General features: G+C 43.3%; 1 non-coding gene across 1 annotated transcript; it reads right to left on the bottom strand.

Moving 5' to 3' along the window:
- Positions 1-29,088: 29,088 nt before the first annotated feature.
- On the bottom strand, positions 29,089-29,160 carry TRNAD-GUC (transfer RNA aspartic acid (anticodon GUC)). The gene has a single exon. It is a non-coding gene; the product is annotated as a tRNA-Asp (tRNA).
- Between the last annotated feature and the right edge of the window lie 29,063 nt (positions 29,161-58,223).

Raw genomic sequence — 58,223 nt, 5'->3', positions numbered from 1 at the left:
TAGATGATATGGGATGTCACTTATCTCTACTGCTGTGCCATCGACATCTTAATAATATAGAGTAGTTTAGGAATATGAAGGACAAATGATATGTGTGATGATGCTTCATAAGCCTATGTATACACTTGATTGTCCATACTTTACACACACACAAACACACATACACACAGATATATATATATATATATATATATATATATATATATATATATATATATATCAATGATTATTTTATAATTTATATTATTATATAATGTGTATTTATTGTGTGAAATATCATCCACCGGTACTACCATAATAACTATAAAATGATACTAAACCTGCAATACTGTAATATTTCAGTAATAGTTCTACTACTGTACTACTATAATACACATAATACAGTAATGACATATGACATAATATGTAATAATGTTTCAGTATTTGATGTATTCTTCGTTTTACAGTGTTTACCTGCCTGTAATATTATCGAATATTTAATAACTTACAATAATTATAGCAATGCCGCTCTGATATCAATACAAGATCAAGCACATCATACACCTGTTGATACAATGACGCTGAAATGAATGAGAAGGTATAGTGAATGCTCGTTACACCCAACTTATAATAGCAATACGGTGCCATGTTATCACAATTGTAGCAGATTCATTGTATGTCAGGCAGTATAGTTTGCATCACGTAATTACAAAATTACATTTTAATGATATGGTCACGCCTACATTGTACAGAGAAACTTTTAACAACTAAGTTCTATTTTGATTAATGATTAGCACATGATTTTTGTACGAACATTGCCGTAACAATAATTCTGTAATTGATGTTCGTACAAAAGACTCATAATACATCGCTAAATTTAATGGCATTGCATTGGCTGATCATAAAGCAAATATTAATAACACATGACAATAGAAGTACCTTAATATCCAGTGTCAGTATATAAGATTCATTGATAGTATGGTTTTACTTCATAATTATGTGTGTGTGTGTGTGTGTGTGTGTGTGTGTATCAGTTTCTACAGCTGTATGCCTTTCACCCTCTTATACGGTGCTGAATCTGGACTACTTACCAGCTCACATCCAAACAACTTGAGTCATTTCATCCGATGCATACAGCGCATCCAGAGAGACTCATGGGAGAGATAAATCCCTCACTCACAAATTCTCCACCAGGCAAAGTCAGAGCATCATAGAAACCATGCAGGTTGAGATGCGGTCGGACACATGATCCGCATGCCTGAGCACGGACTTCTCCATAAGGTTCTGTATGGCCAGCTCCCTTCAGCACGTCGCAACCCAGGGAGATTAGAAAGAGATATAACGATCATATAAAGACAACCCTGAAGAAATGCAATATTATACCAAAAGATCTTAAAACCAATGCCTCCTGACAGAAAACTATTGCGAGCCCTCTACAGTGAAAGAACCATTCACCTAGAAGAGGCTCGTAACATGGCCAGAGAAGAGCATAGACAACGGAGACACAACCAAAACCGAGTTCTCCTACCAAACCTGGGCTTGACTCGCCAACTCTGTGGCAAACTTTTGCGGATCCAGAGTGGGTTTGCACAGTCACACACGTTGGCGCCAAAGACTGAGAAAAACATCATCTTAATGAGTATATAGTAGCTGTCGTCTTCTCTAGTAGGACATCTTTAAGCAAGTGTATGTGTGTGTGTGTGTGTGTGTGTGAGAGAGAGTGAGAGAGAGAGAGAGAGAGAGAGAGAGAGAGAGATCAGGGTTATGACAAGTGCGTATGAGAAGAGAGGGAAAAAGGTATGGCGAGAAGGAAGGAGAAGGGGGAGCGGAAAGGGGTGAGTGAGAGTTTAATAGTAAGTGGTGGGTGGAATGGTGAGATGAGAGAGAACGAGAATGAGTGGAGGGATAATGGGAGTGAGAGTATGGAGGGATAATGGGTGAGAGAATGGGGGAGGAAGATGCACAGAAGGGGTAAAGAGTGAGGTGTGAGGGGAGGAAAGTGAGAGGAAAGGGAAAACGCGAGTTGTGAGAGTCGCAGGGGGTAAAGAGTGAGAGGGAGGAGTGGTATTGAAGGGAGTGGGGATGAGGGTGAGGTTTACGGGAAGGAATATGAGGCCACTGACTGATTGGAGGTGGATAGGGTACGATCACGTGAGTAGAGGAAACTGAGGGATGAATAGAGGGTAGCAAGTGTGAGGATTAAGGGGAATGAGTGTGACGGGTGACGGTGGCGAGCAATCTAAAGGACGAGGAAGTGAAGTATGAGGATGGTAAGTGATGGGTAAGGTGTGAGGTGGAATGTGGGGCGTGAAAGATGGGGTGTAAGTGTGCGGTGAGCGGGTGAGCAGTGAGGAGAAGTGTGAAGGTGGGGTATGAAGGGCGGGTAACCAAGTGTGAAGTAAGACGTGTAGGATGAGGTGAGAGTGTGAGTCGTGCAGCGTGAGGGTAAATGTAAGGTGATTTGGGTTGAGGGGGGAAAGTGAGGTGTGAAGGTTAGAGGTGAGATGTGATGGTATAAAATATGGTGTGGGGTATGTGGGAAGGGCAGTGAGGAGCGAGGTATTAAGGTGTGAGGAATGAAGACGTGTGAACAGTGAGGTGTGAGAGATGAGTACTGGAGGGTGAATCAGAGGGTGAACATAAACAGTTGAAGGGTGAGGGTGCTGAGTGAGAGTTACGGGATGATAAGGGATGGGTAGGTGAATTGAGAGCTGGATAGGGAGACGCAAAAGGTGTGTAACGGAGGATGAGGGGATGAGCATGGAGGCGTGCAGGGTGAGAGGTGAAGGGTGAGAGTGTAAGGCTGAAGGGTGAGGGGATAAGGATAAGGGATTGAGTGTCAAAGGCTGAGAGTGGAACCGCAATGAGAGATGGGGTGGGATGAATAAAGGAGCCTTCCCCGCGCTTAGTTTGCACATTGAAGACACAGCCAATAAACATGAAATGTAGATATTAAAAAAAGAAAGAAAAGTAAAATGTATATACTGCATGTGCAACCTATAAATGAAGAATCCATGACAAGCCGAAAAAAAGATTCTCTGATACTGAAATATTTGAATTTAGAAAAAAAATGCATGTGGAAGAGGGTCAGGGCATCTATTCCTAACTCCCTAGTCTCCCTCTGTATGTGAATGTATATAAATGTATGCGAGTAGCTATCTGTTCTCCTAAGGAAAAAAAAAGAACTCCGTAACATTTGGCTTTGTAAAAGAAAATATACGGATATATAAATGATATGAATTATTGCGTGTCTGAATGTAAGAATAAACAGCATGGAATTATACGTGTGGCTATATGAGCCACATTCAGGGACAAGCAATGGCACCTTTGGGTCATTTTCCTGTTCATTTAAAGTAATGTATTAATCACTGTAGTAGGTAGGGGCACCCACGATCGACCGCAACGATGTACTGCAGTCTTCAGGTGAGTTTACATTGAGTGACAAGCTAAATGGTCTACTGTAACCCAGGAACCGTTTACTCTGCTGGGTAGTAACGTATAACCAGATGACGCCTGGTGGTCTAGTGGGTTAAATCGTTCCAGCCGGACGAGGCCCACAGGGGTTTACAACCGAGAAATGATGCTCACAAAATGCCACTCAAGGGCAGCTGATGGTGACAGCCCTCGCCTGGATTTTCTTCAATCTTGTACCAATGAATAAGGATTTTTGTGTGTGTGTGTGTGTGTGTGTGTGTGTGTGTGTGTGTGTGTGTGTGTGTGTGTGAGAGAGAGAGAGAGAGAGAGAGAGAGAGAGAGTGATTCATAACGTGCAAGTGTGTATAATAAAGTGCTAAGGAAATACTAAGGGACTTACCAGCTCCAGAGAACAAAGTCGTCCAGTGTGCTCCATGTATGTATGCCTCGGGAGGTGCATGTGTTGCCCGGGAAGCGAGGATGTCTTGCGCGAAATTTGGAAAACATGACAGAGTTTGACAGAGCTTCTTGTGAGAGGAACAAGCTCAAACGTTCCCTCTGGCCAAGTTTTACCCCATCACTGGTTGTTCCCGCTATTTTGCTCACGGACTTTCGGTGATGTCAGCAATGGATGAAAAATTAACACCCACACTTTTCAGTACATTTTCTCAATGGTTCGGGATTTCTGCCGGGTATGTCTGTGTACAATGCATGCTGATGATTTTTTCATTAAAAAAAAGAAACTAGACACTCATTGTTTTGACCATTACTGTGTCTGTTGCTGTTCAACAATCAGTTCCTCCAGCTTTCGTGCAGATCATATCAGGATACACAGCAAGTTCACTTGCGCAATTTTTTTCTCCATACTTTATGAATGTCTATAGTAAATTACTGTTTGACTCCTAAAAAAGGATGTTATATTGAAAGGTAATTGCACGATTGATGTCTGTCTGTTTGCCATGGAACTATTCCGACACTACTGGATGGATTTGCATGAAACGTGGCTTGCTCACTAAATTGATCAGAGTGAGCGTTAGACAGCAATCAGAATCGAAATATGTCACCTGTATGTTTGTCTGTTTTATAAAACTTTTACATCACTGAGAAAATATTAATGACAGATGGTATGGGAGTGATTTAACAAATGTGAGTGTTAGTCAAGATTATTATATGCTAGTTCAGGTATTGTTTGTATATTGGTTTGTTATCGAACATGTAAGTGAAGGGATGTATTTTAATGAAACATGTCATGCAAATGGAATCATGCCAGTTTAAGTGTCGGACAGGATTTCAGTGTTATTGCGCTTCCACCTCTGTACACGGCCTGTTGCCACCCTCCTCCCCTGCCGACCCCCACACTTCAATCTGCACCTGTGACATATCAAATAACGATGCATCCCTCGCCACCCCACCCACTTCTCTTGCACCACACAACCCAGAGACTGTAGTGCAGTGAGTGTCACTTCATCCTTACCCCACATCAGCCACCATCTCCTTCAATATAGTGAGCCATTATTTCACATTCTTTTGGCACATCAGCTGACCTGTATAGACAGCATGCAGTATGTATGCTCAGATAAATATAAGCTGAACTAAGACGTGTACATTACAGACTGAGCAGGCCTATTAACCCTGTTCGTCTTCAGTTGTAACTCAGAGCATTTACCATACCCCCTATCCAGCATACCTATCACCACGCAACCGTTCTTTGGCACTCCCGTCGTCTCCTTTAACATCCGTGGCACAGTTCATCAAGTGACATGCAATTAGTTTACCAATGAGACCACCTCATATCAAGCTCTGCCTATGGGAAACGTAATGTATTCTCAGCAGTTCTGGGAAATCCCACAGAAATTAAAGTCTTCCAAGGTGGTACAAATAATGACTACAAATACACTGATTGCATCCCCACAGCTTCATCATTGAAAGAAGCAAAGTTGTGCAGAAGCTTTGGTGCTTGTCGAAATAAACATTACACAACTTGGGGAATGAGACCCACAGAACATGTACAAGCAACATTACAGACAGCCACATAATGATAAGTCTGCATCGCCTTCATTGTATTATTTTAAAGAAGGTAAGTATCTGGAACTATGAGGTATTTTGGTGTGGGGACACCATCTTGAGAGTTATTTTCATATTCCGCCGGGATTGACAACCAAACTTTCCTCCAGAGACGAAGCAGAAACAAGTCCATTTGCCAGTATCATCCACTCTACACTGTGAGTAGAGGCAGTGTAGATAAACCCACCGTAGCACCTTACATATAATCCCCCAAAGTACCACACTATACCACAGGGCCACTTTACAAACGTTTCCCTCATTCATCTTACTGTATGGCCACAGTGCCACCCTATACACATTCCCCTTCGAGCTGTTTTATGCCCACAGTGTCACCTTTCACACATTCCCTCAGAGGCACGTTATTTGCAGTGCCACCCTACACACATTTCCCTACATCATTCCATGCCTACATAGCCAACTTACAGTCATTCTTCTCAGTGCCATCTTATGCATACACAGACATCTAGCACACATTCCCTTAATGCCACCTTACACATTCCCTCAGTGTCACATAATACACATATTCCTTTAGAGCCATTTTATGAACACAGAGCCACTTTACGTATAATCCCTTCAGTGCCCTCATGTGTTTTCAGAGCCAACTTGTACACAATACCTTCAATCTGATGACACTGTGATACAACGAACTACATAGATTCCTCACAGGGCCTCCTCATGCCCACTCGAACTTGATTCTCATCATCATATTCCTGGCGGACTCACCACATCATCGTCCTTGGTTTCCTTTCCATCCAAGATCTTACATTTGTTCACCAGACTCCATAGAATCTACCACTTTGCGGTGGGGGTCATATCATAGGCTTAGTACATATGTAGAGACTCGTTAACAAAAGGAAGTACAGAACCAACCTCCAGGAGTCGTCATTGGGAAGGTGCTATGCAAGTGCCGGAGGAGGATATCCTTGAGCTCTTAGTAGAGGAGCTATCATCCTTAGAAAAAAAACTTTTCCTTTTGCGGAGAAAAGATCATTGGCTAGAACTCTGCTAAGTAGTCATTTCCCAGAAAAAAAAAAAAAAAAAAAAATCCAAGATCTGTTCATTTCGAGATGCCTGGAGAACCTTACATTTAAATGACTGGAAATCAAAGGCAAGAAGGAAATACAAACTGAGGAAGAAAGCACCCAGGGTTGACCTGTTGCACTCATGAAAGACGGAGAGTATCCCACTTAACTATACGATTAGACAGCTGGACAGAACAGGGGTGAGAGTATGCTGCCGGATGGGTACTTAGAGCCCGCCGTAATGGAGGAGGGATACCAGGCAAACAAATTTAGAAGAGCAGTATGCATTGTAATGGTGATCGAAGAGAGTTAAAGATGCATCAGTGAGAGAGAGAGAGAGAGAGAGAGAGAGAGAAAAAAAAAAAAAAAGCTTTTGTGTAGGCATGGAGTTACAGACTGGTTCTAGATTTTTTATCTTTCTACAACCTGTTCTCGTACTTCATGTAAAAAACTATAATTTTTTCCCTAAGTTTATTTGAACCATTATATACACAATGAAGAATAAAGCATTTTTCTCTCTTGTCCTCCCTCCCCTCCCCTGCTTGCCCTTTGGAAACCACACACACACACACACACACACACACACACACACACACACACACACACACACACACACACACACACACACACACACACACACACACACACACACACACACACACACACACACACACAACTAATGAGAGAGAGAGAGAGAGAGAGAGAGAGAGAGAGAGAGAGAGACTTTTTACTCTAGTCTTTTTTTCCCATCAGCAGCGTAGGAGGCCGGGGCAAGGCTACTTAGTTCTGGCATTTAAGGTGAGAGTGACGGGCTTTGCTGACCCGTGAGGTACATAATGTGAGCAGTAATGCCCAGTCACTCCATGGATGTGCAACCATGATGCGCCTCATCCAGCTTTAGTGTCCAAACTCACCAGGTCACCAGGCGTCATTTATTTATATGGTTAACACCCAGCATAGTAAACTGTTTCCTGGATTGCTGAAAACCCTTTGGTTTGTCACTGTTTCACCTGAGGACAGCCTTACATCGAGTGAGTGGATGGTGGGTGCTGCCAGGTAGCACCGTGTACCTAAACTGTTTATTGTAATGTCGGAGTCACAGGTGAAGTTTAGACCTTGTAAAAAATATAGTGATATTTGGCTAGTTTGTCAGCTGAGCTAAATGGTCATGCTTAGGTTTATTTTACTCCATTTACTGTTATTAAATCTTCCCACGTCCCTGTAAGGTGTGTTATTATTGTTGTCAGTATTATTATTATTATTCCTGTTAGTTTTAAAATTGCAATATTTCAAAGGCTACTTAGCGTAGGTCCCTCAAGTTCGGTCAACTTAGTCGGACTGCTGTCTGCTTTTTTGGGCTAAATATGGTTGCGATCCGTCAACCGGAACTCCGAATATTATCCAGAACATAGGAAAGTGAGTCAGCCACGCTATCTCAAGTACTACGTAAGCTAGGAAGTTGAAATGTTACTACATTATAGCCTTGAGGTGGACCCAGTGCTGAAAGGAGAATGGTTCTAATTGGTTGATTTTTCTCAGAGATCGCCTGGGGTTAAAAATTGGGACTTTTCCGGATGTTCGAGAGCCACCTAATGTTCCGTGAAAGATTAAATCTAGAGCCACCAAGCTTGATGGACTTGTAGACTGTGCCGAACTAAGGTGGCGTGCATAATATCGGTGAGTTGGACCTCAAGATCCATTTTATCGTTCGGCTTCTAGTGAGACTGTACGACTAGGCAGTGGGTGTGGAAAGTTTTTCTTTATCAAAAATGTCCGTGGACATATTAACTGTTCTGGTTATTATTATTATTATTATTATTATTATTATTTATTATTATTATTATAAGGTAGGGTAGTGGATGTTGGAGTGGCCCTGGTGAGAGGGGATAGTGTTTGGAAACTCCCTGTACTGTTGTTTGCAGATGAAGTACTGTGTTGTTGAGTGAAGACGAAGGGGAGCTGCAAGGCTTGGTGGATGAGTTTGGGGAGGAGAGTGTGTAAGAAACGGAATCTAAAGGTGAATGTAGGGAGAAAGTAAAGTGATGGTCTTTGAGAGAGGTGAAGTCAGTGAATGTACAGCGAGGTTGGATGGTGAGGAATTGGAAAATGTGAGTACGTTTAAGTACTTGGGTAGTGTGATGAGTAAGGATGGATGTTTGGAGGGTGAAGTGCTTGAAAAGGGTACAGCAGGGAAGAAAGGTTGCTGGTTCTTTGAAAAACAGGGGAAGTGAGCATAGAAGTGAAAAAGTTACTACATGACAGTATTGTGATACCAACTCTAACGTATGGAATTGAAGCTTGGACGTTGCTGGAAGGACATAAGTCAAGAGTGAGAGCAGTGGAAATGAGTTATTTAAGAGGAGCATGTGGAGTCACATGGAGAGACAGGCTGACAAATGAGGAAGTGAAGGGGCGCTGCGGTGTGGGTGTGGATGTGATAGGAAGCGTTATGAGGAACACACTGAGGTGGTTTGGCCATGTGGAGAGGATGGAGGGTGAAAGACTGACGAAGAGAGTGTATGTGAGTGAGGTGGAGGGGGGAAGAGGGAGGGGGAGGCCGAGGATGAGATGGAGGGATGGGGTGGAGAGGTATATGAGAGGGGGGTGTGAGTTGGGAAGAGGGGAGTGAACTGGCGGGGCACAGGGCGACTTGGAGGCGATTTGTTTGTGGCCACCCCAAACGGGATTGAGGCGTCTGGCAATAGATAGATAGATAGATGATGATGATGATGATGATGATGATGATGATGATTATTATTATCAGCAGCAGCAGCAGCAGCTTCTTAACTTCTATGGCTTGTTTATTGTTATTATTTTGTTGTTGGTTTCAGACGATTTCATGTAGCTAAGGATGGATCTTTACGGTAGTGGGTAAGGGCTTTACTAAAGCTGTATCCATCTCCTGATAAAAAAAAAAATCTCCGATTTATTAAATCGTCTAGAAATGCATGAACATTACTAAAAATGTATGTCAGCGCTCTGTTGGGATTAATAATCACTGATATGGTTGTTTGTACACCGTTAACATATTTCCCTCCATTATCATTATTCATCCATCCTACGTTGCCCCATGAGGAGCGCAGGAGCCCGGGGCTGGGCAAGTTGGTCCTGACATTTAAGATTAGTGAATTATTATTATTATTGTTGTTGTTGTTTTTGATGTTTATTTACTTATTTATTTACTGCAGGCAAGTCGCTTTCTTCTCCTACTGTAGCTACAACAAAGCCTCTAAGTACAAGTGCATGCTGAAAGTTAATTCTTTTATATACTCATTTTCAAGATAATGTTTATGAAAATGTTCAGAGTCCAGTTATTACTTTGCTGTCAATGGCGAATATCTCTATTTACTTTTTTCACCATAAACTTAAAAAAAAAAAAAAACTATTTTTTCACATAAAGTAAAACATACGGTGAAATATAAAACCAATATTTATTAAGTTAACGAGATTCCTTTCTTGGCTAAACATAATATGCAGTATATTGAAAATGGATTTCATCTAGTAAAAGTTAGTTTATAATTGTATTTGTACTTGTGTATTGGCTGAAGTACCTGGAAAGAGAAATTTGTAAGAATATTAATAAGCTACAATTAAAACTATGGTAAAAAACAACACCCGCGTCCTAGAACTGGTCTAAGGCCGAACATTTGGCTTTTACTGCTGACCATGACCTGTGACTGGCTGTTCTAGTCTTCTTAAAATCGAACTACTTCATCCTTGTCTGACCCTCAGCCCTTCCACCCAAATCATAATGGATGAAAACAGTTTGAGTTCACCGTGCCCATGTCACTGACAATCGACCTACCGTTCTAAAGTTGAGTCTCTTCATCCGTGCCTGATCCTCAGCTCTTCCACCAATTATGGCCCAGATCAAATTAAAACTATATTACTGTATTGGGTCGAAATTTGCACCTGAACACGATAATGTTTGATCGCTCTCAGAATACAGCCATTTCATTCTTGCCTTACCTTCAACCCATCCACTAAGTCCGGTTTAAATTGGACCAGAATTGATTATCTTGGCCATGTACTGTGCCCATGACCTTGGAATCTGATTAAAATTGGATCAACACTGTTTGAGTTATGCCGTTTAACATGCGGTTTATGCGCGCCCGCGCCCGCGCGCGACACACGCACACACACACACACACACACACACACACACACACACACACACACACACACACACACACACACACACACACACACACACACACACACACACACGAAAATGAAGTACTCGTTCACACAAATAAATATTATAATAATAACAGCAAGAACAACAACAAAAAAGGACCCAGAGTGCAACACCTGCGGTCACCAGCCGGTCTAGGGGCTAAATTTTTTACTTTGCCTCATAACCTTGACCTTTGATAGTTTTACTCTCAAAGTCGAGTTATTTCATTGTTACCTAACCCTTAACCCTTTCACCATGTTTGATTCAAATTAGATCAGAACTGTTTGAGTTGAATTTCCCATTGACGTTGACCCCTGAGCCATTACCTGTGACCTTGACTTTTAACTGATTGTTTTTAGAACTATCTTTATTTTTTCTTTTCTTTCATTATAAATTTCTTTTTACTTTTCTTTCATTTTTCTAACTGAAACCTTCCACAAAGTGTAGCCTGCATCAGGTAAACAGTTCAAGTTGGCCTTACTATGTCACCTTCTCCCTCGACTATTTGCAAAAACAGTACTGTAGGTGAACCTCTTGGGTAATCCTTAACTCATCCCCCAAGTTTGATCTAAATCAGATCACAGCTACTTTTGTTATTTTGTTCAGTCATACACATGGGTCAGATTTTGACCTTGCCCTGTGACCTGACCTTTGAATAATTGTTTTCAATGCTGAATCGCGTCATTCTTGCTTGAGCTTTAATTCTTTCACTAGATTTGGTTCAAATTAGATCAAAGCATTTTAAGTTGACACATTGGCTTGACCTCCGACCCTTCCACTACGTTTGGTTATAAAAACTGAATTGTTTTGTCTGCACACACACACACACACACACACACACACACACACACACACACACACACACACACACACACACACACACACACACACACACACACACACACACACACACACACACACACACACACACACATACATACACACACACACACACACACACACACACACACTCAAAAACACAATACCCGCTCTTTCCTCGCAAGCGTGTGTATAATAGACGTCAAAACTGGAGTAATCCTGCGAGCTATACCTTGTGTTACTGAATGAGACACAAATATGCGTTGAGGACTAATCAGCGGCGTGCTGGAATCAACAACATGAGGGAGAATTTCTTATATAAGCCGTTATTATAAGTGTTCTTAAATAGTGTACAAAATATATATCTGTTAGTTAAATTTTATCACAGATCGTTTTAGTTTTTGTATTTTTTCAATGACTATTTACTCTGGTTTGATTGCAAGCTGTTTGGCAGCTACAAAAATATAAAGGAAAGTTTATAAAGCTGGCCCCTGATGGGTATTGGCTCACCCGGACGACAAAAACTAATCACCATGCCCGTCCTCCTCGCTGCCTGTGACCCACGGCTTAATGTGTACCAGAAAATTAAGGCCAAATGTGTGTGAATTTTTTTCTCGTTAAAAATTGCAATTACGCTTTTGCTCCAGGTGCTGCCTTTCTTTTCCCCTAAACACCATTTCAGTCCTTTCTACTCTCCTCATCTTTCTGCCATTCAGCTTCACTCCTTTGTTTCCCATCAATACCCCTTCCCTCTCCCCTCAGCACCATTACAGTTACATGGTCCCTATAACCCCCTCCCTCCCCTCAACGCCAGCAGTATTTCAGAAATGCTATATATCCCCTTGGTTCGTCAGGAACGTCAATGAAATGCGGAATGGATATTTACTGATAATAATTTTAATCATCCGAATATGTATGTGGCTTTCAGTGGATTATGTTTCCTCTGGAATTACGAAAGTCTTTCTTGTTGAAATGGATTAACTGTAATAACATCAAATAATTACTTATGTTCTCTTTATGTTCATACTTGCAAAGAGTGCAGGTCTTGCCATAACTGCTATATCACATAAAACCATGTCAGCATTTAAGTATAATTCTTCCAAAATAATGTGTGCATTAATGAGAAGAGTAGAACCACAACTTTTGCATAGTTAGTTATAGCTAAATTATATTCAGATATCCTGCGGCTTAACAGATAATAAATGAAATATTAAATACATTAATGAGTTTGTTGGCCGGGTACTTGCCTTGGCAGCACAACTGTCCGATGACCCAAATGCCAGCAAGTATAACCGCCAACTTGCATTACAGTCAAACGAACATCAGTCGTAATGATACATAGTTTGTGAAATACTAATCCAATGGTTAATTCACGCTGTTTCAATCACATTCTAGCCCTTCACATCCAGTCCAGTCCAGTGATAATGTCATAGTTTGCTCAGCTGAGAAACACTTAGTGAAAAAATACTGTGTGTGTGTGTGTGTGTGTGTGTGTGTGTGTGTGTGTGTGTGTGTGTTCGTGCATTCAGTTAAATTACTGAGCACGCGCATGCTCACATTACGTTGGAAAAGGTAAAGAAAATAACGCAATATTTTTCATCAGCAGCAAAGTTCTCCGGCTTTGCATGGCTAGACAGTATCATGTCGCTGAGGACTGGTGTTTATTTCTTGTGTAATGCTACTCAGGGGATACCATACACCAGATTAACGGCTCTATATTGCGTCACTCTTCTAAATCAATGGCCATGCCTACGAGTCCAAGATGACAAGCTACCAGTATCGTGCCCAGGGCCCGTATTAATAAACATTCCTAGGAGAGTCTTAAGAACTGTTATCAGCTGGAACTAAGTCTTGGAAATATATTAATAAACGCTGCCTAGGATCTGCGTGGGATTTCCTACGTAGGAATTTTTCTCAAGTCCAAGACTTAGGAAATATGTTAACTTTATTACTGGAAAATATATATAACACCGACTTAAATTAAATAATCACGGTTTTGAAAAGAAAGACGCGGCGTACACAACAATAATTCTCCTACGCTTTTTCTCTTGTAAATTATATCAATCAGAATTACTCATAAAGCGTGTGCTGACACTGACTTTGATTATTCTTGCTCGGAGTTACAGCTTTGCATTGAGAATTCGGAGACGATGACTGTCACCTCTAACTCGAAACCTCCAGGTATTGGTAATATAACGTTATGGCTCTGTTGCTGGTATGACAGCAGAAAACAAGAGATTGAATGGAATAACGTACATTTGTAAGCTGAGGATCACAACGCTAACCCAACAATCGTTGTTGATGGTTCGTCAGTGTTTGCCAAGCGTCTCCAAGAAATTCTGCCGCCCCCAGACGGTCTTTTGCACCTTAGGAAGAAACTCTTGTGGTGAAGGTGTTAAATTTGAGCCCATAATCCCGCATTTACTTAAGGATAAAATTCATCACACTTAGAAAGTCACACACAGTGGAGTGTTAAATTTTCCTGAAGTATATGAAGGATGGTGATGTGTCGTGGGAAGAGAAATTCTAAATGATTAAGGACGTACGTGCATTTTGGTACGTCTTGTGATCACCCATCACTGGAAGCCGCATCGAGCGTTACACTGACACATTCATGAGAAGAACAAAAGGAAAATAGGTCATTCAGTAGACACCATCGTCTTGAAATGTGGTTAATTTTATAATAAATTTTGATGAGTAAAAACAGAAAGTTTATCTTACAAAGCATCCAAATGTTTTGGTAAGGCAGAGAATTAGAAAGACAGCAGCATTCTAAGCAATGTCCAATGTTGTTATAGTGTAGGCAAAGGTCAGTGTTGTGGTGGTAGTGTAAACAAAGGCCAGTGTTGTGGTGGTAGTGTAAACAAAGGCCAATGTTGTGTAGTGTAAACAAAGGCCAGTGTTGTAATGGTAATGTAAACAAAGGCCAATGTTGTAATGGTAATGTAAACAAAGGCCAGTGTTGTGATGGTAATGTAAACAAAGGCCAATGTTGTGGTGTAGTGTAAACAAAGGTCAGTGTTGTGATGGTAATGTAAACAAAGGCCAGTGTTGTGATGGTAATGTAAACAAAGGCCAATGTTGTGATGATCGTGTAAACAAAAGGGCCAGTGCTGTGTTAGTGTAAACAAAGGTCAGTGTTGCGGTAGTGTAAATAAAGACCAGTGTTGCGGTAGTGTAAATAAAGACCAGTGTTGCGGTAGTGTAAATAAAGACCAGTGTTGCGGTAGTGTAAATAAAGACCAGTGTTGCGGTAGTGTAAATAAAGACCAGTGTTGCGGTAGTGTAAATAAAGACCAGTGTTGCGGTAGTGTAAATAAAGACCAGTGTTGCGGTAGTGTAAATAAAGACCAGTGTTGCGGTAGTGTAAATAAAAACCAGTGTTGCGGTAGTGTAAATAAAGACCAGTGTTGCGGTAGTGTAAATAAAGACCAGTGTTGAGGTAGTGTAAATAAAGACCAGTGTTGTGGTAGTGTAAATAAAGACCAGTGTTGTGGTAGTGTAAATAAAGACCAGTGTTGTGGTAGTGTAAATAAAGACCAGTGTTGCGGTAGTGTAAATAAAGACCAGTGTTGCGGTAGTGTAAATAAAGACCAGTGTTGAGGTAGTGTAAATAAAGACCAGTGTTGTGGTAGTGTAAATAAAGACCAGTGTTGTGGTAGTGTAAATAAAGACCAGTGTTGGTAGTGTAAATAAAGACCAGTGTTGTGGAAGTGTGAACAAAGGCCAGTGTTGCAGTAGTGTAAATAAAGGCCAGTGTTGTGGAAGTGTAAACAAAGGCCAGTGTTGTGGTAGTGTAAACAAAGGCCAGTGTTGTGGTAGTGTAAACAAAGGCCAGTGTTGTGGTAGTGTAAACAAAGGCGTGTTGTGGTAGTGTAAATAAAGGCCAGTATTGTGGTGGCGTAAACAAAATGGCTAGTGTTCTGGTACTGTAAACAAAAAGGCCAGCGTTGTAGGATTGAAAGCAAAAAGGTACCGGTAAGTGTTTTAATGGCAGTGTAAAAGGCCAGTGTTTTTTGTGGTAGTGTGAGCAAAAACGGCCAGTACTGCAGGTGTAAACAAAAATGACTATTGTTGTGGTAAGGGCAATGAAGGCCAGTCTTGTTGTGGTAGTGTAAAGAAAGGTCTCTGTTATCTATCTATCTATATACCTAGGCTGCTTCCCCCAAGAAAAGGGAGGTAGCCGAGACAGGACGACACACTCCCAATTTGCTCATCCATTCAAACAAATTCATTCACATCTTAGCCCCAAAAGGGAGAAGGGACAGATCCTCACCGCATCACACCACACAAGGGTCAACTGCGCAGTGCAATCAGTGATATCCGCAGCAGGGCCCGACAGCAGAACTCGTTTACCCCTGCCACATCATAATAGACCCATCCCCTTACCCGCACCTGACCTGACTATCTGATCAGACCAAATGCGGGAGAATATCCCCTCAGGGCTGCGTCATCATTTATTCATTCACAATTTCCCACCATTTATTTCTGTCACGCACAGCCACTCTTCCTTGCTCAACAGACATCCCTCTCGCATCCAGCACTCTCTTCACACTGCCCATCCATCCTATTCGTGGTCTCCCTCTCAGCCTTACACCTCTCACATCAGATCTGGTTATCTTTTTCACCAATCGCTCATTTTCCATTCTCTCCATATGCCCAAACCATCGCAACACCCTCTGCTCAACTCTACCACCCATCTCCCGAACAACTCCAGTTCTCCTTCGCACTTCATCATTTCGCACTCTATCCATACTCGTCACTCCACACATACTCCTCAGACACCTCATCTCCATTACATTCAAACTTTTCCTCTCTGCTACACCCATATTCCATGTTTCAGCCCCATATAATGCAGTCGGTACCACAACACCCTCATACAGCCTTCTCTTTACATCCATTCTAAGCGAACGACATCTAAACACTTTTTTCATTCCTCCCAGCACCTTACCTACTTCATTCATTCTAAACTTCACTTCTGCATCTATTCTTCCATCCACAGCAACATCTACATCTATCTATCTATCTATCTATTGCCAGACGCCTCAATCCCGTTTGGGTGGCCACAAACAAATCGCATCCAAGTCGCCCTGTTCCCCGCCATTTCACTGCCCTGCTCCCAACTCACACCCCCTCTCTCATATTCCTCTCCCCCCCTTCCCTCCTTTTCATCCTCGGCCTCCCCCTCCCTCTTCCCACCTCCACCTCTCACTCCACATACACTCTCTTCGTCAGTCTTTCACCCTCCATCCTCTCCACATGGCCAAACCACCTCAGTGTTCCTCATAACGCTTCCTATCACATCCACATCCACACCACAACGCTCCTTTTTATCCTCATTCGTCAGCCTGTCTCTCCATGTGACTCCACAGGCTCCTCTTAAATAACTCATTTCCACTGCTCTCACTCTTGACTTGTGTCCTTCCAACAACGTCCAAGCTTCACTTCCATACGTTAGAGTTGGTATCACAATACTGTCATGTAGTAACTTTTTCACTTCCATGCTCACTTCCTTGTTTCTTATCACTGCTTTCAATGAACCAGCAACCTTTCTTCCCTGCTGTACCCTTTCAAGCACTTCACCCTCCAAACCTCCATCCTTACTCATCACACTACCCAAGTACTTAAACGCACTCACATTTTCCAATTCCTCACCATCCAACCTCGCTGTACATTCACTGACTTCACCTCTCTCAAAGACCATCACTTTACTCTTCCCTACATTCACCTTTAGATTCCGTTTCTTACACACTCTCCCAAACTCATCCACCAAGCCTTGCAGCTCCCCTTCGTCTTCACTCAACAACACGGTATCATCTACAAACAACAGTACAGGGAGTTTCCAAACACTGTCCTCTCTCACCAGGGCCACTCCAACATCCACTACCCTACCTTGTACCTCTTTTATTACCCCATCCATGTACAGATTGAACACTGATATTACACTGAAATACATTAATCCAGCCCAAGCCAGGACTAGTCATTATCATTAAGGCTCGGCAGTTTAATCTAAACGAACTGTCTCTGGAACAAGTTCGCGTCCCTCTGTCTCTTAACTTATGCATTTTATTTTGTCCTAGTCGGTCGTATAAAATTACATTTAGCTCGTGGTAAATCCCTCGAACCCGAGGACCTTTGCTGTAATATAAGCTGCTGTTCCTGAGAGAGAGAGAGAGAGAGAGAGAGAGAGAGAGAGAGAGAGGAGATTGGTTATAGTAGTATATGGGATAGGTGGGGTGGGTGGGATAGCTGGGTGGGGTGGCTAGACACAGTGAGTTTGGATGGCAGGCGGACAGAGTTGATGAGTGTGCGGGGTGGATGGTTGGGTAGGCTGGGTTGTGGATGGGGTGAGTAGATGAGTAAGTGGTATGGTGGGTGGGTGAGTGGGTTGGCTTTGTGGGTGGGTAGGGTGAGCGGATGGGCAGGATAGATGGGTGGGTGAGTAGGTAGCCTTTATAGGTGGATGACCAGGCTGAATGGATGGGCAAGGTGGGTTGACGGATCGGTGGGATGGGTATATTAGTGGGGTGATTGGGCAAGGGAGATGGATAAATGGATGAAGTGTGTGTGTGTGTAGGTTGAGTGGATGGGGAAGGTGTTCAGGTTGGTGGGTGGGTGGACTGGGCAAAATACGTCCATGGGGAACGGCTTCGTAGGGTAAGTTGTTCCTTGTTATGGAATAGACCCATGTGGAAATATATGTTCATGGAGGAATTAGTCTTTGTGAAAACCAGGTGGAAACATAGGTCCAGCGGATCAAACTAATTCCTTGAGCTAAGAGTTTAATGTGGAAAGGAACTGGAAAGAAGAGAGATTCAAGGAAAAATAAAAAGTGGTACTATGAGGGCCTTGCCACGGAATAGAGTACTGAGCATAGTGGCTGCAAGAAAACTGCATAATGGTTTGTTACTGTCCATATTAACCTGCGACAAGAGTATATATATAAAAAAAAATGTAAAATAAGGGAAGAATGAGGATATTCTCTGGGAACCATAGTAGTAAAAAAGTGATTTGTTGAAGAATTGAATTAAGATATTATGATATTTTTGTTAATCAAAGAGTAGATGATTGTGTGTGCGGTCACAATGAGTGGACGTGCACTGGATGGTGAAATGCTGTATGTGTGACTGAGTTAAAGGGTAAAATGAGGCATTGATGACCCTACAGAAGTTGTTGTTGTTGCTGTCTTTGTTGTTGTTGTTTAACCTCGGTCTGTCTGGCCGAGTAGACTGATCTGCCACAAGTAATCAACTGCTGTGAGGTCGTCCCGCAAGTACAGTACAGTACATACTCCGTGCAGGGATCCTTCACTCCCTCGTGGTAGACAGCGCCTCACCAAAGTCGATCCAGGGTCCCTCCCCCGGCGAGATGCAGGGAAATAAAAGGTTTAGTTCCCTTGTTCTCGCCTGTAGCTACTCCATGCACACTGCCACCACATGTAATCTCCTGGTCAGTGTCTGTTAGATGAGAGATAGAAATACATGCAGGTGAAAAACGTATGGAAAATCATATGAAACTTTTATCCTTTTCTTAATTATGGCAGCTGACGGCTCTCTCTCTCTCTCTCTCTCTCTCTCTCTCTCTCTCTCTCTCTCTCTCTCTCTCTCTCTCTCTGTCTGTCTGTCTGTCTCTCTCTCTCTCTCTCTCTCTCTCTCTCTCTCTGTCTGTCTGTCTGTCTGTCTGTCTCTCTCTCTCTCTCTCTCTCTCTCTCTCTCATTGGCATTATGAAGCCTGTTTTCCAGTGTATCGTTCTTACCTGTGGGGTGGACCAGAGAATTTCGTGTGCTTGAATGAGGGGTAAATGGATGTCTGGCCCATTTTCCTGGCTACTCTGTTGGTGGTTCTCACTCCCTTTTGCTTTCATTTTCATATTCTGGATTCTTCTTGGTTTCTGTATCTTAAACTGGGTCCTTTTTTTTAGTGCTTGCTGCTACCAACGTTTTCTCACAATTTTAGTGTTAATATGGTGATGGTTGATGGAAGTGAAAGGAAAAGAAGAAAACAGAGTGACCGGATGAGGTGAGGCAAAAAGAAGAGAGTTGACATGACAGAGGGTGACTGCGGCGATGTGTGTGTGTGTGTGTGTGTGTGTGAGAGAGAGAGAGAGAGAGAGAGAGAGCATATTCGACCGCTGGGGGAAGGGGGGTGACTTAAACCGATTTGAAAATTTTTTAAATAAATATAAAAGAAATCTCTAATCTTCAGTTTCAATAATTATTTTTCTTTTTTATTTATTTCTCTTATTTTATATATCTTACACTTATTTCAAGCCGGTCGAAGTTTCCCCCAGGGGTCGGATTTGCCCCATCCTACGGTGTACGTGAACATGCAGGGTAAATTACTTGGAAAATGACAGACACAGACAGGAGCAGTATTCACTGACAGAGAGAGAGAGAGAGAGAGAGAGAGAGAGGGAGGGAGACAGACAGACAGACAGAGACAGAGACAGAACTAAGTACAGTATGTGGGTAAAGACTGCAACAGAAACTTCAGTGAGTGGACGAGATTTTGCCTTTCTTTACTCATTAACATCAGTGGTGGAACTCATAAGGCGGCCGCTGGATATAGGGAAGGGGGAAGGGTGTGTATATGGATGGGGAGGGGAAGATAGAGAGGGGAGGCAAGGGAGGGTACTTGGTGGGGGTGAAAGAGTGAATGGGGTAGCGGGTAGGTAAGGGCGAGTGGTAGAGTAAGAACTTGGATGGGAGAAGTTAGAGAATAGGAGGAAAGGAGGAGGAGGGGAAGGAGGGTAAGACGGTAAGGAGGGAAAGTGGAGAACGAGATGTATGGGCAGTGGAAAAAATGTGAGTGGGGATGAAGAAAGCGTGTGAGTATGGAGACAGGGTGGTTGTGTAGGGAGGGTTGGGAGGAGGAGGAAGGGTGGGCTGTTGGGTTGGTTGGGTGGGGTGGGAAGGAAGGGTGGGCTGTTGGGTAGGGAGGGTTGGGAGGGAAGGAAGGGTGGGCTGTTTGGTAGGGAGGGTTGGGAGGGAAGGAAGGGTAGGCTGTTGGGTAGGGGGGGCTGGGAGGGATGGAAGGGTGGGCTGTTGGGTAGGTAGGGCTGGGAGGGAAGGAAGGGTGGGCTGTTGGGTAGGGAGGGCTGGGAGGGAAGGAAGAGTGGGCTGTTGGGTAGGGAGGGTTGGGAGGGAAGGAAGGGTGGGCTGTTGGGTAGGGAGGGGTGGGAGGGAAGGAAGGGTGGGCTGTTGGGTAGGGAGGGCTGGGAGCGAAGGAAGGGTGGGCTGTTGGGTAGGCAGGGCTGGGAGCGAAGGAAGGATGGGCTGTTGGGGAGGGAGGGCTGGGAGGGAAGGAAGGGTGGGCTGTTGGGTGGGGAGGGCTGGAAGGGGAAGGAAGGGTGGGCTGTTGGGTAGGGAGGGATGGGAGGGAAGGAAGGGTGGGCTGTTGGGTAGTAAGGGCTGGGAGAGGGAGGAAGGGTGGGCTGTTGGGTAGAAAGGGCTGAGGGAGGAGGAGGGGTGGACTGTTGGGTAGGGAGGGCTGCGAGAGGAGGAAGGGTGGGCTGTTTGGTAGAAAGGGCTGAGAGAGGAGGGAGGTTGGATGATTGGAAGAGGAGTGGCTGGGAGATAAAAGATTAATCGGTTGGACGTGTGGGGAGGAGAAAGACAAAAAAATACCTAGAGAAAAGAGTAGGTGGAGAGGGGAGATGACGGCTAAGCGAGGTGAGGAGAGGGGGGGGGGATACAACAGAGTGGGAGTACAAAGTAAAAAAAAGTAACACAGCTGGCTTTTGACGATGTATTTTTTGCCATGAATTGTACATAAGAATAAAAAAGATAAATAGCTTCCCTCCGCAACCACCAATCTCTCCATTCAGAGTCAAAACTGTAAAAGAAAATTTTCACTGCAAACGATGGATGGAAAACTATATTCGGCACCGTCTTATTCTCTTAAGGAAAAGTAATTTTAATTGACTGATTGCATAACCGTGTTGCACTGTTGCTGTATCCCAGTGATGAAGATGACATAGTCCAGTGTTGGGGATTAGATGCTAGATATATATAAAAAAGTGTGTATCATACTTTGCCACACTGCTGGTTAGTTTCTTCTTTATATCTCCATGGCAGAAGAAACGTTTTGCCTAATCTGTCTGGAAACGTTGGCAAAAAAAAACAACTACTGCTGTTACTAAAAATGCAATTGGTCCATTGTGAAGTATTATCAATTTCCCTCTGCCCATGACCTTCAGTCTTTTTAAATGTAATGTATGCAGGAATCTTGAAATGAACGATTCTTAAATTTGGCTCTCTTTCGTGTATTTATTTTTCTTGAAGGAAACAACACTGTGAGCTGCTGGCATTGTTCCTTCTGCATATTATGAGGTTCCTTAAAAACTATTTGTCTGTCCATCTATCTGTCTGTCTGTCAGTCAGTCAATCTATCTATCAATAGATATGTGCTATATATACATACATCCATATTGAGATAGATATTCTTAATTTTTTCAATTACGTTTTTTAAGATATGGTGGCCAGAACTGAACACAGTACTTCAGATGTGAATGCACTATGGAACTGTAGAAGGTGAGAATATTCTCTGATTTAAATTCAAATGCTTTTCCAGTGAATCTGTACACTGTTGACTTGGTTAGTCCGATTTTTTTTTCTTGTTTACCTTCCGGAGTTGAATATTGTTCTTTGTATAAATAATATTTCATAATTTATTGGTGACATGTAAGATTTTGTATTTATCATTATTAACATTCAGTTGAAACATATAACCGTGATTAAACAGTTATTCTGAACATCTGCAAATTACTTGTCTCTTCTGCAAGTTTATCTCCTCTGATACTGATTTTTCATACCATCAACAAGTACTGATACTGTATAACATAAATTTTGTAAGCATGATTTTACAGTATAACCCAGAGACGGAAGAGAACCTACAAATAAACCTTGTGGCACTTCCCTTAAAGCATTCGTCTGTTATAATTCTTTCCTGTTAATTATGACTGCATTTATCGTCCATCAGTTGTCATGTCACCTGAGTGTTACAGCCATGGACTTTCATCTTCTCATGTCTTCTATGGCGAACACTATCAATGATTTTCTGGAAGTCGGTATGGCCTATATCAAGAAAATTTCTCGTCATACATATCGATAAAGCCAAAAATATAAGAGTCAGGTAGAATATGGTTGTGCCAGATTCCATCCGTGTGTCCTTTATATGACTGCTTTGTTCTGATTGTTTAATTAATTGGTGTCGAATGGTTACCTAAGACTTGCAAATTGCTGCTGTTAACTAATTAGAGGGAATATTTCAGGTGGTGAATGTTAAGGACAGTGTGGTAAAGAGGTTATATGTGGGTAAGTCTGAGGATGGGAGGAGGCATGGACGGCCCAGAAGAAGGTGAATGGATGTGGTAAATGAGTGTGTGAGAAAGCTTGGTATGGAAATCGATAAGGTTGGTGAAGTGACAGTAGATCGAGTTGATGAGTTAATTATTCACGGGGGAGCACATGGCAAGGATTTTACTCCCCTTTTTAACAAGACAGCCAGTGGAATAACTTTGTTTGTCAGGTGTAATATGAAGCACATCTGTAAAGAAAAACGGAAGAAAAAATACACAGATGGGTAGACTTGTGAGACTGGGTCGGGATTCCGCGGGCTTCAGTGATGTGTGAATGGCTTCCGTTACTCATATTGTCACGAATCAATTCGCGACATTTCCGTTTTGTGAGAAGCCACGAACTATTAGTGGAAAACTCACTGTGTATCGCTCAGCTAACCGTTTCTCCCTCCATTTCGGAGTATACTTTTCAAAACATTCGTCACTTTCAAAAGTGACCGATTTAATGCACGTCACTAAGTGCTCTACTGAGCGATACATTTGTTTCTTTATCGTTCGCCTCTGCTTGCCTAAACCGTTAGCCACGCCTTCTTCCGGTGGCTCGTGCGTCCTTCCTATACATTATTTGAATTCAGTCGAGTGTTTGTTGTGACGGAGAGAGGTCCTGTGCCAGCAGTGTGAGGTCAGCTAGTACCCAAACTCCACAGTTCTTCAGTACTTCCATCCTAGTTCAGCTTGGGTGATACGCAGCATTCATCGACTATAGTATTTCCTTCTTGTATTTCCCTAGTTATAAGAGTTTAATTAAGGTGTTTTTTCCTAGGCGTAAGTATTTAGCTATTGCGTGAGTGAGTGAGTGCGTCTCATTTAATTTGATTTGAATTGTAACGTTAAATTTATTTTTTTGTAATTAATAAATTTAACAGTTCTTTTCTTGAGCTCCATGTAAAGTAAAATCTTGTTTCATTTCTCCATAATTAAGCTTATTTTCCATACAGCTCCTAGCTTGCATAAACGTTTGCTTTCATAACTGGTACTTAGACCAGTCTTGTTGTATTAACTTAATATCCGTTGTGCCACCTGGGAGTTAAGCATCGGCAAGAACCTGATGTTAGTATTAGTTATTTATTGTCAGGGGTGAAGTAACTTTCTCCAGAGGCTAACAGTACTAATTCAGCATTTGTGAGTAACTAGTCTCTGCTGTGTACTGTTGAGAAAGTTTGTAAATTCTCGTTCTGAGAGAATCGTGCGAAGTAGGCCACCGTAAAGTAATCGTTGCTTGATGTAGCAAGACAATCATTGTCTCTGCTCATTAATATTATTGAATATTAATATCAATTTAAATAACATTTAACCATTTATATCCCAAAATTACCGTGATATTATAAAAACCCCGTGACAATATCACTAATAGTTCTCCCTCTTTCCTACTTTCTCATTTTTTGTTTCCTAATCCTTAGACAAGATAACAATGCCATGTTGATGATGAGGTTGATGGTAATGATTTAATGTTGTAGTTGCATTTGCCATTTTCCAGCCGTGAGGTACAGTGACATAAACTAATATATTACTATAGTACATTTATTCTAACCTGACGTAAAATTGCCATCTCTCCATCGTGAATGCTGAGTTGTAACAATTGATTAACACTAGAATAAGGTGCTAGTCACGAAGACTTGTTGTGGAAAGGATGTAGAGCCATAGTATTGTCTTTTTCCTCCATTGACTTGTATGAAAAAAAAGCTGCAAAAAGACAAGAATCTGGGCCAAGCTAAGGTAAAAGGAGTATAGTAGAGGTCAGGGTTTTGATATTTCATTCACGGTCTCTCTTATAACACTGGTAGAATTTTTATTTGTCCCAGGCGTTTAGTTGGTCACAAGTTGATTGTTTGCAGTTAGACATAGGGAGGGAGGAAAAACAGGAAATAGTTGGAGGGGAAAGAGAATCAAGGATATGAGAGAAATGGGATGCGAAGAGAGGGGAGATGATGATAAAAAAAAAAAAGTAGGTGAAATGAGAAGCATGAAGTGTGGAGAGGAAGATGAACTGTGTAGAGGTGGAGGAGGAGGAGAGGTTAAGAAAAATATAGAGAGGATTGGTGGAGAGAGAGAGAGAGAGAGAGAGAGAGTCACCAGCAGCTTAGTAATAAGGTAGGAAGAAAACTGAGGGAAGACATACCGAAAGAAAGAGGAGAGAAATAAATATGTGAGACAGAGAGAATACCCAAGAGGGAGAGGAAAAATGTCGTGGAAAAATGTCGTGCAGGAAAGGAAAAAACAAGAATCAAGGATAAAATGAAGCAGAAAAGACCTGGAGGTGGCTGAAAATTGGAAAAGATAATGGAATGTGTCGATGGGGAAGAAGATGGCCGGGAGGAGGTGACGATGGGTTTTGTGGACGATAATGGCAAAGGTGATGAGAAGGAGAGTGAGAGAGGAGGAACTGAATGACTGAGAGAGAGAAGGTGGTGTGAAGGGACAGGTGTGTGTGTGTGTGTGTGTTTGTAATTATTGCCTTTTGACCAGTATAGGTTTCGGATATATTCCTTTTTTTAGGTTTCAGTTATTTTTTTTTTTCTCTCTCTCTCTCTCTCTCTCTCTCTCTCTCTCTCTCAGAAAGAAGAGGAGGAAAGAATAAAAAATGAGGATGGGTGGGGCGGGTCAAGGTTGATATATAAACACAGGTGACATAAGCAGGTAGAAATTACGGCGCCTTGCTTGATTAATGGTGACTGGACGTTGCTTGCGGGAATTTACCACCTCACTCATTCAGAACCATCCCAGTAAAATTACGTTGCACACCAATAACCCGGATGTACATACACAATCACAGGCATTAATGCATAGAAGCACACACCCACAAGCGGAAGTGCTCATGTATATACTGTACGTGCATGCTGTTATACCAGACTCAAAGATGCTTCCAAGGATATAAACACACACACACACACACACACACACACACACACACACACACACACACACATCCTTTACTCTTTCTTCACGTTCTCATATTTTCCCCTTAAAAGAATATAATAATTTAGGCACTTTTCTCTCGCCTGACCTCCACACCCCCGTACCCTTCCCACCTTTTATCTCGCTTTCCCTCTCCCCTCTCACTCACCTATTACCATCACGATATTTTTTCTCCCTAAACATTTCACTCTATCTTTCCCTCACCTCTACTGACCTTCCTCTCTTTTTCAACCCTGCCCCGCTCACGCTCATCTTCTTTCTATTGTATTTGCCCTTTTTCCAATCCTCTCCCTTCACGCATATCTTTCTTCCTTACTGCTCCATCTCCCTCCCTTCCCTTCCCTTGCATACTTCCATCCTCATCTCTTTCATCCCTCTCCTCATCTCTCCTTCATGTCTTGAGTCGCCCCCTTTCTTCTCTTTCGATCTCTCCATTACACGATTTTCTTTCCTTCCTTACTGCCTTCCATCCTGCCTCCTGCCCTTTCTCTTCCCTGCCCCTGTCTGTCACTTTCTTTTCTTCCTCTTCTTATCATTTCTCTTTCCCTCCCCCTTCATCATTCTTCTCCTTTTCTGTTTCCTTCCTTCCGTTGCCTCCTTCTCTCCACTTTTCTTTCACCCCATCATTCCCCTCACCCTCATCTATGGTCCTTATTCTCGCCGGTTAAGGAAGTTCCTTAACACCCCTGCCTTAGCGATTAACTTTTTTTTTTTTTTTTTAAATTCAGCTAGTTAATCTATATTTGTATAACTCGCTGAGAGGCTGCCTTCGGCTGCCTCTGCTCGATTTCAAGTCACTTCCTATTTTCAGAAATGAGTCACAACTCGGGAACCGGTCGCGCGATTGGATTGGAAATTGTTTTATTCTTCAGGTTAGAGTATTTTAACGGTACCTTGCTCTAACAAATATTTGATCTACATGCGCCATTTTTGCTGTGTTACGGTAACAGACCAACAAACATACAGCAGTCGGATCATTATAATACAGATGAGTATAATGGTATTCGAATTATTTATGTGACACGGAAAACGATAGTAAAGAGTAATAAAGCCAAATAAGTCGCCTGGGTAAAGGCGTTAAGGAGCTTCCTTAACCGATAAGAATACGGGCCTATGACTCTCTTTTACCCCTCCCCCCCTCCACAGTTCCCATTCCTCCCAATAAGAGATGGAAATGACATCGTTAAGGAATTTGTATATGTTACAGATTTTTCTGTTTGTATGTTTTTGCTACACTGGTTAGGGTGGTTCGGAAACTTGCGGTGCTTGGGGGAAGGAGGAAGAAGGGGGAAGGAGGGGCTGAAGCAGGGAGAGGAGTGTTGGACAAAGGAGGAGGAAGGGGAAAGAAGGGGCTGAAGCAGGGTGGGGAGGGTTTGGAGAAGGAAAGAGGTGGGGTAGTTAGGAAAGGCAGGAGTAAGAAAAGGAAAGAAATTCAAGAGGTAATAGAGGTAGATAAGAAGGAAAAGTAGGGGAGGAATGAAACGAGGGACAGAGGAAAAAGGGGAAGGGATAGCAGAGGGACGGGAAAGATGAAGGGATTTAGGGGGATGGGAGGAAGAGGGAAACACGAGGAAGAAGGACGGAAGGGGAAAGAAGTGAGGTATGAAGGGAATAAGATGAAAGAAGGAAAGAGTAGTGAAAGTGGGAAGGGAAAGTAAAGAAGAAAACGAAAGGAAAGGAGGGAGGGAAGAAAATGTGAAAAAAAAATAATAAATGGAGGGAAAACAGAAGTAAGAACAGAAATAGGAGTGGGAAAGAAAGGGAAGAGTGAATATTGGAGAGTAAGGTTAGGGGTGATTGATGGAAGGGGGAAAAAAGGGAGTGGGTGACGGAGGGGCAACGGGGAGTGGGTGATGCGGGAGGGAGGGAGGGAGGAGAGAAAGTGGATGATGGGGGAGGGAGGAAGGAAAGTGACGGAATGCGGGAGAAACAAGATGAAAAGTAAACGAGGAAGGAGAAGCAAAGAATTATGGAGGGCGGAATGGGAGAGAGAAATTGAGGGAGGGAGAGAGGGAAGAAGATAATGAAGATAATGTGGACGTGAGGAGAGTGAGAGGAAGGGAGGATATGGAAGAGGAAACATGAAATAAAGGGGAGGAAGAAGGAAGGGATGAAGAAAAGGCAGAAAATAATGGAAGATGAGAGGGAGGGAAGGTGGAGAATGATGGAGGGAGGGAGGGCGGAAAAAGACTGATTAATGAAGAAAAAGAGGAAGGAGAATGGATGCTGGAGGAAGGAAAGGAGGAAGAAAAAGAGGGGATTATGGAAGAGGGAGAGAGAGATAAGGAAGAGAATAATGCAGGGAGGAAGGGTGGGGTGGGGGAGATGGGATTGTGAAGAGGGAAAAGAGAAATAAAAAATTAAAGTAAAATGGAGGATGGGTAAAAGAAAAGAATAAATTCGTGGTATGTGCGTCGACTGCACCTACCTCTTTATTATATTCTCATTATCCACATTTTACCTTCGATTTTCCTTTCTCGTTGGTAATCTCATCACTCATTTGTATATACGTCTTTCTCTAACGCCTCCTCTTTCTGTCCCTTCGTGCATTGTTCCTCCTCCTCCTCCTCCTCCTCTGCTATTTCCTCTCCTCCTCTTTCCTTCTTTTTTCTCTCCATTGTCCTTGTTTATCTCAGCCCTCTCCTCCTGTTTTATTCGTTTTACCCCCTACCCCCCCTTCTCTCTCTCTCTCTCTCTCTCTCTCGTGTGTGTGTGTGTGTGTGTGTGTGTGTGTGTGTGTGTGTGTGTGTGTGTGTGTGTGTGTGTGTGTTTGTGTGTTTGTTTTAGTGTACAGGCAGACTTGGATGAAAACTTGATCCTGGGTATTGGTAGAGTGCATGGTATATGATGGGATGCATAGTGAATCACAGGAGCGCATGGAGGGGTCAGCAATAGACTGAAGGAGTTGTGAGAATGTGTGACGGTCGTGGGTGCATGGTGAGTGATGGAGTTTGAAGTGTATGACGAAATGCTTGGCGGTGGTAAATCTGTACTGCTGAAAATGCAAGATGATGGTGGGTAAGGCTGCAGTGTGTATATGTGGGTTCAGTGTGAGGCGACGAGTACAGGAAGAAAAATGGAATTTGAAATGAATCCTAAAGTATGTGAACGATAAACTACTGCTGATTGCAGAAAGAGAGTGCGTGAAGCGGTGAATGGGGTGCGAACGCCTACTAAATGTGCGAGTGTTCGTCGTTTCGTTTCGTTTCAAGATTTCCTCCACCTATAGTGGAGGCCGGGCTATACATCAGCCCGGTCGGTGGGGGTGAGCTTTGACATGAAGGGGGAAGACAGGCCGTGTGCGCAGGGCGGACGTGCCGCCCTGCTAAAAATTAGTCCTCCCCGGCGGGGAATCGAACCCCGGTCTCCCGCGTGACAGGCGGGGATACTAACCACTATACTACCGAGGACTGTGCGAGAGTGTTAAGGAAAGTAGGGTGGAGGTGAGGTATTAGGTGAGCCAGGATGATCCAAAATTTGTATTGCTTACGAGATTAAAGTACGGGAGGATGATAAACTGGTACAGAATGCAGGAGAGAGAGAGAGAATGTTGGGGGGGGGGGCGGGTGAATGATGTGCTGAAAGGAATAAGGTGCTGAGTGCGGAGTTGAGTGCTAGAGACAGTGCCAAGTGACGAAGTCCTAGTTAGATATATATAACCCATGAAGTGACTCCCCTAGGCGAGGAGATGTGAGGTGGAGGGTGGACGCTGCGACCCCACCTTCTAAGAGGTGCCTTCAGGGTCAGATATACAACAGCAGGTGGACAGGTAAAACGGAAGACAGGCAGAGATACGAGTACAGGTGGTTTGGTAGAAGGCAGAGGGACAAACAGGCACGAAGGCAGGCAGGGACAAGGCAGACAAAAGGCTGGCAGGGAAGGTGTGCTCAGGTAGGTAGCATAGCGATCAACTAAACCACAGGTACACAGTAAGACGAAGGTACGGAGGGAAAGTGGGGCTCAGGCAGGGGCAGAGACAGACAGAGAGGGAGGGCACATGCAGGTAAGCAGGCAGGTACAGGCTTGGCTAAGAGACAAGCAGGGAAGGCAGTGCAAAAATGAAGGTAGGTACCAGGAAAGACACAAAAAGAAGCAAGCAGGCAGAGAGACAGAAGACAGAAAAACAAACAAGTACTTAAGCAAAAGACAGATAGAAAAATAAAAAACAGCCAGACAGAGATAGGCATAGGCAGAAGACAGGCAGGCTCGCAAGCATAAGGTGTGTGTGTGTGTGTGTGTGTGTGTGTGTGTGTGTGTGTGTGTGTGTGTGTGAAGCGAGGAGCAGGATTAGAGTGGCAGGTACAGGATCTTGAGGGGGCGGTAGAGAGGGACGCACAAGGAGAGGCTTAGAGGAGGGAGGAGGATGGGGACAAGGAGCAAGTGAAACAGCTGGCTGAGAGAGAGAGAGAGAGAGAGAGAGAGAGAGAGAGAGAGAGAGAGAGAGAGAGAGAGAGAGAGAGAGATGCATAAACAATAGTTCAAGAGAGAGAGAGAGAGAGATGCATAAACAATAGTTCAGTTTGTTCATATCTTCATCTGTGAAGGTGTGTGTGGTGAGGAATAAAATTGTTTACACAGTTGGGGGGGAATAAGGTGTGTGTGGTGAGGAATAAAATTGTTTACACAGGTGGGGGGGATAAGGTGTGTGTTGTTGGGGCAGAGGATGCCTGGCCAAAGGTGGATCAGAGTGAATGTAGCCTTCGTTTTATTTTACCTATTTTATTCTGTTTATCTCTTCCACAGGATCTGAGGCTGGGAGTCATCTACTGGGGATGGGTAGAGAATACAGGAGGTATATTGGTGGAGGGACAGGATAATAATAGGGGTTTGTGGTAGTGGAGGCTTGGCAGAGTGACCACAGTGGGAGGGGGCTAAGTGGAGGGGTAACAGTGGGAAGGGGGGAGGGGATGGAGAGGGAACCGAGGGAGAGGGCGGAGTGGAGGCAGCGCCTACTCTATGGCGCTGATTGGAGGAGGTGATCAAGGTAGAGACGAGATGGAGGGGGTAGCTGAGACAGAAGACAAGTATGGGAGGGGGCGCAATGAAGGGAGGCAGATGGGAGAGGGAGGAGGGGTGCAGAGGGAGGTGGTTGGAGGGCAGGGGGGGCTTGGGTGCAAGCGAGAGAGAAGAGGAGGGGAGGTGTTGGAGGGGGGCAGGTAGGAGGAGGAAACAGTGGCCGGGTGGAGGCGGCTCTTGAGGGGGAGGGTGATCGTTGCGTGTAGCAGGTCAATGCAGTGGTCGTGGCAGCGCACTGATTGAAACTTACTCGTATATGATTCTGGCATAAGGATCGATGTGGCAGCGGAAGGAGGATGGGGCTAGGATTACCGCCAGATAATTTGAAGTCCTTCAGTCTGGTGCAATATTTTCGTATAATTATCGTTATTTACAGGATATTTTTTCTGTTGAGGAGAGACTTTGCCCACTGAAGGGGTTAGATATAGTCTTCATTAACCCGTTCATTACGATTCATCCTTCATAATTAGAGCAAAACTCACATAAAGGTATCAAAATTTTGAAGAAAAATGTCACTAATAATCATTTTAGGAGAACCATTGTATTGAAGGGATTAATCCATATGGGACTGAATAAAACTGAATGACGAAAGGAGAATAAAATATCTGAACGAAGCCCTACTATGGAGGTGTGTGATTTCTGATGCTGTCACCTTACCGGTATCAAAATTATGTGCTGAGAAGTTTCATAGTTTTATATTCTTTCAAGTTGTGTGGATTGTGTTTTTACTATCATGGGGAAAGAATTCCTACAGTATTCTCCAACACCTACCGCAGCTTACAAATACATACATTTATAGGTGATCCACTGTGACAAGTGGAAATGTTGGGTGGAAGAGAAACACAACTCAGAGCTTGATTTTTTTTTCTCTCTAAGGTTTATGCTTCACATAACCCATCTTCAGAGATGTTGAACTAGATGTGATAGAGCCGAGACATTTATTCTTCTGGAAAGTTTTCCCTCTTCTCTTGTCGTAGCCTGCCTCTAGGAAAATTCCGTTGCCCTACTCGGCCCCTGATTGCGACATTAGTGCTATCCTTGCTCTATACATACATTGGGTGAAAAATCTCCCCCCCCCCCCATGGTTGGTTACTTATTTTACACAAATGTAAATTGTTTCTAATATTTTTTTTATTTGTTCATCGAGATCTTTCTTAGTGACTGAAGCTTCTTCCCACTTAGGCAAATGATCGTGCTGATCTATGTGCAACACAAGGGAATTGGATACTCTGTGACACCGTACAGTAAATCTGCTTGTGTTCCGCTATCCTTGTGTCCATTCCTCGTTCTTTTTCTCCTGTGTAGGTTTTCGAGCATCCACTGCATGGTATGCTGTACAAGTATACTATACTGTTCTCATTTCTACTTCCTTTCACTTTTCTTTAGACAATTTCTCCCATTTTACGTCCTGAGGATGCCGCGATGCTAAGGCCTGCTTTATTTAAGCACTTGATACCTGAAGCTTTGGCTGAGTTAGGGACAAACATATCTTGTATTGTTATCATTTGATTGAACATTAGCATTGTCTTTTTTTTCATTTTACTCATATCATTTGCCTTCCATTTTAGTTTTAACAACATGCCTACCGGATAGCATAACTTCCTATTCTGTTATGTATCTAATCCCGTCTTCTATGAACTCAACACTGTAAATTCTGTATGCCCTTAGGAAAAATCCTATAACAACTCCAGACTTGGTCCTTTCGTTGTGTGCAGAAGGACAGTGGATAGTCATCTTTGTTGGTTGGTTTATGGTACATAGAGTATTTGGCACCCATGTTTGTTCACCATTATATGAATCTAAGAAAATTATTTTTTTTCTCTCTTCTTCTACTGTGAACTGTATGCCATCATTCACCCGGGTTCATTTTGTCGTCAGTCTTGGGCTGGGAGCATCGTGTTGGTGAGCGCCCTGCTGTTTGTGATCCAAGTGATCACAGACATCGAAGATCGTTAGAATTTCCATACTTTCTCAGTCACAACTAGCGTCATATTTACTTATGTAGGATTATGCAGTACAAACATACATTGCAATCAAACCGGTAAAGTGTGCCTTGTGAGCGTGTTACAACAGAAAATTTTTAAAATTCGATTTCATAGTGCAGCATGTCAGTTGAAACCCTCAATACTTTCCCTTGGAAAACTGGGATTCCAAGGCGTTTCTTTGGTCTCGTGAGTAAATTTATAGCTAAAACCAAAATTTACTGATTGTATCTGCTACCTGCTGAAAAAAAAAAAAAAAAAAAAAACTCATCTCTATCTCACATAACAGAAAAGTTATTAGCCTCTGAAAGTCATCGCGGTAGGCCCGTGTCGTGTTGGGCCGCCAATATCTCAGCTGAACGTAGAGTAAACTTCACTTAGCTTGCTGTGCTCGCTTGTTCGTAATAATTACCTAGAGGTGAGTGCTTGAAGTTTGGTGAGATACTGATAAACTTGACTCATCTTGACTCTTTGTTAGAAGAGGATTAATTCAATCTGGCCGAAGTAAGTTATTCTAGTGATTCGACTGGACTGTTCTGTTGCGAATGCAGCCTAATGGTTCGTACTGAGACACAGTTTCAGTGTCTGTCTAAGTGTGCGTCCACACGTGTGCTCGAACAAGTGCTGGCAACATGTAAGCAACATGAACACGCTGCAAACATGTTGGGAACAGCAGCGTCCAGATCATGTTGGCAGCATCATGAGGAAGTCTCAGCTGCCTGGTATGGACACACTTATCCCATTGCCTCTGCTGCCACTGTTCGAAGCTGCATTGAAACATGTTTGCATACATCTGTGCAAACACTGCTGGAAACATGTTCCCGAACATGTTGCCTGCCGTGTTGCCTACATATGTTTGAGAGGACGTGTGGACGCGCCTAAGGGCACAATATGACCTGCACAATCTGGCGGTGTGCCTCATTTTAGGAGGATGAAATTTTTAAGTGTTGGTCTGACCAAGTGGCTAGATGACGCCTCCGCTCCCTTATGAGTAGCTCAGCTTCGGTGTGTTATCTGCTCTGACCTTAAGGATAACAAAAAAAAAAAACAATACATTTGTAAGAGTTGATGTAAATTGTTGTTGCGCATTACCACGTCTCTTCGTGCAAACAACTCACTCCAGCCGTTCACACCATGAAGCCCTGCATCCATACATCAGCTGGCGTGCTAGTCAGTCTACGCGGGTAATGGTGCTAGAGAGGGACACTTTCACGCGGTGGTACTGATGTAACCAAGCGGTTTCACTGGCCTGTTAAACAATTGTCCTTCAGCTTCCTCCCTCTCCTTCGATGGGAGGATGGTGAACTGCAGAAGGGCAACTTTAGTGTGCATTCTACTGGGTTCATGTTTCAAATGAACGTGGGGTCACAGCAATAACAATGTGGGTGGATGGACAGCTAAATCTAAGCAAGTGTAAAAATCCATAATTTACCGTACTGACTCCAGCCATTACTGTCACCGTCACCACCACTTAACCCTTTCACTTCGATTTTTTTTTTCTTTTTTGCCGCAACCAGGAGATTGCATTCAGCTAAGGAGACACTTTTCGATATATTAAATTCATAGACATAACTTTCTTTATCCCTTTGACTGCTAGAGATCCATCCATACATCCATCCATCAGCCAGTCCTACATTGCCCCATGAGGAGCGTAGAAGCCCGGGGCTAGGCAGTTGGTCCCGACATTTAAGATGAGAGTGACCAGCCTCACTCATCCCTGAGTGGCATTACATGAGCAATCAACCCCAACCATCCCTTGGATATAAACATTCACCGGCTCAATCCGACTGGAGCGCAACTTTAAGTTTATCAAATCTTTGGGTGGAAAAATTGTTACAAACTGAAGGATACACCATAGTTTTGAAGGGAATAATGCTCCCAGTTCCCTTCTCATTTTTATTTTCGAACAACCGTTCACTCCTCAAACTGCGACACCGGTGCCTCACCTGCCTTACTCCTCACCTATCACACCCCCTCACCTGCCTCACGCCTTACCTACTTCACCCCCTAACCTTTCTCAGCCCCTCATCTGCCTAACCCCCTCACCTTTCTCAGTCCCTCACCTGCCTCACCCTTCAGTTGACTCCCCTCCTCACATGCCTTCCCCCCTCACCTGCCTTCACCCTCACCTGCCTCCCTCCTCACCTGCCTTCCACCCTCACCTGCCTCCCTTCTCTCATGCCTCACCCCCTCACCTGCCTCATCCTCTCACCTGCCTCACTCCCTCACCTTTCTCATCCCCTCACCTGTCTCATCCCCTCACCTGCCTCATCCCCTCACCTTTCTCAGCCTCTCATCTGCCTCACCCCCTCACCATTCGCAATCTCTCACATGCCTCACCCTTCAGTTGCCTCAATCCTCACATGCCTCCCCCCTCATCTGCCTTCCACCCTCACCTGCCTTCCCTCTCACCTGCCTCACTCCCTCACCTATCTCACTCCCTCACCCCTCACCTGCCTCACCTCTCAATCTGCCTCGCTCCTCACCTGCCCCACCCCTCATGTATCATATTGCACTAAACTCATACCATCACTTTTATCGTGATTTTTAGCAGCAATTCCTTGTTTTTCCCGGAAGTTACGACCTCATAAATATTTGGAATGCATCGCCACGTACAAAAAAAAAAAAAAAAAGTGTGTTGTAAGACTTTTATGGAAATTTTGATTTTTTGAGCTAAGGTAAAACGAAAAAAAAAAATATATACCGGTAGTTATATTTTGACGCTGTGAAAGATATGCATTAAGATTTTTAATGACTATTATAAAACTTTAGTTCAATAAGATCATCACTTTTATGTTTGCCATTAGATGTACAAAATATGTTTTTAAGATAATGCTTGGTTCTGTTATTTAAGTTTATGAAGCTATGGACTGGCAAAAACTAATTTATACTATTAGGACTCAAGTTCAGTTTGAGGTGAAGTGAGAAAACTATTGACAAATTTAGTACTTTAACTCATTTTTTTTTTTTAGGGAATTATCTGATAAAAATAGAGTAGGATATAAAATAATTTCAGACAAAAATTGCCTTGCCTAATTCCACTCTAACCCCAGCACCACCCTCACGCTAGTTCCTCTTTCTCTTTTATTTCATTCATTCCAACACCTCACACATCCCAACACGCACTGAGCATCCACACACAATCAGCTGAGCACTGTTTCGTGGATAAGCTTTTTACTGTACTGTGTATGCTAAGCTGCTCCACACCACATTTTCTACGCAAAACAGGATCTTAAAGGCTCATCGAAGAAAAAAACCCAGCGTTCGACTGTAACATGTTTGAGGTCTGACGGAGCTCCACCATTACTTCCACTTTCCACCAAATATTCTTGCACATTTTCTCGACGTACTTAAAACGAAATTCCACTAAGTTAAGAAACTATGTAAAGGCATCGTGCAAAATAGCGTTATAGATCATGTATTTTTTTCTGTTGATCCCTCTCCCCAACTGTTTTGCTTCTATAAGCTCACCCTGTATTCTTTAATGCTAAAACTGCGCGCCCGCGCGCAGTGTGTGTGTGTGTGTGTGTGTGTGTGTGTGTGTGTGTGTGTGTGTGTGAGAGAGAGAGAGAGAGAGAGAGAGAAATGGGAGAAGCGAGTGTATTATGTTTGTGTGTATGAGAGAGAGAGAGAGAGAGAGAGAGAGAGAGAGAGAGAGAGAGAGAGACAGACAGACAGACAGACAGACAGACAGTCAGACAGACAGAGACAGACAGACAGAGAATCGGTCCGAAGAATCGAGTGCATTGAGTTTGTGAGAGAGAGAGAGAGAGAGAGAGAGAAAATATTCAACGTGGTGCTGGTGATAAAGGTATTGAGCGAGCATAGTGACATGTGACTGATGATGGTGTAATTAATTCCTTATTGCTATTGTGGTCAGGACGCTGGTGGTAGTGTAGTGGTGGTGGACAGTGAAATATTGTGCCACTAAGGGTAACAGCAGTAGCAGTGTAATAATTGTAGTGGTAGTGGGGGATGGCAGTACTAATGGTCGTGGTAGTGGTTGCTGCCAGTAAATAAATGTAGCGGTGAGAGTGGTGGTAAGACTTGTGTTAATTGTGGTTGTAGTTGTTGTTGTAGGGTTTGCGTCTTAAAGTAGTGGCAGTAATGTAGTCGTGAGCGTATTAGTAGTTGTAATAGTAGTAGTAGTAGTAGTAGGAGCAGTAATAGTAGTAGTAGTAGTAATAGTAGTAGTAATATGTGATGAGTGTAGTGATCATCATAACTCTGGTAGCGATTTTAGTGATGTCTGAAAGGTTGGTATGAGAATATGAGATGACATTATTGATTATTGTAGGGGAACATGATAAAGGCCTGTGCGGAAAGGAGGATATGTCGTGGGAAGAGGGATCGTTACTAAGTACTCCATCTTTCACATGATGCGGTGTAGACAGAGAGAGAGAGAGAGAGAGAGAAACCATTACCATCGTTACCACATTTATGAGCATCACCACAGGCATTACCTGCTGCTGCTGCTGCTGCTTTAAGAAACATCAACTATCGCCACAACTACAGTAATGGGTTGAAACATTGAAGGCAGTGGTCAATCCCTTCAGCCTGAGGACGTATTTTCTGTTCTACTTTTGCTACCGCTGGACGATATTAGTCAACGTTGGAGACATCACAGTAGATGGACAGAGTTAATGGAGACCTTTTGTTATAATATGTTCCATATGTAAATTCTTAGTTAAAAATAAAAAAAGGCGTTAGCAAGGATAAAACGTCATCGTAGTGAAGGAATTATGGTAGCGATGATGAAGTTATTGAATGGTGGTGATGTAAAGAGTTAAGACAGCTGCAAGAAATAGAGATAACGAAATATGCCCCATAAACGCAATGAATGAAGCAACTTTTAAAGAGGATGATGTGGTGGAAAAACAGTAACGTCAGAGAGAGAGAGAGAGAGAGAGAGAGAATTCGTTGTGTGTGTGGGCCTGTGTGTATGTAAGCCGTGAGTGTTCAACTTTTTCATAAATTTCTTCAGTTATTTGCGTTCATCAGTGTAGTGTGTGTGACCCAGCTCACCCGGATACATTTGATTTATTTTTTCATCATGGATGAAAAAGGAGAAAACATAAGTGAAATGTACTAATTTTGGGACAGGGCAGTAGTTTTATATAATATACTCGTGTGTGTATAGTCGTATATATGTATATATATATATATATATATATATATATATATATATATATGGTATATGCATTGTGTGTGCTGTCAAATTTATGGCCCAGAGAACTAGCTCTCAGCAAAATTAATAATTTTACACACACACACACACACACACATTACTGAGGAGCGTAAATAGGCGACACTTATACAGGCATTCAGAGAGAGAGAGAGAGAGAGAGAGAGAGAGGAGAGGAGAGGGGAGAGATACATAATCATGGTACACCTCCGACTTGTTTACCACCGTTACTAAGAGACCAACTAGACGGCTCTCCCTCTTTCTCTCCCTCCCCCCCCTTCTCTCTCTCTCTCTCTCTCTCTCTCTCTCTCTCTCTCCAAGAAAATTGAGGGAGGAAAAATGGCTAACAAAGAGATTAACAACGCAATAAAGGACTAGATGAAAGGGGATGCAAAGGAAAAAAAAAAGACAACCACAATGTGGAAGGTACGCAGGAAGGAGAGAGAGAGAGGTTTCATAACACAAAGGTATGATATACGGCAGCCTGATTGAAACATTAAGCTGCCCGGATCTTTCATATCCAAACCTTTTTTTTTTTTTTTTTTTTTTTTTTTTTTTTTTTTTTTTTTTTTTATAAGGAGGAACAAGTATTCTGCGACTGCATACTTCAATTATCAACTCAAGTCCACGTAAGCAAAGCAGGCCTGAGTCTGAAAAAAACGCTACTTAACCATATGTAATCAAACCAAACCTGACTGAAAGTTCTCGATAGTAACACGATCATGGAGGAGTGTGCGGCATGACAGACTGAGGAAGATGGAAAATCCTCATGCCACTCAATACTTAGTAGTTTTTATAATAAACATTTGCAACGGAACAGCCCAAGACAAGCTCCACCCCCAGCCCCCCCTTTCCTACCACTACCACACATTCGCTTTGGTATGCTTAGACATGAGGAAAAAAATGTACCTGATAATCAACCGAAACTTGACGTTATCCCCTTTTTCCTCCTTTCCTCTTTTCCTTTCCTTCTCCCCCCTGTCTTTTATTTCCATGTTTCCGCAACTCTTCATTTCCCTCCCTGCTCTTTGTGTTCCATGTCGCGCCCTTGTTTCTCTTATAATTCCCATCTTTCCCTTTTTTCTTTCGTATGTTCCCCCTCCCCCTCTGGTATCCTTTTTCCATGTCTCTTGATTTGTTATCCATCATATTCTCTTCTGTCTTCCTTCTTTGTTTTCGGTTCCGCCAGTCACTCTTCCTTGTTTTGTTACTTCCCCCAACGAATTTGAACGAAGTTCATGTATTCAGCCGTGTCTGCTTGTGAACAGAATACCTAAAAAAGTTATCGGATTATAATGAAATCTGGTGTGTAAGTGGACACTGGGTCACGGAAGAGTTCAATAGGTTTTGAGGTGGATCAGCATTCAGAAGCAGGAATAAATCTTTAATGTTATTAGGGTTGGGGGAGGTATGCTCTTTCTGGTACTGTGTAACAAACCAAGCCCGTACAGTCAGTTGATTACGTGAGGCTGGAAAAGTATTCGTCTGGTAGAAAAGTGGATTTGCAGCAGTAAATAGTAAATTTTTTGTAGTGTTGACGGAAGTATGCGCTCTCTAACAGCTTTCTTGTATAATTTTTGTCACCCTCACCTTTATTTCATATTTCCATAGCTTTCTTCCCTTTCCTTCATTTTACCCTCCCTATGTATAATTTTTCCCTTCTTTCTCTCCTTCTTTTCCGTCTCTCTCTCTCTCTCTCTCTCTCTCTCTCTCTCTCTCTCTCTCATAATTGTCTTACTTCTCTCCTCCACAATCTCCTTTCCCTTTGCAGTTTCCTTGTCTTTCTCCCTTTCCTCCTTGTGTCTTGTCTTTCTTTCCTACCTTCTTCTCCCTTGCTCTTTACCCTTTCCCCACCAACCACGCCCAGGTATTCTAATGCCCTTCTGATATCAGGTTTCCTTATCGTATTTCTGCTTCCCCTCCCTTCTCTCCTCCGCTCCTCTCTGTTCTCCCTTGTTTACATCCATCCTTCTCTTCCCTCCTCCTCCATCCATCCCTCTTCTCTTCATTGTCGTATAATTTTCACATTCTTGCACTACATCACTCTTTTCTCTTATTCCGGGTTCCTCTCCTCCCTTCTTTGCTTCCACCTCCTTCTTCCTGCTTCTTCCTTCCTCCTCCTTCTCTGATGCATCTGAAATCTTAGCTTTCCTCACCCTGTTTCGTGCTTGTTCTCTCTCATCTCCTTTCCTCCAGTCTTATCTTCCCCGTGCTCCCTCCCTCCCTTTCTTCTTTCTGTTTATCCCTCCTTCGTTCCTCTTCTTTTTCTCTCTTGACCACCCTCGCTTCCCTCCTCTTTTTCTCTCTCTTGCCCTCCCTCTCTTCCACTTCATTCTTTCTCTTGCCCTTCCTCACTTCCTTTTCCTTTTCCCTTGCTCTCCCTCCCTTCCTCTTCATTTTTGCTCTTGCCCTCGCTCTCTTTCTCCTTATTCTCTCTCTTGCCTTCCTTCCCTTCTTCCTCCTTCCTCCTATGCTTTCCCTTTCCCCATTTCCCCCCTGCTGCCCGTTCCCCATATAACTCGCATTGGGTTCAAGATGAGAATGATAGCTTTCTGCTGGCCGCACAGTTGGTTATTGGTGATGTGAAAGTAAGTTAAACATTAGTATTAACCATAACTGAAATTGGTGGGTGTTAATGAAGACAGGCAGTCGTGTTTCTGATCGAATAAAATTTTATGGCGACAGCAAGACCGGTATCTATCTAAGAAGCAGGCAGCTTTTATATGACCTGTGTTTGAGACTCCATTACTTGCTTTGTTCCAGTATATCTCCCTTTAGCAGAGTCTGATTGTCAGGTAATAGAGAAAATGTAATAAAAAAGACGTCATCGGCACGAAAGATGACAGGGGATGTATTGGTAGGAAGGAAAACGACGTGATCGTACTGAAGGTGTAAAAGAAATATAGCGGCCATTGGCTTCGTCAGTGACGTCAGCAGTGCCGTCACAGACAATAAATTGTGAAATTTGTGGGAAGTCTTGGCCCTGACGCCTTCCATCAGTGGTGGTATAACGTACTGCGGAGAAACGCAGATTTATTTCTGATTTAACTGCTACAGAAAGATTGTATATATATATATATATATATATATATATATATATATATATATATATATATATATATATATATATATATATATATATATATATATATATATAGTATATCATGATCATGATCATGATCGTCATCAGCCATTACAAGTACACTGCTGAGCAAAAGCCTCCCCCAACCCTTTCCACGAATTTCTTGACTGAGCCAATCTCTGCCACGTTGTCCCTGCAGATTTCTCTGTCTCATCTCTCCATGTCCTCACTGGCCTTTTTCTGCTGCGCTTACAATCTTCTGTTGCCCAGTCAGTCAGCCTCTTTCTCCATCGGTTATCCCTTATTCTTGCTACATGGCCTGCCCACCTCCATTTCTGTTCTTTTATGACTTCTATAATATCTTTGACTTTAGTCTGCTTTCTCACCCAGGTTGATCTTTTCCTGTCTCTTTATAGATATTCCCAACATTGACCTTTCCATTGCTCCCTGAGAACGGACAAGTTTAATTTCCATCGAGTTTGTTAGTTTCCAGGTCTCACAACCGTACGTCATAGCTGGAATTATACGTTCGTTATATACTTTTCGTTTCATAAATACTGGCAATCTAATTTTCATAATGTCTATGATTTTATATATATATATATATATATATATATATATATATATATATATATATATATATATATATATATATCTCGTACACGGGTGGACCAGGGTTCGCGCCCCGCCAGGGTAATAAACTTTAGGAGTGTTCACCTGGCCACGTACTGCATTGGCAGACACAAGGGGTGCTGTGGTTGAACCAGTGTCGCTTACTGTAAAGTATGCTTGCATCCAGTCGGCTTGCGCGGGCCGATTACACTTGGTTCACAGACTACACACACATCCAAAGCCACTACAATTACACTTACAAGCACTTCTCACCCTACATACAATCTCTACCAGACAGCCTAAGCCCCTTGGTAGAGATACATTGGCTGTATCGTCCCGACTTCGGTCGGGATAAGCCAGTCCTGCAGTGGATACTCAAACGGCTGATGATGATGGTGGTATATATATATATATATATATATATATATATAATATCCCATAATTGTGCATCACCTGGGACCCTGGATGGTCACTCTTTGTGGGAGAAGACCCTCGGGTCTCCATTTTATCCTTGGGCCTATTTCCCCAGAGTTATATTCTCCGTGGACCTCTTCCTACCATGAATCTATTCTCCCATTACCCACCCGCCCACCAACCCTGCCCACCCATCCCATAAGTACGTAGGAGGCGGTGGCCGAATCGGTAAAGAGTTGGCCTTCAGTCCTATTGGACCCAGGTTCGAATCCTGGCTGGCACAAGGGACAATTTTAGGATTTGTATTTCATTAAAGCAGAGTTTATTGATCTACTAGATGACCCGTCAACATGTCGTAAATATACCCCCGCTATTACCAATACACCAGTCCTGTATGAGACATCCCTAGCATGTATTCATTATGGACGGTGGGTGTTAGCGCCTAAGTGGTGACATGTGGAGGTGTACGGACGTAGGAGGAATACTGAGCCTTGGTAACGGGCTGTGAAGCCGATGTCCAGAGTCGGACAAAAAAAAAATAATAATCCGTCTACTCATCCGACCCGCTGTAGCTCATGATATGGCTGTAAAAGTAAAATATTCAGTGGTAATTGGCTACGATCTTTCCACCACGTTGACCTGAGTATTTCTGATTAATTATAATCTTGGCCATCAGAGGAGCCACTTCAGCTTAAGTAATATACACGTTTAAAACGTTTAAATTCGTCATAAGAAGTTACACTTGTCAGAGCTGTTAAAAGAGTTCTGTATGCATCCCCCTTGATTTCCATAGATGATAGACAGACAGGCGGACAAACTCTCTCTCTCTCTCTCTCTCTCTCTCTCTCTCTCTCTCTCTCTCAGTCTCATTCTCTCTCTCTGCAGTGACATGAAACTCCACAGAAATGTCCCGCCGAATTTACGTCGTAATATAAGTTATGGACGTGTTTTAATTAACAACATTTTTGGTAACCAGAGGACGATTACACCCGTTTTTTAACGCATTCCATAATTTAGCGCATTTTAGGTACCGGTATGTTGATTCAAAAAATTTTGCGCTGTAATGCACCGTTTCGGCTATTTAGAGGGTACAAACAGATAAACAGAATGGGATAGATATATATATATATATATATATATATATATATATATATATATATATATATATATATATATGGAAGTTGACCACATACACTATATTTATGTGTTTATTTGTGTATGTTACATTGGGAGCACTGAACAATGTCCTTCCTCTGCGTCACAGCAGTTAAACTTAACATTTCTCTCTCCTTAAAAACTAATACAATAAAATTAAATAACGTGCTGCTTACTATCGTAATCTACGCAGTGTTGAAAATTTCCCTTAGGTGAGTAAAAATTTTCATCTGCCGGTAGCCAGATTGTATCAACGCTACCTAAGTGAAACCTTATTTATTCCCAGGAGTACTGTTAAAACAACGATGATGATGATGATGATGATGATGATGATGACACTAGCTGTTAAGGAATAAATCGAGATTTATTATATTTTTTTTTAGCTCCTGGAGTGCTAGAGATTTCCTCAGCTAAATATAGTGGTTTAGTGATGGCTATGATGTGTTACCTAAGTACGTCCATAGCAAGTACTGTTGTTAAAGTTAAAATTCGTATCATTCACGAAGGGTTATTTCTCTGTCCGTGCTGGATAAGGTAAACTTGGTCAAGAGTTTAATGTATCCGAGGCCGGTCGTTTTAAGTTCTTCCAAGGACTACTGTATACGTTTTACCCGTCTGTTTGTCTGGCTGGGATCAAACGGGTTGGGGGACCATCTCTACTGCACACTTTTAACCACTTAGCTTCGGTGAACTATAGTTTTACTTTTGCTGTTACCAGACGATTTTAATATGGATTTTGAGAGTGCTCTGGAAGCGAAGAGGTTAATGTAGGGTGTATCTATCCCCTGCCAATCGGAAGTCTAACTAAAAGTGGATAAATTTCTTTTCTATTCGGAAGAGTAGGCCTAATATTTAAAAATGTCGCTGCATCAAAGGAACCAGCCAGTGTCATCCGCCGTTTGTCCACGCTGTTTCCCACTGCTGTCACTTTCATTTTGTATTTTGTTCACCCCGTTATACCCTTAATGTTCATACTTTTTACTTTTTAGTCCCTCCTTTACTTCCATTTAACAGTCACTGGGGGCATGCACGCCTTCCTGTTTCTTTCCCCACCCTGTAACCATAATATGTTGCTGTGACTACTGTATTATTGTAACCATACTATATAACTCTAACCATACTATATAACCGTACATTCATAATGTCATATACCCGTGTACATAAGGAAGAGTGCATATATCAGCTATTATAAATTGCAAGCGCAAGCAGCAGCCGGCTCTGCCCTCGCTCTGCCCTTGGGAAGTTGGGGGCTTGACACCGAGCTGGCTACACCTGTGTAGTTCTCCTCTAAATAAACCTCCGTTATTCACATTTAAGATCTCTGGATTTAACCTAACTGGGGAACGAGATGAGGGTGGCACAACTCCCTCCATTTTTTTTTAAATCTTGTTTCAACCCCTTCTATTCCCACTTTGTTGCCACCCGTTGCCCTCCCTCTTCCCCGCCATATCCCGTGTCTTGCATTTTGGTTTCTCCCTTTGTTAGTTTATTGTCACTCTCACCTGCTGTCTCCCAGTAATTTTTTTCTCTTTTCCCTCACGCCGATGCGCCTACCCTTCTCTTCTTATTATCATTCCCTTCTCTCTGTTTCTGCCATTCGTTTCCCAATTTTTTCTTCCCGTATTATTTTTCACGTTTCTTCTAAGATTATCTCCCTTTCCCGTGATTTTTCCTCTTCCTTATTAAATTTTTTTCCTCTGCCGCTGCTCTTTCCTCCGTCACCTCTTCCTCTTCCTTATCACCCCTGGTTCATTTTTTCCATCTCTTTCCCGAGTTCTCTTCCCCTCTCGTCTTCCTAGTCTTTCTTTTTCCCTCCTTTCTTCCCATTCCTTCGTCGTGACTGCCCCTCCCCAGTTCATCTCCATCCTCTCCTCCCCAGTCTTTCATTCTTCCCCCTTCTCCCCTTCTCCCCCCGTCCTTGCGTTCACCCATTCCCCATTCTTCCGCGTTCATGAAGTGCGGTGAATTAATTTAGTGGAGTGTTAGTGTGTTGCCGCTGGGGTTTCTGAGAGCTGGAGGGAGACGTGGGCCAGTTATGTCTGTCCCTGATTCCTGTTGCGTGGAATGTAACCCATTCAGTCCGATGTCCTGGTTCTTTTCGTATTCTTAATACTCGCAGTCGATTTTGCTCAACACTGTTGTAGTGAAGGGGTGCCCATATTCAACCCCTGCTGTTTGAAAATTCTCCAAAGTTGAGTAGAATTGTTAGTAACCAGAAAGAGTAAAATGAAATATGCGTCATCGGAACCAGTGAGTTAACAGATGGACGATAATGCCATCAAAACACAATAAGGAACCCTGGGTATATAAACCAGCCACCACCACCGTCGATGTAGTGTCCAATTACCTTTGTGTAGGCTACCTTAGTTCCCTATAGAGATACTTTTGTTTTACTCTTCCCATGCAAAAATCGTCTGGATTTATCGTAATTCGTAGGTATACCAGTAGCAGAGATAAGGTTACCCAAGATCATTTATGAAGCCTGTGTCTGCAAGGATTTCTCTCAGTTCACCTAAATCTCCCAAGTTTGGTCTGAATAGAATACCAACAGAGTTACCTGTTAGTAGCAGCGTGACCCGTAAGAACGACGAAGAACAATTATATCTGATCCTGAAAACAAACTGCCATGATTTTGGATTTGTGAACTTTTTTTTGGCTTTTAATCCCTCGTGACACAATAAAAACAATCTGCGCTTATAACAAAAATGCACTGCGAGGGACGGATGTAATATACTGAAGATAGTCTGTATGTGAAGCTGAGAGAGAGAGAGAGAGAGAGAGAGAGAGAGAGAGAGAGAAGTTTGGTACGAGGAGGGGAAGGGATCAGGAGGAAGAAGGGAAGGAAGAAGATCGGAAGGGGGAAGGTTGCTGTGTCTTTTTTGCGAAAGCCCACTTCTCGTCGTTGTCGTCGCCGTCCCACTCCTCCTCCTCCTCCTAATTATCATCATCATCGTCAGTTATTATCATCGTCGTCGTCGTCGTTGTCGTCGTACTTGTCGTCGTTGTCCCAGTTTTTCCTTTCTACTATCCTCTCCAGTTCACCAGTCCTTTCTCTCACTTTCCTGTCCCTCTGTTCCCTCCTTTTTCTTCCCTTCTCCCTTTTATTTTTCCCTCATCTCTGCTGTATCTTTCCTCCGTCTCTTCTCTCTTCCTTCTCCCTCCCATTCTTCTCTATTTTGTGTACTCCCTCCTTGTTTCCTCTCCCCCACCCCCATTCCATTCCACCGTCCATCTCTGTCTGTCTGTCTGTCTGTCTGTCAGTCTGTCATTCTGTCTGTCTGTCTCTCTCTCTGTCTCTGTCTCTGTCTGTCTGTCTGTCTGTCTGTCTGTCTGTCTCTCTCTCTCTCTCTCTCTCTCTCTGTCTCTCTCTCTCTGTCTGTCTGTCTCTCTCTCTCTCTCTCTCTCTCTCTCTCTCTCTCTCTCTCTCTCTCTCTCTCCCCTGAACAAAAATAATCAGTATTAATTTATTTATCTACAGCCAGTTTCCTATGTCCTTCATCTTCTGATTCCTTTATTTTCTAACTCCTCTGTCCCCTAACTCTTCCATCTTCTATCTTCTCCATCTCGTATCTCTTCAATGTTCTAACTCATCTGCCTCCTAATTACTTAATATAATTACATTTCCTGACTCCGTCAACTGGAATTCCTTCATCTCGTAATTCCTTCTCATAATTCATTCAGCTCACAGCTTAAATTTACTACTTCTTCCATTTACTTACCCCTTTATATCCAAATTCCCTTTTCTTCTGACTCTACCGTCCTGTCTTTCCATCCCCTTCCTCCTTTGTCTTCTAACTTCATCTACTGACTCATATACTTTTAACTTTCCATCTAACTCTACTACCTAACTCCTTAATTGTCTACATCTTTTGTCTTCTAACCTTTCCGTCGTCAGTTTCTTCGTCTCGTAAGGCCTTGGTCTCTCAATTCCTCTGTCTTATAACTGCTTCATTATCTACTTTGCTCTCCTGACCCTTTCCTCGCATACCCCTTTTATAAACACCACCTCATCTCCCAACTATTTGTTCAGGTTGCTTTTCCACATCCTAACTTCACTATCTCCTAACTACTTCGTACCCAGCTTTCCTTACCTGCTGCCTGGTTGATCCGTTAAGTCCAGCTGCCATAATTCCTTCACTCCGTAACTCCCTTAATCTCTTACAACTCATCAACTGAAGCTCCTTCCGCCTCACCACCTTAACCCTAACTTTTTTGGTCTTTGAACCCTTCTTCCAAGTACCCTCTAGCTCACTCTTTTATCTCACTTCTCACTTTTATCTCATTCACTTTCCACACACCTCCCTGCCTCTTCCTTCCCTCATACCTTACATTCACGCCTCCTTCACTGTCTCTTCATTAATCGCCATTCTGTTTCTCACTCTCTTCACTCCCCACCCTCTCTTCCCATTTATTCAGTACCTTTTCACTTACCTGTTACTCATTCCATCCTCTTTTTATTCGTTTCCACCTCGCTTTCAATCATTGTCCTCTCCTACTTCCTTTTCACTATCTTACATTCACTCGTTGATTTTCCTTACTCCTCTGTCACTCATTTGTCATTCACACCACTCTTATGCACGTCTGTCTCTGCCAGTCCCCCTCTGTCACTCCCCTTTCAGTCACTTCCCTCTTAGTCACTGCTTACCTTAGTCATTCCTCTCGCACATTCCCCTCTCATACATTTCCAGTCTCACCCACTGCCTTTTTTGGTCTCTCCACTCTGTTTTCACCTCTCTCCCCCCCCCCCTTTTTTGTGGCAGGGAGATCAGATGCTTTCTCACTAAATGATCCATCTTTAACTTTTCCGTTTCACATCGTTTTCCTCTCCTTCCCTCTCATTATCTACCTTTCCCTCCTAATTTCTCTCTTTTCAGCCATTTTCCTCACCCTCCCCTCCCTCTCGCCCGTCTCTCACACTCCCCCAACCCCTCGCGCGTTCACCTCTATCTCCATGATCCTCAAGTCCTCCTCCAACTCACTCCTCCATACATAACTTCATTTGTGCACAGTCTCCCGTCACCCAGAGTGTGGCCCACAGTGCAGTTTGGCCGGAAGACTGTCATGTCACCTGCTGGAAGGTTGTGAGGTTAGCTGGTGGAAGTGGATGTTCTCACTCACTGCATTTTCAGGTGGTAATTTAACTTTTCTTCTAATTGCAAGATCTCCTCTCAAGAGATTGTGATAAACCGACTCCTTTTTTTTTTTTTTTTACCTCTGCAGCTGTTGATGTTATATATGGACCTTATTCTTCCCTGTGTGGAGCAGAGCTTGCATGTGTGGAGGGTTCACCAATACAGCTCTTCTAAACAGAGTGGTGTCGAAAGCATCTCGTCTCAGCTCCTCTCCTTTTAATAATTTCCTTCAGCCATTACAGCGGGCGCGTAGTACCAGTCCGATAGCCCACTCTTACCCTTTTCTGTCCAACACTTTAATGCAAGAGTTAACCAGTACTCTGTTATTCATGTATGCAGCAGGTCGTCTCTGGAGCAGTCACCCTCAGTCTGTATTTCCCTCTGCCTATGACCTGCAGTATTTTAAAGGCAGTATATATATATATATATATATATATATATATATATATACTGTATACTCGTATATCCCCTGTGCTGTAATCACTATCAGTCCCCTTCATACCCCCATTTCTAACTGTCCCTGCCTCTTTCCCTCCCCTTCTAATTTCGCTTCTTCCCTTTTCCTCATGTAATTTCTTTCACTTCACCCTATCCTTTCCCTTTACTCTCTCCTTTCCCCTCTCTCTCTCTCTCTCCCTTGCATTTCCTCCTGCCCCTGTTTCCTCTTTTTCCATGTTTCTTTACCCGCCCTTTACTTACCCCCTCTGTTCTGTGTGCTATCATTTTCCCTCTTTCTTCTCGCTTCCTTTCGTGTTTTCTATTCCCACCCCTACCATTTCCCTTTCAACCTTTCCCTTGTCGCTTCATTCCCCCCCTTTCCCCTCCCTTTCCCCCCACTTTACCCCCTTCTATTTTTCCCCACCTTACCTCTTTTTCTCCTGCCTCATCGTCTCTCCTCACCCTTTCCCTCATTTTCACCCCTCTATCGATTTCCAGCCTCAGAAGATGCTTGGCAAAGTTGGGGTATGAGTGGGGGAAGGGATTGATTGGTTGGGATGATTTGGGGGAAGGAAAGCATTATTGGTAAGAGAGGTGAGGATTAGAGGGAGGGAAGGAGGAGAAGTAGAGAGAAGAGACTGAAGAAGAAGGGAAGAAGTGGGGGAAGAGGTTGGGAAGGAGAGCATGATGAGAGAGAATTCTGGGGAAAGAAGGGTAAGAGAAGAAAGTTTGGGATGGAGGTGAGAGTTTGAGGAAGGAATAAGTGAAGAGAAGGAAGTAATGGAAGGGAGGTGGAAGGGAGGAGAAAGAGGGAAAGAAAGAAACAGGAAGGAGGAAACTGGGGAGGAAGGGAGGAAAGAAAAAAGATGGAGGAGACTGGGGAGGAAGGGAGGAAGTGAAAAGGATGGAGGGAGAGAGGAAAGGAAGTTAAGAAGGCTGGGAAGGAAGGAAGGAAAGGACATGAGGAAAAGGTGCGAGAGAGGAGGATGGAAAGGAGAGAAAGAGGATGAGGGGTTAAGAGGAGGGGAAGAGAAGAGAAATGGAGGAGGGAGGAGACTCATGAGGCAAGCAAGGAGAGGTGCGAGTCTTTTGTGGGAAGGAAGGGGAGGTAGAGAAGATGGAGAGGACGTTTGGGGAGGATTTGAGGGGGAGGGAGGAGACTGAGCAGCATGTGCAGGATATGGAGAGAGAGAGAGAGAGAGAGAGAGAGAGAGCATTTTTTACTCATTGGATTCGTACTCTCCCCCTTTTTTTTTCTCAGGAAACAAATAATCCACACATTTCCACCCACTCCTTAAAAAAAAAATATTATTCATGCCTAACCTTTCCCGTCACTGTTCGTCCATATATCTAACCTTCATCACTCAGCAGTAGTAGTCCATGAAATTATTGCACACCCTTAGATTACTTTTACGTTTATGTTAGTGCATAATCACAGAGAGGTATAGGAGAGAAGGGGGGTGTGAGCTGGGAGCAGGGCAGTGACATGGCGGGGGACAGGGCGACATGGAGGTGATTTGTCTGTGGCCACCCCTTACGGGATTAAGGCGTCTGGCAGTGGATAGATAGATAATCACAGAATTCTTCCACGCCACTGATTCACTTCAGCTACCAATACGTGGTTTTATTTAGCTTAGGAAGGCCTATATTTGTGATAAGAAAAAAATAATCACGAATAACCTTTCTTTATGCATCATTTTTACTTGCTTATTCCAGTTTTATTTAGCCTATGGAAGACATGACGAAGTGAAGGTTGGAAGAAGTCATGTCTGTTGACCACTTCAGGACGATAATTACTTTGCTTTTGCTATTGACAGACTATTGTGGCATAGGGAACACAGCTCGTGGTAAATGGGTTAATATTCCCTCGCACTGATCTTTTATTTATATCTTTAATAACGACACAGTTTGCATTAATAACAAACACAGGAATATTACCGTGCCTCATAAATAAACAAGCAGGTAAACAAGAATTCCCAGGGACCCCACAAAACACACGACCCTGCTTTCCTTCCAAACCCTTCATTATGTCACCAGTTGTCAGTCATAATATTGCATTTTTCGTTCGATTTTTATTTTTTGTCTGTTCTTTTAACCACATCTGAGAGTTAATATTTCTGTCTGTCTGTCTGTCTGTCTCTGTCTGTCTGTCTGTCTATCTGTCTGTCTGTCTGTCTCTCTCTCTCTCTCTCTCTCTCTCTCTCTCTCTCTCTCTCTCTCTCTCAGTACAAACACAATGCTGGTTTAGCTCATTAAAACATCATATTATTGCCATCATTCTAAAGCCAGAAGCGTTTTGCATGAGATTGTTTTAGGAGGGGCGGGGAGGAAGGTGAAGTCCAACTGAAAGTGTACAGGGGTTAAATTTAGGAGGATTCAGAGAGAGAGAGAGAGAGAGAGAGAGAGAGAGAGAGATTTTGCGGGTATTCTCCTTTGTTAGAGTTCGTAGGGTACATGTGCTGTGATTAAAAAATAAAAAAAAATAAAACACACAAAAGCCAGCAACAAACCCAAGTCTCCTGCCACACTCACCCAAACCCACGTGCCTTGGATTTCACACTGGCTTATTCCTCAGGCCAAAGATTTGTTTCGGTTCCTGTACTTAATCGGGGACTGGCGCTGGATTTACTCTGGGATTATATTTTTGTTGTGGTGGTGTGGTGGGTGCGGTGCGGTGGTGGGTATTAAAATGTTGCAGTGGTGGTCAGGTGGGTGGGGTGCGGTGTGTGGATGTAATAATGTTGTGGTTGTGGTGTGGTGGGTATGGTGCGGTGTGTGGGTGTTATATTGTTGTGGTGGTGGTGTGGTGGGTGTGATGCGGTGCGTGGGTGTTATATTGTTGTGGTGGTGGTGTGGTGGGTGTGATGCGGTGTGTGGGTGTTATATTGTGGTGGTGGTTGTGGTCGGTGGGGTGCAGTGTGTGGGTGTTATATTGTTGTTGTGGTGGTGTGGTGTGTGGGTGTTATATTGTGGTGGTTGTAGTGTGGTGGGTGGGTGTTATATTGATATGTTGGTGGTGTGGAGGGTGGGGTGGGGTACGTAGGTGTTATATTGTTGTGATGGTGGTGTGGTGGGTGGGTTGAGGGGTGTGAGTGTTATATTGTTGTTTTGGTGGTGGTGTGGTGGGTGGGGTGCGGTGGGTGGGTGTTATATTGTTGTGATTGTGGTGTGGTAGGGGGGGTGCGGTGTGTGGGTATTGTGGTGGTGGTGGTGTGGTGGGTGCGGTGCGGTGTGTGGGTGTTATGTTGTTGCGGTGGTGGTGTGGTGGGTGGGGTGCGGTGTGGGGGTGTTATATTGTTGTTGTGGTGGTGTGGTGGGTGTGGTCCGGTGTGTGGTGTTGCTGCTTTGGATTACAGTGACGTGATTCTGGATTAGGCAGAATTACTAGGAACGGTTCTGTCCTTCAGTCTCTCACTAATGATTTTTGGACGTGAGATGCTTCATTCCCGTTAATTTTTGCGAAGCCTCACCATCAGAACTACTTAACAACCCTAATGACTAGAATATTCTGGTCAACTCTTAATTCTTTCAATAATAACTTTAACAAGTCATCTTCCATTCCCCCACTAAAATCTTCAGATGGCAACATTACAAATGACCCATGTGGGAAAGCAGATATCTTCACCAGTACCTTTGCCAGAAACTCTACCATAGACGATACCGGCCAGAATGTCCCAGTACTGGAACTTGATTCTCCTGAAATTGACCCACTTAAAATACAGACAAGATACGTAAAATCCATCCTAGACAATTTACCTACCAACAAAGCTCCAGGCCCAGATGGAATTCCGCCAATTGTTTTGAAAAAGTGTTCCCCTGAACTTGCCTCTGTCCTAGCTAAATTATTCAGACTATGCATACGTACTTCTTTATTCCCAAATTCATGGAAAGAAGCCAATATCCACCCAGTTCTGAAGAAAGGAAGTTCGTCTGACCCCTCCAATTACAGACCAATAGCTGTCACATCTTCTCTTGGTAAGGTATTTGAAACTTTAATTAATAAGCACATTGTTAAACATCTTGAATCCAACAACTTAATTAGTGATAAACAATATGGTTTTCGCCACGAAAGATCCACCGTTGACATACTCAATCTCTTAACTCATACCATCCATCAATCAATTGATCTTTTTGGAGAAACCTATGCAGTAGCTTTTGATATCTCTAAAGCTTTCGACAGAGTATGGCACCGTTCCCTACTGTCCAAAGTCCCTTGCTATGGACTAACGTCTTTTGTTCCTTTGATTTCTTCATATCTTAGTGACAGGAAAATAAGAGTAAAAGTAGATGATGTATATTCCAATTTCCACTCAATTAATGCCGGCGTGCCACAGGGATCAGTTCTGGTGCCAACCCTATTTCTGGTTCATATTAATGATCTCTTATTTGTCACCCACAATCCCATTCACTCATATGCAGATGACTCAACACTACATAGTTCATTCACACTCAGACATCCATTTACAAAGTCAAATATCTCTACCTCTCAACTCAGTACAGCCATCTCCATAAATCAAGATCTAGCTACAATCAGTGAATGGGGACAAAACAACCTTGTCTCTTTTAATGCTAGTAAAACTAAATATGTACAGTTTACTAATAGACAGATATTGCCAGATTCGTACATTACCTTCAGTGCTACTAATATTCCCATCTCCAAAAGTATTTAAATTCTTGGCGTCTCACTTAACAGTGCCCTCAGCTGGACCTTTCATGTCAGATCACTTGCTAAAACCGCCTCAAAGAAACTTGGATTATTGTAGAGAGTCCGTAACTTCTTCGCCGATGAGCAGTTAGCTATAATTCAAAAGAGTCATGTGCGCACTCAGCTTGAATATTGCTCACCCTTGTGGAATGGTTGTGGAGAGGTTGCATTAAGACAACTAGACAAAATTCAGAACAAAGCTGTTAGAATCATTAACAACCCTGCCATTACATATAAACTACCTCCCCTGCAAGTAAGAAGGAATGTTGCCTCCCTTGCATTATTTTACAGATATTTTTTTGGCAAATGCTCAGATGAAGTTGCGTCCATGATGCCACCTCTCCATGCCTTCCCTCGTGCTACACGGGCATCTGGTAGCGCTCATGACTGGAATGTCACTCAGCCATATTGCAGAACTTCTGCCTATCAGAATTCTTTCATTCCCCGAACTGCATCTTTCTGGAACTCGCTTCCCCAGAGTTGTTTCCCTCCAAATTTCAACCCACAGCTGTTCAAGTCTAATTGTTACAGATATTTTATGAACGGAGGACACCAGTAATCTGGTGTATGGATTTTTTTTTTTTTTACTCATTTGTTTTTCCTTCCTCCGTTCTGTTATTTATATAAAAAAAAAAAAACACCACACCACAGAAAAACACCCTCCCACCACACCACACTACACCCATTACACCACAATATACCTCACAACATCACGCTCCCACACCACACCACATCACACCGCAACACCACACCTCACAAAAACACCCTCCCACACCACACCATAACATTACACAAAACACCATCCCACTTCACACAACACCTCACAAAAGCACGTGCCCACAACACATCACACCAGAACACCACACCTCACACAAACACCCACCCACACCACACCACACCACACCACACCACACCACACCACACCACACCACACCACATCACATCACATCACCCCACACCACACCACACCACACTTCACAAAAATACCCTCCCACACCATACCACTCCACATCACCCCACACCACACCACACCACACCACACCAGAACACCACATCTCACAAAAACACCCACACCACACCACACCACATCACCCCACACTACACCACACCACACCACAACACCACACTTCATAAAAACATCCTCCCACACCACAACACACACCTCATAAAAACATCCTCCCACACCACACCACACCACATCACCCCACACTATACCACACCAGAATATCACACCTCACAAAAACACCCTCCCACACATCACGCAGTATCACCCCACACCACACAACACCACAACACCACACCTCACAAAAACTCCCTCCCACACCACACTACACCACATCACCCCCACCACACAACACCACTTCTCAAAAAACACCCCCCCACACCACACCACACCACATCACCCCCACCACACAACACCACTTCTCAAAAAACACTTTCCCACACCACGCCACACCACACTGCATCTCACAAAAACACCCTCCCACTCTACACCAAAGGCCCTGAAGCTTCCACATCTACTGTGTGTGTGTGTGTGTGTGTGTGTGTGTGTGTGTGTGTGTGTGTGTGTTCCCGCAGTACCTTTTTACTTCTGATGACACTGTGTTTCTACCAAAGGACGATTTTATTTCACCTGGATGAGCCCTGTCCTATTTCAAGATTACAGAAAGCCATCCCCAAACACTCAAGTTCGGAAAGCTCTCCTGGGCAAGAGAAATTCGTTTAGAGATAGCAGGGAAAAGTACAGGTAACTTTATCTTCATCGTTGATATGGTTCCTTCACGGCTTAAACTTGTTCTAGTGTTATATGTCCTCCACTGCTGATTTCGTTTTTCACCATTTATTACTTCCTTCGTTTCTGATTCTATTTTTCCTTTTCTCGTTTATTTTCTTCAGTGCTGATGCAATTTTTCTTCCCACTGGTATATATTTTCTTGCTGCTTTTTCCATTTTCACCCCAGATAACTTCTTTCACAGCTGATAATATATATATCTTCCGGATAGATATATTTCTTTTAAGATTTTGCACATTGATATTAGGCTGACTAGCCGTCACAAACACTAGTCTGTTTATGTAGGGTTTCTTGGTTACATCTGACTGTCGAATTATTTACAGCTTCATGTAAGACCGGTCAACTTGGGCCTTACATGCATGTCGAGAAATGATTGTTTTATGGGAAAGAGTAGTCAAGGAGTAAGAAAACTTGACTAGTTCACATTAACCATTTTGTTCCTGTTTATACAGTTAGGTATTTACATTGAATTAACGCCAGGTGGTTTTGTTCCCTGTAGAGAAATTCTAGACAAAGGCTGGAAGAGTATTCAGATTTACGTTACGTGTGATTGGAGAAGAAAAGTTGGAACTACTGAATTCATTCCCCAAGTTTCACCATCAGCATTTTAATCACCACCACCACCACCACCACCACATGATGTAATACAACCACAGAAGCCGCAACTCTACCTCCGGGAAAGCTCCAACGTCCTTGACCTTCATCACCACCACAGCCACACCCACACCTTCATTCACTTCCACAACCACAATACCCACCACTACCACCACCACCACCACCACATGATGTAATACAACCACAGAAGCCGCAACTCTACCTCCGGGAAAGCTCCAACGTCCTTGACCTTCATCACCACCACAACCACACCTTCATTCACTTCCACAACCACAGTATCCACCACTACCACCACCACTGCCATCAGTCACAACTCCCATCACCATCAGCACTCTTCCAGTCCAGCACCACTACATCATCACTCACCACCAGCACGACATTCACAATTATCCTCATCACCACTACAGCACAGAGTAAGGGCACGGAAGAGAAACTTGTCTCAGAGTGTCAGGTACCACCTTAACATCTACCACCACAGTAGCCTTCCCTCCCTGACCACCACCGCCACCACAACCACAGTACCCACCATCACCACCACCACCACAGGAACCCCACAACCACCACAACCTCACAGAATAACCACATACGAGTACTATGACCACCAACATACCACCACCAACACCGCCACCATTAACACACTACAACAACCGGCACAGCAGCAACAGTAGCACACAACAACCTTCACCATACCACAAACCACACCACAAACCACAAACAACACACCAGTACAATCACCACGAACAGCAAACCACCACCTGTATCGCCACCACTTCTTGCACACCGCCACGGCTACCACACCACTACTAACAGCACTCCACCACCAGAAACGCGCCACCACTACCACACCACTACTAACAGCACACCACCACAACCACCACCACTCAAGAACAACTTCATCACCACCATCACTCCACAACAAAAGCTTTACCACATCAACTACACATCAGCAACAACAAAAACAACACACCACCATCACCAGAACCACATCATCATCAGTCACATTACAACTACCACTACTAGAACCACACCACCACCACCACCACCACCACCACCACCACCACCACCACCACACCACCCTCACCTGAGCCTGCTGCCTCCCAGTCTTTCAGCGTGAAGGCGGAGTTCACCTCGGAAATAAATTATACTCGCTCAATTTTAAGGAGTCGTTGTTGTGGTCTGGTAGTGTGGTGTTGTGGTGGTAGTGGGGTAGTGGTGTGGTAGGTGGTGGTGTTGATGGCATGTTGGTGTAGTAATTTACGTGGCAAGGGTGTCAGTTTGGTGTGTGGTATGACCCCAGGTAAGGCTGTGGTGTCTGGGTAGTGTGTAGACAGGGGTATGTTTTTTTTTTTTTTTTTTTATGTGTCCGACTCAGGGCATAGGCTCCACAGCCTGCTCTCAAGGCCCAGTAGTCCTCCTACATACCATACTCCTCTCTACATGTCACCACTTCGGCACTAACACCCACCGTCCATATTGAATACATGCTAGGGCTGTCTCATACAGGACTGGTGTATTGGTGGTGTAAATTGCCTGATACCCCACCCCAACACTGGACTGTGGGATGGTATATTGTAACGTGAAGTATCCCGGTAAAATGTAATGCTATACTGTTGTGTGTGGTAATGTAATGTGTATAGTTGTGTGTTAGAGTGAGGTGTTATGTCCTCGTCTGATATAAAACCTCATGTTTTCTTCCTTCCACCATAAAGTACTCTGGACTTTGCCATTTTCGTCTGTGCTTGAGGCTGTGTTTGTCTTGTGTGTGTGTGTGTGTGTGTGTGTGTGTGTGTGTGTGTGTGTGTGTGTGTGTGTGTGTGTGTGTGATCTTTGGCGTCGATATTTTTGTTTTTGTATACCGTATTTCTCAATCAGTGTGGTGCCTGTTTTGGGGGGCTTGAGTTTGTATACGTTGTTGTATTTATATGGCTTTTAATCTGGTAACAGGATACCGTACATGTGCTTCTGTCTTTGTAGTTTTTCTGTTTGTGTGTGGGGCTTATGTTGGTGTTGATGCAGCTGCTACTTCTTGTATTGTTCCTGTGCTAGCGGTTCTCCTGCTCTGTTTTGCTTATTCGGTGTTTCTGCAATATTTCTCCTCTAAGATTCTTTGGATGTACTTTAGTTATTGTGTCTGTATCTATATATTGTGCTGTAATGCCGTTACTACACCGCTTTCTTATAAATTCCTCTTCCCGCGCACTCGTACCAGTCACCTGATTTCGGAGTAATACGAGCAGTATTTTTATAATGCTGCACTCCATTTCGACACGGCTCCAAGAACGGTAAAGTTTGGGCAACATTTTATTCTTGGAAGGCGACTTTGCACTTACCTGGCCCGGCCCCA

This window comes from Coenobita brevimanus, chromosome 80 (genome assembly GCF_032717465.1).
Source record: "Coenobita brevimanus isolate Jiangsu-jjx chromosome 80, ASM3271746v2, whole genome shotgun sequence".
Taxonomy (NCBI): domain Eukaryota; kingdom Metazoa; phylum Arthropoda; class Malacostraca; order Decapoda; family Coenobitidae; genus Coenobita; species Coenobita brevimanus.
This window is presented reverse-complemented; position numbering and strand designations above follow the sequence as displayed.